The 63,068-nt window shown below is 28.0% G+C and overlaps 4 protein-coding genes across 5 annotated transcripts; 3 read left to right on the top strand and 1 right to left on the bottom strand.

Annotated features, from left to right (window-relative positions):
* Window positions 1-6,869: 6,869 nt before the first annotated feature.
* On the bottom strand, window positions 6,870-9,133 carry LOC107438037 (probable basic-leucine zipper transcription factor H). The gene has a single exon (XM_043050105.2). It carries the CDS (start codon window positions 8,984-8,986, stop codon window positions 6,911-6,913), a length of 2,076 nt encoding a protein of 691 aa, XP_042906039.1. The 5' UTR covers window positions 8,987-9,133; the 3' UTR covers window positions 6,870-6,910.
* An 8,979-nt stretch (window positions 9,134-18,112) lies between these two features.
* Window positions 18,113-25,645, top strand: LOC107438036 (UPF0184 protein). Its single transcript, XM_016050194.3, has 2 exons — window positions 18,113-18,527; window positions 22,850-25,645. Exons 1-2 carry the CDS (start codon window positions 18,428-18,430, stop codon window positions 23,014-23,016), a joined length of 267 nt encoding a protein of 88 aa, XP_015905680.1. The 5' UTR covers window positions 18,113-18,427; the 3' UTR covers window positions 23,017-25,645.
* A 2,320-nt stretch (window positions 25,646-27,965) lies between these two features.
* Window positions 27,966-38,022, top strand: LOC139426268 (membrane metallo-endopeptidase-like 1). Its single transcript, XM_071184468.1, has 6 exons — window positions 27,966-28,103; window positions 31,941-32,063; window positions 32,180-32,230; window positions 33,445-33,594; window positions 34,179-34,259; window positions 37,760-38,022. Exons 2-6 carry the CDS (start codon window positions 31,949-31,951, stop codon window positions 38,005-38,007), a joined length of 645 nt encoding a protein of 214 aa, XP_071040569.1. The 5' UTR covers window positions 27,966-28,103; window positions 31,941-31,948; the 3' UTR covers window positions 38,008-38,022.
* A 1,310-nt stretch (window positions 38,023-39,332) lies between these two features.
* Window positions 39,333-60,621, top strand: LOC107438035 (membrane metallo-endopeptidase-like 1). 2 transcript variants are annotated; one of them, XM_043050041.2, is made up of 13 exons: window positions 39,343-39,575; window positions 39,652-39,750; window positions 40,787-40,864; window positions 43,077-43,186; window positions 45,015-45,055; window positions 47,099-47,150; window positions 47,967-48,037; window positions 52,160-52,263; window positions 55,548-55,622; window positions 56,499-56,564; window positions 59,246-59,338; window positions 59,843-59,907; window positions 60,502-60,621. In XM_043050041.2, the coding sequence occupies exons 1-13, from the start codon at window positions 39,405-39,407 to the stop codon at window positions 60,602-60,604; spliced, it is 1,128 nt and encodes a 375-aa protein (XP_042905975.1). In that variant the 5' UTR covers window positions 39,343-39,404; the 3' UTR covers window positions 60,605-60,621. The 2 variants fall into 2 exon arrangements, with proteins under 2 accessions (XP_042905985.1, XP_042905975.1); XM_043050051.2 differs by lacking the exon at window positions 55,548-55,622 and having other exon boundaries at window positions 39,333-39,575.
* The last annotated feature ends 2,447 nt before the right edge of the window (window positions 60,622-63,068 follow it).

Raw genomic sequence — 63,068 nt, forward strand, 5'->3', positions numbered from 1 at the left:
ATAAAATATTTATTTCGTCTCTTCTAGATCAATGTAACGGATACTTCTTTTTATTTCATTACTAATGCAGACATATTACTTCACTGTCGCCTCTAATCGAAAACAAAAATCTATTTATAACTTTTTATTCTTAATTTCCAACGGTTAAATGTTTCGGTTGCATGGTTGTAATAATTCTCATAAATTTGTTGGCCACTCGTGATCGCCAAGGTGTTCTTTTAAACCCAATATTGATATGCTGGTTGGCTTTGTTTTGGCTATGGTATATTATGATAAATCGCCAATTTTGGATCTCCTACCCGTACTTTCTATGTCCGTTACGAATAATTACATTCCCTTTTAATTTCAAAATTTGTGGAGCTCTTTGGGGCCTCTTCAGTCTCAATTTCTAACCGTCAGAAATGATATTCTGGCTTTATGATCTCTTAATAGAGAGTATTCTGATTTCATCCCTTTGAGGGATTTCATATTTATGTTTTGGATACAGAATTGGCCATTATCTGTCACCAATTATGCTTAATAAAATAAATTCATGTTAACGAGTTATATATTGTTTCCTGTAAACTTAATTGTTTAATTCATTCATATTGGCCTAAATAAACAATCATGAGTTTCACTATACGAATACTGGCGGCTACTGACGGAGAATCAAAACCTCCATCATAACTACACTACTCATAAATATTATATAAAATCACCTATTTCATATTACAGTTTGAAAAATTAAAATCAAAAGGTATTAAAGTTGATGAATAAATATTTTTTCACTTGATTGTGATTGAGGCAATTTCATAAAAAAAAAATTTAAAAATTTCCAGTGCCTTAAAAAAATTGTCGTAACCGTCATTCACCCAGATTTATAGGTACAAGGAAAATATTTCCTAACAGAATTCCAAGAATTAAAAAAAAATTGTTTCTAGCAGCACAGAGAAACACAATTCATTATTAAAAAAAAACAATTTGTTACTGTTTCATTACTGTACAATTGTACATATTGTTTACACATATTTATGCATACAGTAGTTTAAATTCATTATTTTTTTAGCAGTTATCCCTAAATGCTCCTGCTAAACCTAAATTTTAAAAAATTATTACATAATCACTTAACTTCACTATTTTGTTAAAAATGATATCATTTCTAGCGAATTTATTTAAGATTCATGTTTTCTTTTCATTTTTTTGCCCTTGTTATAGTACATTTTTAATAAAACATAAATCTTTGTAATAAATCATGCATATCATTAATTCAAACCTCTAAGTACATAATCAATCTAGAAGTCCCATAAGAGAAATTTTTTATTTCTATTAGTCCTAAGAGTTGAAAGAAGAGTAGATAAATGCAGATATTTAATGAATTACACAAGTTAGAAGGTTGTTACATTTCTGGTAGTCATTACCTTTACTTTTCAGTGTTTTCACTACAGCATGAGAACGCGAGAATCTCGCATATTTTTTTCTTTTCTCGCATTAAAAAATGATTACCGCGAGAAATTCGCGCATTCTATAAAGCAATTTTGAAATTCGCGAATTTCTTGCATTTTGAAAAAAATTTCTCATTGCGCCATTTAGAATGAAATCTGTTTCACTTTTCTTCCTGGATCTTCCATTATTTTCACCATCTGCCCCATTATCTAGCTTTCCTATTTACCAGAATTGTTCAGAACCTTTAAGAACAACCTCTTTCAGAACGCATTTCTCTGCAACCATGTGTTTACCGTAGGTAAGGTTTCTCCATGTAAGAAGTTCAAATTTTTTGCTCATTATTGTAAGATGGACAAATACCTTGTAAAGGCAATATATTCTAATCTGAAACGGATAAATGAAAATGAAACAAATGTGGGTAGAAACGATCAAAATGAAACAAACACGCATTTGAGCAACCTAATGAGAATAGCTGATAAAAAAGTAGATGTAGAACATTTTCCATATGATGATGCAGAAAAAATATTNGAAAATTAACCTATATTAACGTTATATGACGAAGAAGCCCATGACAAAATCCCGCGATTATCCCGGGGGTAAACGAAATTCTAACCCTTGCACTGGTACTTTTTTTAAGTTTACGGGACACTACCCGATACAAAGTGTCATTTCCAGGTATACAGTTGCTTGTTATTCAATTGCTCAGATGTTTTTTTAATAAGTTTACGCTGTTTATTTTACCCAGCGGATGTTAAGCGTCAATTGAGAATGCGTGTAGCGGTCATTCATGAAGCTGTAGCCCCTGGTGATCAGTTAGAATCCCCTCAAAAGTTAAGAAAATTAATTCAATACAATAAACTTTTCGACAAGCTTTTCTAATTGCTCATCCAGTCACTTCCTAGGCTTCCATTTAGCTAGCTATCGCACTCCTCTCGAAACAGCAGCTACAATATGAAATTGAGTGCGGTTAAAGTTTATACAAAAAGAAAGCTTTAACTATTTCTATCTTTTCTGTAAGGGATCAAAAGGAAGAGGAGAGAAAAAGGATGTTCTTCTAAAGTGTTGGTTTGAAGCTTAAGATTTTTAATTTATTTACAAACAAAAAGTTTTTTTACACGGACATTGTACAGAAATAGTGTTACTCATATAGTAAACAACAGCACAGATTTTTATAATGGAAAATTTCGGTCTGCTTAAGTGAGGGTCAAATTTAAATGAACTTTAATTTTTGAATGACAGATCTCTAACTTCTTAAGTTGAATTACTTTTAAAAATATTTCATGATTTGAAGAACACTAATACAGAATTAATAAATCTTTAAACACTCCACAATTAAAATAATTCAACAAGGCATTTGATTTTATATATTGCGTACAGTGAAGTTGATATTGTGCAACTATGGTGAAAAATATTAGGGAGGCCAGAAAATAATGTTTCGACGTTATTCCTCAGTTTCAAAAACCAATTCCTTCTTTTCGATCCGGCCTTGAAAGGTTATTGCTAATGAGGGTGAACACATTATTGATTAAAAATAAAATCTTGATAACAAATATCAAATGCACCGAAACATTACTTTTCGGCACCCTTAAAAACTGCTCGTACAAGGGAAGGACATACACTCTAAATGCATTCCTGCTCTTTCTCACTACTAGGGTCAAACTTCATTATGCCCTGACCCCTTTTTTCACATGTAATGCTATTTTAATGTTGACTGCTCAACCTTGGAGATAGAATGTTATCAATATTTATTTAATATAAAAACTGCACTTAAACCTTTTGCATTTATTATTATTATGACCGCATTTCTATTTTTTACTTTTCTAGTTGTTCAAGAGATTCTAATTGTTCAATTTTCTAGCTATTTGAGTAGAGAGACATTTTAAATTTTATTTTGTAGTGCTTACTTTAAAAGCTTGACATTATCATTGTCTAACGTTTAAAAATCAATTTTTACTTTTGTTATTCAAAACTACATATTCAATATTAATTTGTAATAATTGTCGATCACCACTCAAAATTGAAGAATTATATTTTAATTTACATCATACATATCCATATTGGACCAAACCCAGGAGTTTTTAAAACAATTTATAATTCTAGTTCTTAACTATTTCCATGTTTAACTATTTTTTAATGATAATTGGGTAACATTAAGAATCTCTAACAGTAAAAAAAAAAATTAAAAATATGAAAATATTTCTTTTTTTTTTTTAGCTTCCAGTTGACAAGAACAGTCTGAAACAAGAACATTCTCTCGATAAAGATTCATTCAATAGGTTAAATTTACAAAAATTTTAATATTTACCTTAAAAAAGAATAATAAATAAAATAAAGAAAAATTTATTATCACATAATGGTGATAGGTTACTAAGGGAAGGAGTGAGTGGGTGCAATAGATATAGAATTAAACATTTAGAGAAAAAATCAATAAATTCCAATATTTTCTTTTTAAATTCGTAGTAAAGTTAGCATTTATTAAAAAAATATATATATATATATATATATATATGATCTTTATAAGTAATTGTGTTTGTCCCATTACTTCCATAATTCGGACTCTATTGGAACTTGCTATGGGTTAAATGAAATACAGCCGGACTTCTATTTAACGAACCTTCATTTTGCGAGCATCTGCATTTAGCAAATTTTTTCGAGGAACCAAGAACATTTTGGAAATTTCTTCATAAAATAACTTCCAAATAGCAAAGTGAATTTTCTATTTGACGAATTTTTCTTCAAGATTCCCTTTCCCTATTTTCCAAAATATTTCAGAACATTGTAAACTTGTTAACGCATTTTATGGGGGAAATGAACTTGAATTAATTTAAGAAGCCACTGCTTTTATCCACTGTTTTACTGCTTTCTCTAAAATAACTTTTAGAGAAAGCAGTAAAATCCCTTTCTCTTTTTTCTTGAATTGCAAACGAAAAACTCAGTCCCAATTAAACTTAAGAACGCACATGCGGTAATGTATGTTTAAAATTATTGTTATAATAAATGCAACTATAATTTTATACATAGATTTAGCTTTTTTTGGTTGAAAATGAATGTAGCATGATTGTGTAACCCTGGATAAGGTTTTTCTCTATTCTTGCTTTCCATGCAGATTTCTTTTATGATTAAGATTTATAAAATAAATAGTAGATACTAGTTTACAAGATAAAGGTTCATCAATTGCTATTTTAATTATGCCTAGTATTTATGAATTTAAAACCTGTTTTGTGTTGTTTAAGTATTTTAAAAGGTGATTTTCTGTTTAACGAATTTTCCTCATAATGAATTTATTATCGGGATTTAGCGACTTCGTTAAATAGAGGTCCGACTGTATATTAAAAATTAACAAAAAAAATTTAAAAAACAGAGTTACATCACATACATAAAAAATTTCAGTCATATGAAACTTTTATTTTATCACACCCAATATTTCTTTTAGACTTCATGTCAAAATAGGATGTATAATGAGCAAAAAATAAATAAAGCTGAATAACTTTTGATTTAATGATCAGATTTCAATGTATTAAGGCTCTACCTTAAATTAAGTTGAGTCCTATTAAGTTAATTAAGAATATTACATAATTAAGATCTTAATTACATTATTTTACAGAATGTAATTTTATTGGGCAAAATTTTAATGAAATCATTTGAATAGTTTTTGAGAAATCAAATTTTAGAAATAAGACTTCCTTAAAGTTCGGTTTCTCTGAAACTATTCCACTAATTTCATAGTCCTAGTATGTGAAGATCTGATCATTAGATCGAAAGTTCCTTATATTAAGTTTTATTTTATTTATTTAATTTAGTGATTATTTTCCCTGTGCATTTCACAATGCACAGGGAATACTACACTACTCATAAATATTATATAAAATCACTTATTTCATATTACAGTTTGAAAAATTAAAATCAAAAGGTATCAAAGTTGATGAACAAATATTTTTTCACTTGAATGTGATTAAGGCAATTTCATAAAAAAAAATTTAAAAAATTTCCAGTACCTTAAAAAAATTGTCGTAACCGTCATTCGCCCAGATTTATAGGTACAAGGAAAATATTTCCTAACAGAATTCCAAGAATTAAAAAAAAAATTTCTAGCAGCACAGAGAAACACAATTTATTATAAGAAGAAAAAAAATTAGAAAATTGTCGCTGTTTCATTACTGTACAATTGTACAAACTGTTTGCATGCATTTCTGTATACAGTAGTTTAAATTAGTTATTTTTTTAGCAGTTAAACCTAAATTTAAAAAATTTATTACTTAATCAATTATGACTTTACTATTTTGTTAAAACTGAAATCAATTCTAGCTAATTTATTTAAGGTTCATGTTTGTTTTTTTTTTTTTTTTTTTTTTTTNTTTTTTTTTTTTTTTTTTTTTTTTTTTTTGGCTCTTGTTATAGTACATTTTTAATAAAACATAAATACTTGTAATAAATCATGCATATCATTAGTTCAAACCTCTAAGTACATTATCAATCTGAGACATGTTCTTTATTTCTATTAATCCCATTAAGAGTTGAAAGAAGAGTATATAAATTAAGGTATTTAATGAATTACACAAGTTAGAAGGTTGCTACATTTTTGGTAGTTATTACTTTACTTTTGGTTATTTCCTATCATACGCAATCATGGTTTAGATAGTTAAGACATGAAGAAATTTTTAGAATTTGGCAGTTAAGCTATAAATATATATATTTCAAAAATCTTAGTTTAAGTAAATTGCTTAAAGCAAGGCATATGCAGAGTTTAATACCCTAGTGAGAATTACAAACTGCAATTATTAAGTGAAAAACTACACAAAAGAACTTAAGCTCAAAAGCCAGCTTCTAACCAAAATTGTTAAACATAGGACATTAAAAAAAATTAGCCCTATTGCTTCAAAAGAAGAACAAATTGGCCCTAATTCTATATTTTAAACAACATGAAATGCAAGTGAGACTGAATTAGGTCTAGGGGTACATATCATGGCTACACTATTGATGTGCTACAGTTAAACTATTTGAACTGAATTTATATAAAAACTTGTTTTCATTTTGTAGTGTTAGCATGCATTTTTAGTTTACTCTAAGTCAGCATAAGAAAAACTGAAATTAATGAACTTAATTTTTTAAAACAAAAATGAAGTTATAAGAATTTGAAATTATTTTAACTTTTATTTCAACAATATTTAATTTTTCAACAATTGTATATACATTTGCAAAACAAATTTTTTTTAAATAAATAGAATGGAAAAATTCAAAATTCTTGAGAAACAATAAAGTTGAATTATCACAAATCAACATGGATTTAAAATTTTTCAAAAAAATAAATAAATAAAATAAAATAATATATAAANATATATATATATATATTGTGTTGACAATAGACAATATTTGTAAGAGAAGATTATAATAAGAATCATGTAAAAATAATTTCAGCCATACAACAAATATAATAATGAAGTCATAAGTAACTTTAAATATTGTTATTTAATTATATAAGTTTAAAAACTCAAGATGCAAAACACTTTTCCTTAAGTCGCATGTGATGACTAGTCCAAAACCTGTAACATTGTTTGGCATTTCGGGAAGGTACAAGGTCTGCTATTTTTTCCCAATTCTCAATTAAATCAGACGATTTAGAATTATTTTTGATTGCTAAAACTAAATGTTCAATCTCGCTTTCAGACCACCGGCCTTTTGCAAAAGGCTTTTTGTGATATGAAAAAATATTTGCACAAAAAGCAGGATCTAATCCCAAAATTTGTCCAATTAAAATCCACTTTTTGCCATATTTTTCTTGCAATTGTATAATTTGTGCAATTACTTCTTTATCACTAGCTGCAAATTTTTTATCTAGTCTCCTTGTAAATGGACTAAATAAAAACCTAGCTTTTTTATATATAGAATGAAGAGTTCTATTATTGATGTCTTTACCCAATCTTTCATAAAAGTGCTTAGCTTTCAAAAATCTTTTTATACGGCAAGATTCATTTTTAAAGAATGGAAGTTGACGCCCAATCCCAAGCAATAAGCGAGTATTATAAACTTTAAATCGAGACTGAAAAGCCCTCAAATTTCTTTTCAGCAAAGTTTCTTCTTGTTTGGAAAATGGGCCACTTTTGATAAAAATACCTTGTGATTGCCATGTTTTAATTTTGTCAGCAGAAAACGAAAGAGTCCCTTGCATGTGAAGAAAAGAAACAGGAAAATCAACAGGTTCTTCTACAAAATCAAGAGATGGCACAATATATTCAGAATGCTTTTCCAATTTCTCATTTAAGCTCTGTGTGTCTTCGATATGATCAGCTTCTTCTTCAGATACTTCGATGGATATTTCAGGGACACGGCTTTCAACATTTTTTGAAACAGTTACGTTACTATTACTCTCATTGTCTGTATCATCAGAAACAGTAATTACACCAGAAAAATCAATTGTTTTTAAATAATGAATATCAGGAGTTTGACAAACATTTAGTTCATTTTCTTCAATACTACTGTCAGAAATAACTGAGACATCATTACTCATACTAGGTTCAATAACACATCCCTTTCTATTTTTGCACTGTTTCTTATTACCTTCATTTCTACAACTTGTTTTATTTTTTCTATTGAAAGTAATTCTATTTTCATTAGTTAATATAGTATTTTTTTTCTTTCTATCATTTGAGGAATAACTAACATCACTAAGATAAATTACATCCTGATCAATATTTTCATCAGAAACAAAATCATTCTTGTTAGACATTGATAGCCTTGATTGTTGACATGAATCCAAAACATTAGACAGATTTTCTTCAGGCATATTGTGATATTGGTTTTTAGCTGCACATTTAGAATGGTTCCTATCTGAAGAATTTAACAGGTTTTTAGCTGCAAATTTAGAATGGTTTCTATCTGAAGAGTTTAACACGTTACTATGATAAGGATTGTCTGAATTACATTGCATATTACTAATATTTCTTTGGTTAATGTTATTGGAAACCAAATTTGGTTTACTATTATTAATTTTCAAACCAGTGGGAAATGTATTTTCAACAACAGAACATAAAGGTAGGCTCCATTTCTTTTCCTTTCCTATTTTATTCTGAATAGGAGTTGTAAGAATATTATCACTGTTATCAAAAAGTTCAACAACTTCCACTTCATTTTGGCTATCACTTAGATCATTTTCTTGATTTTTTTCGTTTACTCTATGTTGTTTCTCAACTATTGCTGTGTGGTCCATAGGAGAATTATTTACATTGCTAACAGATGAGGCTTCTAACTCCAATACTTCATATCTGCTTGGAGTTGAACATTTTGGAATTTTCTTCGATTTAAGTCTCATATTTTTATCTGTCTTTACTAACTCGAAAATTTTTTTGTCACACATTTCAACCACAAAAACCTCTTTTTCATCCAGAAAATTACATTTTATTTTTTCTTTCAGCTCACTATCTTTCAAATCTTTTTTTCTATCTTTAAAATCCTGCTTTAAAGACTGGCGAAAAATAATATTTTTTTCTTTGATATCATTGATTCTACGGCGTAATTTGATTATATCTGCATCGAGATGTGAGTGAGACCTATGTGGAGTATGAAACATTTTCTCAGGTCGATAATATTTAATACAATTTTGAAATTTATTTCCACCAAATTAAGTAGTTTATCCACAAAAATTTAAGACACCCACTATTTTGAAAATAAATAGCACATGGCATAGTTGATGGAATGATTGTTTAGATTCCTGTTAGCTCAAATTAGATTGATTGATTATTTCTGTACCGTTGAATGTTCTATGAAACCATTAGATCTGCGTTGGAAGAAAAAATTCCGCACTAAAGTCTAGTGCGAAATAATTAACCCCTCCTGGCAACAAAAACGCACTAAAATTATTTGTGTGAAGAAGTAAAGGTCTGTTGTCAATGTCTACATTTTTTGCTCTTATTTAAAAAATTGCGTGCAATTGATTACCTGATTAATGTTTTTTTCATTGATAAAAATTTGTTGTTGATAAAAATTGACATTGAGTACGCCCTCTAGCGAGAGCCTGTAAATATCAGACATTAATTTATCACGTTTTCATTTAGTTCCATCAAAAGCATAGGCAAAATCAGACGCCTTTTTCTTAACTGCAAATAAGAAACAAAATTTCCCTATGAAAAAGGCTGCAGAACTTGAAAAAACTCTCCAGAATATTGGTAAATCTTTCAGAAACAGAACATGTCAAACATTTGAAGAAAAATTCCTCAATAATTTTTAACTTTTATGATCAACAAACTTGCAATTGATAACTTCCGATTTCGCTATCGCATACTGTTACAGATGTGTGTAATAAATAATTAATGTTCCAATAAATATGAATTCAGAACGTACAGAGCTGTAATAGTTATATATTTCTGTATCCATATAATTCGGAAAACAACAATAAAAAATTATCCAAATTACTTGAAATAGTGCCATTTGTGCTGATTCTTAATTAATTTTTATATTTTTCTTGGTAAGTTTTTTTTAATTTTGAAAGAATAAGTTCAACTAGAATTCAGCTATTCTGTTTTTAGCTACATATTCAAATTCATATCAATTATAAAATTTTGCTGTGTAGTATGTTATCTAAAAGTAATGAAGGGATAAACTATGTATCTATTATTTGAGAATAAAGTTTTCAAACAAAGAACATATCATTTTGGAATTCTCCGGAATTATAAATCAGGTAAGTGTTATGATTTTTATAATAAAAAATTTGCTTGTAAATATTTTTTTTTTCTCATTTGATGATAGTTCTCTACAGAATGCTTTTTTACGTCTGATTAAGAACTATAAGAATAAAAAGAGAAACAATATAGTTTTTTTTATTTCATTATGAGGAATTTTTAAAATCGTTTTTTTATCCTAAGAATTCTTTATTTTACGCCTTACATAAATTTTTTTTTAAATAAATATATTCTATATAGTGTGTAATTTGTTTTTCTTTCTACAAATAGTGATTATTATACAAACAACAATAATTTGAATAGTTTCTCACCAGGGAAACTTAAAAAAACAACTGAAATCTATTTTTCTAAGTTCCAATGAAGTTTTTATGTGAATTTAGTTTTTTTGTGTCTACTAAAAACAAATTTAAATCAAATTTTATTTAAATCTGTTCAAATGATTGCTAAGTTAAAAATGCTTTATTTTGTGTATGTGAAGTTTTTTTAGTTCGATTTTAAGCAGTATGTCCTATTAAAAGGTCAAAAATATTTCTGTGCACGGGGGCCCTGCGTATTATTAAGACGACCCTGTTAGGGAGGCCGGAAAGTAATGTCGTTTCGGGGTTATTCCTTAGTTTAAAAAACAATTCCTTCTTTTTGATCCGGCCTTGAAAGGTTGCTGCTAATGAGGGTAAATACATTATTGATTAAAAATAAAATCTTGATAACAAATATCAAATGCACCAAAACGACATTACTTTTCGGTCCCCCTAATAACTGCTCACACAAGGGAAGGACACACGTTCTAAATGCTGTCCTACTCTTTCTCACTAAGGGTCAAACTTTATCATGCCCTGACCGCTTTTCTCACATGTCATGCTATTTTCATGTTGACAGCTCAACTTTGGAGACAGAATGTTATCAATATTTATTTTATATTAAAACTGCTTTTAAAAGCTATTGTATTTTTACTTTTCTTGTTGTTCAAGAGATTCTAATTGTTCAATTTTCTAGCTATTTGAGTAGAGCATTTCCTTGAACATTACTGAAAATTTTAAATTTTATTTTTTAGCATTTATTTCAAAAGCTTGACATTATCGTTGTCAAGCGTTTAAAAATCAATTTTTACTTTTGTTACCGAAAACTACCATATTCAATATTAACTCGTAATAATTGTCGATCACCATTCAAAATTGAAGAATTATATTTTAATTTGCATCATCCTTATTGGACCAAAAATCCAAGAGTTTTTAAAACGATTTATAATCCTAATTCTTAATTAGTTCTATATTTCACAATTTATTAATTTGGTAATATTAAGAATCTTGAACAGTAAAAAATATAATTAAAATTATAAAAATATTTCCTCTTCTTTTAGCTTACAGTTCACAAAGCCTACTTAGTCACTTTTTGGCATTTTTACTTACGAAGTTATCAATCTTTGTCCAAATTGTGTTTTAACCAATTAACATAGTATAAGTAAATAAAATGTGCAATTTTTTAAAAAAAATCCCTTTTTTTTCACTATTTTTGAAATTTTGGATCAAGGCAACCCCAACTCGAGGCTTCTATGGACCACTTTGGTTTGACGGAGTTTCTTAATATCACCTCAGTCTGAAACAGGAACATTCTTTCGATCAAGTTTCATTCTATAGGTAAAATTTACAAAAGTTTTAAAATGTACATTCAAAAAGAATAATAAATAAAAAAAAGGAAAAATTTATTATCACATAATGGAGACAGGTGGAATGAGTGAGTGGGGGCAATTAGAGCAATAGACATAGAGATAAATATTTAGAGGTAAAATCAATAAATTCCTACATATTCTTTTTTTAACAAATAAAATGTTGTTTTTTTTTAAAAAAATTATTAGTAAAGTTAGCACTTATCTTTAATCTTTAAAAAAAATATGACATTAAAAAAAAATATGACATATGTAATTGTGTTTGTCCCATTACTTCCATCAGTTGGGTTTTTTATTGGAACTTGCTATATTAAAAATTAACAAACAAAAAAACAAACAAAAAACAGAGTTACATCACCTACATGAAAAATTTCAGTCGTATGAAAATTTTATTTTATCACACCCAATTTTTTTAAAAAACTTTATGTCAAAATAGGACGTACAGAGCGCAAAAATAAATAAAACAAGTCGAATAACTTTTGATTTAATGATTGGTGTGGGGAGAGGAGTATCAGACCATGTCAACCGTCATCTATGAAAAGGTACCCCAGCATAGAGTCGAGTTAACATGTCTTATATACTAGTGAATTGTAGTTGTAATTTTGTAGTGGTAGATACACTACAGTACTCCCCCACCAGAATTACATCTGTGATAGAATTCGATGAACGAATACCACTAGTTGATTCATTGCTGTTTTGTGAGAAGCCGGGAGATCTGTATTAAGATCACCGAATTTTTTGAGTGCTGAATGTGAGAGGTGTATTAACTTCACGGTCGTAGTCGCTCCTGTGTTGCCGCTAGCAGTCGAGTAATCACAAGTATGCCAGCCGACGTTGTGCGTGATTGAGACGAGACTGAGTAGAAACAGTGCGAGGAGGTGGAAAATGTCGCAGTCCAAGCTGCAAGTCAACTTTTCAATGTGGATCATCCATCGAAGTAGGCGTTACTGTCTAGGTAGGCGTGTTCATATCGAAGTGGGCGTTACTGCCAAGGTAGGCGTGTTCACATCACGTCCGAAGGTCACCAATGTGGGGAGAGGAGTATCAGACCATGTCAACCGTCATCTATGAAAAGGTACCCCAGCATAGAGTCGAGTTAACATGTCTTATATACTAGTGAATTGTAGTTGTAATTTTGTAGTGGTAGATACACTACAATTGGATTTCGATGTACCATGACTTTACCTTAAATTAAGTTTGAATGCTATTAAGTTACTTAAGATTTTAATTACATTATTTTACAGAATGTAATTTTATAGGGCAAAATTTTAATGAAATCGTTTGAATAGTTCTTGATAAAACAAATTTTAGAAATAAGACTTCTTTAAAGTTCGGTTTCTCTTGAACTACTCCACTAATATGTGAAGATCTAATCATTAGATTAAAAGTTACTCAGAGAGATTTTTTATTTATTTATTTAGTTATTATTTTCTCTGTGCATTGTGAAATACTACACTACTCATAAATATTATATAAAATCACTTATTTCAAATTACAGTTTGAAAAATTAAAATCTAAAGGTAATAAAGTTGATGAAGAAATATTTTTCGTTTGATTGTGATTATAGCAATTTCATGACAATTAAAATTAAAAATTTCTAGCATCTTAAAAAAATTGCTGTAACCATCTTTTACCCAGATTTATAAACAAGGAAAAGATTTCATAACGGAATTCCAAGAATTAAAAAAAATTGTTTCCAACAGCATAGACAAACACAATTCATTATAAAAAAAAAAAAAATTTAACTGTTTCATTACTATACAATTGTATATATTGTTTACACATATTTATGTATACATTAGTTAAAATTTGTTATTTTTTTAGCAGTTACCCCTAAATGCTCCTGTTAAACCTAAATTTAAAAAATATATTACTTAATCACTTAACTTCACTATTTTGTAAAAATTGACATCATTTCTAGCGAATTTATTTAAGGTTCATGTTTTTTTTCCCCACTAGTTATAGTACATTTTTAATAAAACATAAAACTTTTTAATAAATCATGCATATCATTAGTTCAAACAACTAAGTACAATATCAATCTAGAAGTCCCATAAGAGAAGTTTTTTATTTCTGTTAGTCGTATTAAGAAGAAGAAGAGTAGATAAATGCAGATATTTAATGAATTACACAAGTTAGAAGGTTGTTACATTTTTGGTAGTCATTACCTTTACTTTTAGTTAGTTTCAATCATTCAGAATGCCATGGTTCAGTTTAGACACATGAAGAAATTTTTCGAATTTGGAAGTTAAGTTATAAATAAGTATATTTCAGAAATCTTAGTTTAAATAAATTGCTTAAAGCAAGGCATATGCAGAGCTTAACATCCTAGTAAGAATTACAAACTGCAATTATAAAGTGAAAAACTATGCAAAAGAACTTATTAAAAAGGTAGAAAAGCTCAAAAACCAGCTTCTAACCAAAATTGTGAAACAAATGACATCAAAAATCCAACAAAAAATCATATCATGGGGCACATATTATGGCTGCATCACAAAATGAATTTATGTGCTAGAGTTAAGTTATTTTAATTGAATTTATCTATAAACTTATTTTAATTTGTATTAGCATACGATTTGTTGTTTACTCTAAGCAAAAGAAAAACTGAATATGCTAAAAAAATAGTAGGCTCGAAAGACTGAATAGACTAAGAAACTGAATAGGCTAAGAACTAAATAGGCATAAGAAAAACTGAAATTAATGAACTTAGTTTTTAAAACAAAAATGAAGTTATGAAAGTTTTAAATTATTCCAACTTTATTCGAACGATATTTAATTTGTCAACAAACATAAATACCAGGGTTGGGTTTTTGCTGTCAAAAACCAGTTTTTGACACGACAGTGGTAAAAACCGTGTTTTTACCGGTAAAAACGGTCAAAAACCTACAGTTTCTTTCATTTATGGCATATAGCGGACAATATATTATTTTCACTTAATTGTCTTTATAAATGAATGTTGCTAATGATTGCTATTGATTTTGCAACGATATACATGTATTCTTATGGCAGGATATACATTCATACAGAAATATTGTAACATACTTATTGAAAATAGTGATACTTAACTTTTATCATTATAGCTTGATTTGCAAAGGATTCAAAATTTTGCACTTCTTAATTGTTAGAAATAAACAAACAAACAAAAAAACTTGGAACTATTAATAAATTCAAGAACTAAAAAGAAGAATTTAAAATTTGGCATTTCTTAAATATTAGAAATAAGCTAAACAAAACTTTCAAAACTTGTAACTACTAACAAACTCTAAGTCAGGAATGACTTGACATTCTTCAGTAATGTAATATGCCAAAGAAAATGATACTTGGAAATGTTGAAAATTTTGTTTAGTATCCTAATACTTTACTTCAAATAGTATGATTTGATATAATCATGTTGGGAAAATGCAACAATCTGTTCTTAAATATCTTTTAACAACTTTTTTTCTAATTTTATTGCCCAAAAATGAATTAATTTTAATCATAAGCAGTTAAACTCAAATTAAAATACTACAGTTTTATCAAAACTATGGGTTTTCAACATGAGGGTAAAAACCATGGTATAAACCTCTAAAAACCGTCATGTGTAAAAAACTTGCCAACCCTGATATATACATAAGCTAAAAAATTTTTTTAAATAAATAGAATGGTGAAGTTCATAAATTTTGAGAAACCATAAAGTTGAATTACAGCATATTAACATAGATTTTAAATTTCTTAAAATCCAAAAATTCCTACATATATATCACAAATTTTTCTGAAACATAATTTAATCTTTCAAAAAAATAAATAAATAATATATATACATATTATATATATATATTGTGTAGACATTATTTATAAGAGAAGATTATAATGAGAATCATGTTAATATAATTTCAGCCATAGAATAAATATAATAATCAAGTTATAAGTAACTTTAAATATTCTTATTTAATAATATAAGTTTAAAAACTCAAGATGTAAAAAACCTTTCTTTAAGTTGCATGTGATGACAAGTCCAAAAACCGTTACATTGTTGTGCATTTCGTGAAGGTACAAGCTCAGCTATTTTTCCCCAATTCTCAATTAAATCAGGAGATTTAGCATTCTTTTTTATTGCTAAAACCAAATGTTCAATCTCTGATTGAGACCACTTGCCTCTTACAATTGGCTTCTTGTAATATGAAAAAATATGTTCACAATAAGAAGGATCCAACCCTGAAATTTGTCCAATTAAAATCCACTTTTTGCCATATTTTTCCTGCAATTTAATAATTTGTTTAATTACTACTTTATCACTTGCTATAGATTTTTTACCTTGTTTCTTTGAAAATGGACTAAATAAATGCCTAGCTTTTTTATATAGAGAATGAAGAGTTCTATTATTGATGTCTTTACCTAATCTTTCATAAAAGTGTTTGGCTTTCAAGAATTTTCTTATACGACTATATTCATTTTTAAAGGACGGAAGTTGACGTCCAATTCCGAGCAATAAACGAGTATTATAAACTTTAAATCGAGATTGAAAATCTCTTACATTTCTTTTCAGCAATGCTTCTTCTTCTTTGGAAAATGGGCCATTTTTGATAAAAATACCTTGTGATTGCCAGGTTTTAATTTTATCAGCAGAAAACGAAAGAGTCCCCTGCATGTGAAGAAAAGGAACAGGAAAATCAACAGGTTCTTCTTCAAAATCAAGAGATGGCACAATATATTCAGAATGCTTTTCCAATTTCTCATTTAAGCTCTGTGTGTCTTCGATATGATCAGCTTCTTCTTCAGATTGTTCGATGGATATTTCAGGGACAAGGCTCTCAAAATTTTTTAAAACAGTTACATTACTATTACTCTCATCGTTCGTATCATCAGAAACAGTAACTACATCAGAAAAATCAACTGTTTTTAAATACTGAATATCAGAAGTTCGACAAACATTTACTTCTTTTTCTTCAATACTACTATCAGAAATAACTGAGATATCATTACTCATACTAGGTTCAATAATATATCCCTTTCTATTTTTGCACTGTTTCTTATTACCTTCATTTCTACAACTCCTTTCATTTTTTCTATTGAAAGTAACTCTGTTTCCATTAGTTAATATAGTATTCTTTTTCTTTCTATCATTTGAGGAACGACTAATATCACTTAGATAAATTACATCCTGATCAATATTTTCAACAGAAACAAAATCATTCTTGTTAGACATTGATAGCTTTGATTGTTGACACGAATCCAAAACATAAGACAGATTTTTTTGAGACATATTGAGATATTGGTTTTTAGCTGCAGATTTAGAATGGTTTCTATCTGAAGAATTTAACAAGTTACTATGATAAGGATTGTCTGAATTACATTGCATATTACTGATATTTCTTTGGTTAATGTTATTGGAAACCGGTTTTGGTATACTATTATTAATTTCCAAAGTAGTGGGAAATGTATTTTCAACAACAGAACATTGTAGGCTCCATTTCTTCCCTTTTCTTATTTTATTCTGAATAGGAGTTGTAAGAATACTATCACTGTTATCAAAAAGTTCAACAACTTCCACTTCATTTTGGCTACCACTTAGATCATTTTCTTGATTTTTTTCTTTTACGGTATGTTGTTTTTCAACTATTGATGTGTGGTCCATAAGAGATTTATTTACATTGCTAATAGATGAGGCTTCTAACTCCAATACTTCATAACTGCTTGGAGTTGAACATTTTGCAGTTTTCTTCGAATTAAGTCTCATATTTTTATCTGTCTTTACTAACTCGAAAGTTTTTTTGTGACACATTTCAATCACAGAAACCTCTTCTTCATCCAGAAAATTACATTTTATTTTTTCTTTCAGCTCACTATCTTTCAAATCTTTTTTTCTATCCTTAAAATTCTGCTTTAAAGATTGGCGAAAAATAATATTTTTTTCTTTGATATCATTGATTCTACGGCGTAATTTGATTATATCTGCATCGAGATGTGAGTGAGACCTATGTGGAGTATGAAACATTTTCTCAGGTCGATAATATTTCATAAAATTTTGAAATTTATTTCGGCCTAATTAAGCAGTTTATCGACAAAAATTTAAGACACCCACTATTTTGAAAATAAATTTGAAGCACATGGGCTTAGTTGATGGAATGATTGTTTAGATTCTTGTTAGCTCATATTAGATTGATTGATTATTTCTGTACAGTTGAATGTTTTATGAAACCATTAGTCCTGACGAGTACGAAATATTCCGCACTAAAGTCTAGTGCGAAATAATTATCCCTCCTGGTAACGAAAACGCACTAAAATTATTTGTTGTGGAAATAAAGGACTGTTGTCACTGCCTGCATTTTTTACACTTATTTAAGAAATTGCGTGCAATTGATTACCTGATTGATGTTTTCTTCATTGATATAAATTTTTCTCTCAATTGCCATTCTCCCTTAATTGATTTCATTGCTTTTTAATGTGACATCATAAGTGCGTAACAGTTTTCTTTGAGTGCAGCGTGAACGAATCTGCGGGGACAAATTAAACACAGTGAGAATATTTCGTTACAAATGTAAGAAAATATATCAACAAAGTTCAAGCCAACTTTAAATTGTCACATGAGCTAAAAAAACCAAAACAAAATCCAATTCTGATCAATTGAATTTTAATTTAACAGCTTTAGTTTCATTTTATTATTTATTTAAGAATAGTTATAAAATTTGTCATGACACCTTTCAAAAAAGAATCTGATGAACCTCCTGAAGAAAACATCATTGATAACGTTCCGATTGAAGAACTAAGTTTACAAGACGTCGACCTTGAAGGTAACAATTTTTTATATCATTAGTTAACATTTTTATAGAAGTGTGAAATAAAATTTTTTGGTTTCTTTGTGTTAATCGGGGATATTTCCGTGTCGGGATTTTTTCCCCCTAACTGCAATCTCCCTGGCTTAAACTTTCAAATTTAAAAAAAAAGCATGTAGATATGAGTAATATGTTTCAGGTTGGGCCCTTTCTCTGTTTTTTTTTTTTTTTAGTTTCTCGTGGACCCCTGCCCGGAAGTTGCCAAGACTCGGAAATCTCCCCTGTTGATCAATGCACAAACCAAACACTTTTCTTCCTGTTTTGTTTACAGCAATTTGCTTGTCTTTCCAAAATTTAAAGGATTTTTCAAAATTTATCTTAAAAAACTCTAATAATTACACATTTTCTTCTCATATCTGTAAAAATGGGGTTAAACTTGAAAGATGTTAAATTGCCCTTTGATCAGTGACTGATAAGAGTGTGCTACTATACTCTAGGTCCTATTATCATGGTGGTAAAAAAGCGTTTTAATGTCTTAAAGTAAGGGGTTGCAATGGCAAGTATTCATGTCAACAAGCCACCTTCAAAGGGCTTTTTACAACCATTGTTGATTTGTTTACATTTATACATCTGCTGGATCTGATTTTACTTACCTCTCTTTTAATGCTCTAATCTATTTAAATGCACAAAAGAACAAAATTTGGATGCAACTTTATGTATAGCCCTGTTTTAAGCTTGTTTTGTTTTTTTTAATTATAAGACTTATGTTGCACTAATCAGTTGTTAATGTAACAATGTACCATGATGGTCGATTTTGTAAATACAATATAAAAAAGATTACTGATGAGTGGCACTTTTGTCTACAATATTTGAGTTGTTTAGGTTTTTTAATTTTACATGCATTTATTTTGTGCCACTAAGAGCTGATTATGGAAAACTATAGCTTAGGAAGGGGTTTTCACTCCAAATAAAAAAATGGTGTGTAAATTTTGTGCTGCGGGTGAATGAAACAAAACTGAATAAATAAAACACAAAAATAGTTTGTTTCATAAGGAAGAATACTCACAGTGTCGAAACTCTCACACTTTGTGTATTTGACTCTGAGGGAAGGTCTTAGAAAATCAAAACTATAGTATGCCCATTTTTGTGCTTTTGGTTGTGTTTTATTCATGTTTTGCGTTATTCAAGGTTACATTTTTTAACATTAGCAGTCTAGCTAAGATGTCGTTTTCCAACTATCGGTTTGTGTACTATTTTAAGTAGTGTACCTGTGGCGACACAGGGCCATTGTCAAAGAATGTTGCAGAGTTCTTGCCAAAAGATTTTTTTACTTTGGGTAGTAAAAAATTTTGCTTTCCTTTTCTGCAGAAAATTTCAAAATATTTTATTTCTTAAGAATTTTATTCCAAAGATGCCTTTCTCGAGCACAGGAGTGGGGGAAAGAATGCGTGTGAATTTTTATTTCTCATCTGAGAAATAAATGAAAAATAAAGAATAACGAAGTAAAAAAATTTGTTTTCTTTCCTTTAGAAATTTTCGTTCGATTTTTTCATGCAGATATAACTACGGATTTACGCATAGCTTTTGAAGTCCAATATTTTTAATACGATATTATTTATTTCAACTGATTTTCAAAATGAAATAATATAACATAAACAATTAAAAGAAAATATATTTATTTTCGTTTTCTTTATTTCAACCAAATCTTATTCAAAATATTTATATTTCAAATCTTATTCAAAATATTTAAATAAGATTTTTTTTTCTCTATAAATTGTTTATGTCTACGTATGTATACTGTCGATGCTCTTAGTGTGACCTCCATTACTTCTACTATTTCATCATAATGACTGGCACATTAAGCCCTTGGCCAGGCCTGTAGCTTTCATGGGCCTCAAAATCTTCCTATAAATCAGAAAAATGAAATTTACTTTTTTTTTCCACTGAATACGATGTTTTTAGGAAAAATTTTAATTATATGTATATGCCAATGTTTTGCATCACCAATTTAGCCTTGACTTATGCAATCCCTTAGTAAATAATTATTCACTTAAATCAGTTCATTTAAAAAAACGTTTTTCAAGGATCTGGAACAGTGATTCTCAACCAATGTGCCGTGGCACTTTTGTCTGCCGCCAAATTCTTAAAATGTGCCGCCAAATATTAGAAATGATACAATAAGAATTATAATGCTTTTTTTACTATAAGTAAAGTTTTAATGAAAGAAAAGTGTATAGAATATTATATATATATCTATACTTTTTGTAATTTTTCCACGCTTTAACCGCGTGAACATCTTTGTCGGCAATTGTCTTGTCTCTGACAATCTTAAAATAATATGGAAGTGTTTAAATTGTATATGACACACAATTTTAAAAAATTTTGTAAGAGCTAATCATTAAAGTAAGCTATGCGATTAATAAACAAATTAACAAAGGATAACTAAAAAAACAAATATATAAAAAATAAATTAACAAAGGATAACTAACAAAAATAAGCTAACAATTAATACATAATTAGCAAAAAAACTAGTTAACAAGAAATCACAAAAAAATAACAGTTACTAATTATAGAAAACAAGCTAACAATTAATAACTAGCAAAAAAATAAATAACTGTTACAAACTAATAAAAAATTGGTCGAAAGAAATAATTAATCCCTTAATAAATGTGCTTTTGTAGTACATATTATTTTATTTCACATTCAAAATTATTATCACAAACTATTTAACACAGTGTAAAATAGGTAATTAAACAACTTTTAATCTAATTTTTTTCATTGTGCGCCGTCAAATTTCGAAATTGTTAAAAGTGTGCCGCAACAAAAAAAAAAGGTTGAGAATCACTGATCTAGAAGATTTACCAATTGATTTGAAAATGGACATTAATTAAATTGCAATATTTAAGCATCTACAAAACAATAGAATACTGTAAAATACCGATTAAGCCCAACCCAAATTTCGACAAAGATCAACTTGGTTATAAATGGTTAAAAGGTAAAAACTCGATTTTTATTTTTATTTTTAAATGGAACTTGTTTCATAAAGAACATAACCCGATTTAATTAAGTATTAAACATATGAGAGTAAGATTAAAGAAAATAAATTGTATTTTGAATAATTTACCTTTCACTTTTAAATTATTGCAATTGCATTATGATAAGAAATTAGCGAAAAGGGGAAAAAAAATCTTTTATTTAGAATAAACACAAAGAATGAAAGATTTTATTTGAATATATTTTTTTACAACATTTTTAATCGGAAAAGCCTTCAAATGATGCGCCTGAAATCGTGCAAATACAAATCTGGACGTTGTCTAAAATCGTGTGAATACAAATGGCAATGTTTGAATTTTAAAGACGCCTGAATGTGAACCATGCTGTTGGATTTTTAAATTGTGTGAATTTGAATTGTGGCATGTTCGGTATGTAATTTTTAAATCATGTCAATAGGAATCACAATGTGTAACTTTTAAAGCACATAAATCAATGTTCAAAATTGAAATTGTATGAATACAAATCTTGATATTGAATTTTAAAAATATACGGATACGCTTGAATATGAATCACAATCACAATGTTTAATATCAAGATCATTCGAATTGCGATGTATAATTTCTGAATCTGGGGGTACGTTTTAAATACTGCGAACACACCTATTAGGTTTCCTTTAGACTTTTTTTTTTTTTTAATCTTCACTTTTTCTTGAAAATACAAAGATTGATTTCTATTTTTTCTGTTTAGCTTTTGTAAATAAACTTTCGTTTTTGTGGCATTGTTATGATAGCGCCGCTTGTTTAAAAGTATTTCTGTTAAACAATATTTCTTTTAATGTTTTATGCATTTTTTTTCGAAAAATATTATTTTTAGCATTAAAGTTAACTTAAAGAATTAAGAGAATTTTTTCTCTTTCTCTCTCTCTCTCTTTTTTTTTTTTTAATTAAAACTTCATTTTTTAATAGCTGTTAGTTAGTTTCTTATTTATCTTAAATATTACAGCTAAGTTTTTATTAATTTTCAATAATGACTAAACTTATTCGTATATAAAAAATAATACCTATTAATGATTTTTTTTTTTTAAATGTTGCTATTTGGTCGCTGAATTTTCGGTACTTGATTGATTTTTTTTGCCAAATATTTGGTATTCAACCATCCCTATTGCAGACGTAAATGTATTAATGATAATAAAAAAAAAATATCATACTTTGGATGATTGTAAATTAACTGTAATTATTCTTTACGGCATTTTTGGTTTTTATCAATTAATTTTGTTTTTCTGTGCAAAAGATTTTAATGCAACCTTTTGTTTTCATACTAAAACATGTAATTTTGTTTCCATTCAGCCTACCAGCAATTAAGCAATGAGTTGGATGAAATCAACAACTGTCTTGATGCACTGGAGAGAAAAAACGACAGTCTCAATGAAGAGCTGTTTAAATTGCTGGAAGAGAGCAAACAGATCAGATCTGAGTTACAGGAAGCAGCATCTAATATGAGTAATGATAAATGAGAAGCAAATTTGTTCATGTATAAAAGTATTATCTTGTTAATTAATGAAAAAGTGATGTAATTTGAATGGATTATTTATTTGGTGTTTTATGAATCAAGATGTAGATATTAGCTTTATTATTACTTTTGTGTGCATGGGAATGTGTATCCAGAAATATATGTGTATATATTTTTAAATGACTTAAAATTTTTATGTTGTTTTGACTTAAAATACACTTTTGAATTCAATTGGTTTGTGAATTAAAACTTCTAAGCATTAAAAAATACACCTAAAGACAATTTTCTGTGGGCAGTTCCACCATTTGCTTATTTTAAATGCATATAACTCAATTAAAAAAAATTGTGCAGTTCTGAAATAGAGTCTTGGGGAAATTTACACTTACTCCAATGTTTAAAAATTTTTAGAAACTAAAAAAGTTTTTAAAAATTTAAAATTTTTACAGTTTGTACTATGGACAAGTTGTACAGATGTAGCTTGTTGCAGTGTTACGACTGTAGCACCTAGTTTTTAATTTTTTTAAAGTTAATGTAGCTATTATTAAATTAATATAGCTACTATTAAACTAATTAAGTTAATACAGTTAGAAAGTTACTTAAAATTAGAGAAATTGTTAATAAAACCTAGACTTATTTTTCCATAAATTATAAGTATTGCTTGAATTTTTTATGAGTTTGATGCTATTAAAGTCTAACAATGCAACATTTGTAAAGGGTGGAGTTCCTCAATTGTATTTTACTATTTGGTGCAGTTATCACCCCATAAAAATTTTTAAATACATCTTAATATTTTCATTGGTATGTTACATTAAGATTAAATTTTTGAAAACTATTATATGAATAAATAATGTAATTTAAGAAATGCTGGAATTTCAATAAAGTTCAGTGTATGTAATTTTTTATTTGTAAAGAATTTTTCTTGGCTTTCAAAATTCATGATGTATACTGAATTCACTGTCTGTCATATCATGTACTATTACTAAATGCTTTTCTTTTACTTTGAATTTATTTAATTTAGAAATAACTAGTTATTCTAAATCCAATAACTAGTAGCTTTTCAGTGTCTGTTACATTGCTTCCAATCATAACAGTTATTCTTTTCTAACTCCCTTTTTCCCTGTAACAGTTTTCCTTTTTAAAACTAAGTCCTTTCGTGTAATCATTTGAAAATACTTGTTTCTTCTGTTTTAAAGACATCAGGATTGTAGTCCACTAGCAAAGAAGGAAACACATTACAACTGCATTGCATTGTTGATAGTGATCTTCACTATCAACCTAGGCGTTTGTTTAGTACATAATGCAAAATTTTCTTTCCTCTGAAATGCTTAACCTAGCAGTTCCCAAACGTTGTTCCTTAGAGCCCTGTGTATTCTGTGAAAGAGTTAAAAGGACTCTGTGAATTAAATACTTTTTATTACCTATGATGAGTTTTGAAACTTCTAATTATATTTCAATCGAACTCATAATTCATAATTTATTTAATCTTTTGGTTGCCTCTATGAAATTACTTCAATTAAAATACCAATGTAATAAAAATGGCATTTTTGAAAATAAAATATGATATTTCTAATAACAATATATTGAACAAATTATGATAAAAAAAGGCATTTGTAAAACATTTCATTAATATTTTCTATCACGCTTTTTGAATCAAAATCAAATAGCTAAATTCTTTAATAAAGAAAGATGTTTCCCTAATTACCATTTATAGCAATTCTTTAAAGTTTTCTTTTCGAAGTAAACCATTATTCGGCTTATTTTATTCATTTCCAGCTTATATACACCAAAAACAAATTCATAATAATAATATTAAGCTATTGAAGAATATCATATATAATTTTTGTAAAAAGAAAAAAGTTATGAAGTATTTATCAGTGAAAAAAGATTTAAGCATTAGAAAACTTATAAAAATGTAACATCTGCCACCATGGAATTGTCCATTAAACTTATATTCAGTATTTTCTTGTTACTGTTGTTGATATCAAAATTGTTTTGTACAACAGTCAAGCATGTTATATTAATTTGAATTTATATTTTGTTTTAAATATAAATTTCCGTATTCTACGCATGCATTTAATAAATTTAGTTATAATAGTATTTCTGTTATTGTTAATATTGAAGTTCTTTAAAAAAAACTGTAATTTAATAAGACTTAGTTTCACTCAAAATATTCAATTCTCAGAATTTAATTCATCAGGTTAAAACTATCATTTGCACATTTATTGATACCTTATCATACCTGAGCCAAAAATTTAAATCAATTTATAATTTTCCATATTTAGATTCTTTTTGTACATATATTATAAATCTATTTTCAGAAATCGAACAGGTTTTGAATTTTTTTTAAAGATTTTTCTTTTTTTGAAAATTGCATTTTAAAAATATAGTTATTCATACAGTTTAGGTTTTCAAGGGAAAAAAAGACAAGCAAAAACTACAGTAAATGTTAAGTTGTGTGATTCCTTTATATCCTGAAAAACAATTCCGTAAATTTTTATGTTTTGTATGAAATTAAAATTTAAAAAAAAATTATATAAGTCTAAATGTATATAGTGTTTTAAATATTCATGAAAAATGATCAAAATGTTTTTATTTTATTGTATTCAGAAATAAAATTTCTGTTGAAAACTTAATTATTATTTTCATTAGTTTGTGTATAAAAACATTACTTCTTTTTATACATTATTGATTTGTAAGTCTTGTTGATTAAATTGGAATATCTACCTAATAACTTCTTTAAGAAAACTACTCAAAAGTTTAGATAAAATTAAAAAAATTAACTATATGATCAATGTCCAGATTGAGTATGTAAAAAGAAAGACGAAAAGAGAATGATTTCTATTTGCATTGCCCTATAATATATATTCATTTATATATNATATATATATATATACATTCTGCTCATTAAAAGTATCCACTCATTAAATTATCTGTACGGAGTACATACATTTTAATATGAAAAACCTTAAAATTAGTTTTCTAGTGTAATACTGTTGTAATGCAGACAACTGCAGAGATACACGAAGCAAAATAAAAGTCTAAGCATTGTCTGTCTATGAAACGAACTCCCCTCACCATTCGTCTGAAGCAGTGACGATGACGAGGTTTAACTATTTAAAATAAGGATGTTGGATCAATATATAAGTTAGGTCCTGGTCCAGAGGGAGAGAACCACCCTTCTATGAAATACACTATTTCTTGTTTCCATCGTCGCAGGCTGCCTTAGACTTTGTGTAGAGGGGAGTTCTTTCAGTAGACTAACTATAAATTTTTTCGTATAATTTTTTATCCATGTTTATTAAACAGAAAAAAATTATTCAGAGATTTAAACAGTTAGTTGCTCTCAAACTAAATGTTGAATTTCTTTATTACATCAAATTCCTTGTAAATTTTTTACATATCTTATTACTTTCAAATTTCTAATGTTTTTTGCACAACTAATCGAAAAGAAATGCAAAGCCAGAGGAATAAAAAATTCGCGGAAAATCACTTAAAGTTGCAATTTATTTTATACAAATAAAAATTTCCAAAAAAAGGCCCTTTCAACACATCTATGGCCTGCGGAGCAGTCCTAGTTTTTTTAACTTTAAGTTTAACAATTAATAATTCTTGAACTAATTTAAGGTTAATTTTTTTTTTAGTTCATTCGTACTCCATGCACATTTTTCGCACTTCTTCGTAATTTCAAGTTTTTACACAACAAAACAAAATGTAAAGTTGAACACCCAAAACAGCGAGTGAAATAATGAACGTGTCATATTTCTTCACAGAATAACGTAAGAAAGAAGAACAATCAATTAGGGAGATCGAGTATTTATATTGGATATATCCTTTAAATTTTTACTGTTTTATCAGAAATTAAGCTTATAAAATAGTGATCAAAGTCATAGAAACTGTTATAGCAGTAATAGCTTTATTAGTAGCTAGTAAATTTGATGAATCAAAGTTTATTTATTGCTTTCTATATAACAATCACAATCGATTTAGTGATTAAAATGTTAGATCGTTTTTCATGTAAATAATGTAACTAGTAAATCTGACAAATCAAAATTCATTTATTGCTTTCTTTATAACAATCAAAATCGATTTAGCGAGTAAAATGTTCGATCATTTTTCATGTACTTAATACGAGTACCTATTCTTTTGAAGTATATCGCTTTTCTTTGGGTCAAACATTGCTCTACCAACAGGGCATTTAGGGGCGATAACTGCCAACATGTTGTGCCTGTTATCTTTTGTACCTAATTATCTATAGAAAATTGCTGAATAGATTTTCAAAGGCTTTTTTTTTCTAGCTACCGTGCGTTTTTTTTTTTTCCTAAAAATTGCAAACATCAGCTTTTTAAATTAAAAAAAAATTTTTTTTGCCTTACAATCGACTACAGTAAGTAAAAAATCACAGATATTTATTTGAAAAAATTTGTTATCATAATTAGTCTAGAATTAAAATTTGTCCCATAATAGGAAGAACAAAAAAGGAAAAAAATAATTGTAAACTGATTCAATATATTCCGAGGAAACGTCCTTCAAAATTGGTTTGTTAATCTCTCCTAAACTAACATTTTAAACTTCTTCCTCTCTCTCTCCTTTTTTTTTCTGTTTTATTGCGGCTTAAATATCGACACAACCAAACGCTCCAAAAATTTTAAGATTAAATCAACCAAACATCTCGCTTTCTCTACGATTTCCTAATATTTGTGGTTATTGTTATTTTTTTAAAAAAAAATTTGCGTAAGTATTCATTAAGAAAAACACTGACAATTGTAAAGTGGCTTTAATTCGAGATTCCTTATCCGCGAGCCACGTTTAATAATTTGACTTGCTTGCCCCTTCCTCCGTAGTCTACTTCACTTAAATAATGTTGTAATTCAATTATTATAAATGAAGTGTGCAGACCTTCTACCCAAATTCAACTCCAAGGGCAAAGACAAAATGGAATAATACACCCACTCGTGTTAGAGATAAGGAAAAGGATAACACTAGCAATAAGAATGAATATGCTTAAGTCTCAGGAATAATTTTATTTATTTTATTACATCATTTAGTATATTATTAAAATTACATCATTTATTTATGTCATAACTTTATCAGGTAAGTAATATTTTATTTATTTTTGTTAAAATTGAACTTTGATAGTATAGAGCCAAAAGAAATATATATATATATCGTAACACTTGCTTACTTTCTAAACTATATATATATATAAATACTAGGCTAGCAATTACACACAGTTTGATTAATTTGGTGTTTACGCTTTAAATATATTAATAGTATTAATAACTATAGTTATTGATAAAAATTTTATTGAATAAGTTATATCATAAATATTATTAGTTTGTAGTAATTTACGTTTCTAAATTCGTTAAAAGTTCTTTAGTAAAATTTCAAATCTCTATTTAAAAAAGAAAAAATGAAATTTTATGGGGTTGACAGGCGAGACTTTTTTATATTTTTTGTTATTTTCTTCAAACAGTGGATCTAATATTTACTAGTCAGTGATCGTTTTGGCTGCATGTAGAAACAAGCAAAAAAATAAATATTTTGGCATTTTTTTCGGTGTTGTATACGTATGAAAAAATTTTCATGCAATTTTTGTTCTAATTCGCATTGTTCAAAATTGTTACATTTAATAAAGATTATAGCTTAAAATGCATTTTTAATTGAATGGTATTAAAGAAAAAAATTCTGAAAATTATTTATCTCCATAAGTTTAAAATATTTCTTTGTATTTATTTATTTTTTTTGCATTTATTTCTTTTTTTTTACGAAATTCGGCACTTAAGGTATTTTGTATTTGAGTTGCCTGGCACACAACAATTAAGGTCTGTAATACCAAGAATAATTATACTTGTTTCAAGGTCAACTGTTTGCTTAAGCTTTGGATTCATAAATATTTTCGAATCATATTTTAAGAATTTTTTTTTAAATACGCAGTGATGACATTTTAATTCATCCAATATTTAACTTTCCAATAATTTAATTTGTCTCACACTGTTACCGTTAGAAATTCATAGAGCTCATTGAATCATAGTATCGTTAACATTAGAAATTCATAGAGCAGATTAAACGCTAATATCGTTACCGTTAGAAATTCATAGATCAGGTTGGATTAAAATATATTTCAGATTTGCTACGTGATGCTAAGTTCTGTACTTCTTAAATCGTTTTCTTTAGAATGCGATTTATTTTGGGTCGTAACATGATTAAATTTAGCGCTTTTTTAACGCATGTGGGACATAGGTGTCTTTTTTATATATTTTTTTCTGACTCTCTAATTATGATCAAAAAAATATTTTGGTACTTTTCAATTATAAAATGTAGTCTTATAGTTATTAACAAAATAATAGATTATATTTGTACTAAAATATAAAATCGAAAAAAATGTAATTGGAAAAAAAAAATATCTTTCCCCTTATACTCAAAAATTTATGAATAATTGTTTTTATAAATTAAAGAAATTTCAATGATGAGCATTTTTTTTCAAATAAATGCATATTTGAAAAAAATAATTATTGCTTGGAAATTAATCTTGTTATGAAGATTTAATTTTTAACGTAAAAAAACATACCGATGTATCATGTTGTTTATTCCATAGCTATAAATTATGAAAATGTTATATATAATATATTTCCTTTCTTTTGACCTACATTAATACAAAATAATATAAAAGTATAAAAAATATATTTAATAAAAATTTTGCTTCACAGGGTTAAGGGGCTTAACGTTATAGATCAAGTTATCGAAAATATGACTCTTTGTTAACCATGATTTTTTAAATTCTCTACAAAGGTTGTTTCTTTAATAAAAAAAGAAGTACCTTTATACTTGTGATTAAAATTAGCTTGCAACTTTTATACAACATTTGTTCTATATCGTATTTGTGATAACTTTTTTAATTATTTTTAAGAAAATGGTAACGTAAGGAACAATTTCAATTCTATAATTAAATAGTCTTTTCTTGAATATTTCCAAACATTTTCTTTTTTTTCACTAGATACATGAAATACTTTTTGTAGAAGGAGGACTAAAAATAAAACAATCGTTTTGAAGTTCCATGGTTCCCTTATGTTTTTAATCTATAAATATTGCTTTACTTATGGATCTAAAAATATTGACTTTTAATTAACCATATTATTTAATTCGTGCACGGTGCCAGCCAAGAAATAGATAATTAAAACTTTTTGTGACTAATGTTTACAAATGGTAACAAAATGAATTTAATTTTGGTTTAAATAATGAAATTTAATACAATTTTAGTCACCACAACAGAAATATAATTCAGAAAGATATAATAAGTGTTAATAGCAATTTCATTTTATTCCTTGCTTGTAATTTTGCCACATTTTGAAAGCGTCTTTATTTATTTTTTTGCTTAAATACTAATTGTCAACATTTTTGTGCATAATTTTTTCCTCCATCTTTGATAAGAAGTTCAAAAATATCTTTGATTACGGAACAATAAAAAAAAATTTGATTTTTCAAGTCCTATTGCAGATTTTTAATCTTTTCCTGAGTTAAAAATTATTGATGTATTAAGTGACCAGGATGCGTGGTGTTTTTAAAAAGTGCTTAATTTCCATTTTCGTTTTTTAAAAGCCCTTAAAGGTGCTTTTTTTATTTGGTGTTTTTACAAAGTGCTTAAATTTCCATTTTCCAAAATTAAATATTAATTTTTTTTTTACCATGCCAATTTTCACCAGAAATTATGCAAAAATCGTGGTTTTCCCATTGTTCTATCCAACGTATTCACTATTCATTCAGCTACAATCCGATTTCGTCGGACTGTAATGTATGAAAGCTCCAATAATTTTAGATGTCTGATGAAGCACTTGCAGCTCCGCATTGTGCGTACACTGAGCTGTGTTTGGTGGGAAGGATTCTTCCGTTCTCGATGAGTAACTCTGCTGCATTTTGCAAAAAATTCTCAATTTCACGCTTCATTTTCCGCGCTTTGAAATCGAACCGAAAAATCTCTGAAATTTTCGCTTATTTTAGGTACTAACTAAACATTGTCAATATTCTTTTCACTAAAAGCAAATTACATTTCATTTCTCTTGTTAATTTCATCGTAGGTGAAGCACCACTGTCTTCATCAGTGACAAGCTAATGGCCTTCTCGCTCTCTTCTATTTATAGATCAATACCGTAATCCTTGAACTTGATTTGGGGATTATTCACTAATTGCGCATTTTCATGTGGGTCTCCAGAGTAATAAAGAATGACAGAGCTTTATCTCCTCAAAATTTTCACCTACATTTATTTATTTAATTTAATAAAAATAAGAATTAATTGAGATTTTAATTTGTAAAATTTATTTAAGGAACTGTCCAAGCTAATGGCCTTCACGCTCTCTTCTATTTATAGATAGATCAATACCGTAATCCTTGAACTTGATTTGGGGATTATTCACTAATTGTGTATTTTCATGTGGGTCTCCAGTGTAATAAAGAATGACAAAGCTTCATCTCCTCAAAATTTTCACCTACATTTATTTATTTAATTTAATAAAGATAAGAATTAATTGAGATTTTAATTTGTAAAATTTATTTAAGGAACCGTCCAAGCTAATGGCCTTCACGCTCTCTTCTATTTATAGATAGATCAATACCGTAATCCTTGAACTTGATTTGGGGATTATTTACTAATTATGCATTTTCATGTCGGTCTCCAGAGTAATAAAGAATGGCAAAGCTTCATCACATCAAAACTCTCACCTACATTTATTTATTTAATTCAATAAAGATAAGAATTAATTGATATTTTAATTCGTAAAATTTTTTTAAGGAACCGTCCAAGCTAATGGCCTTCTCGCTCTCTTCTATTTATAGATCAATACCGTAATCCTTGAACTTGATTTGGGGATTATTCACGAATTNACTTGTATTTTTAAAATTACTTACATTTTGTGCGTTTCTATTATTTGTTCTAGTTTCTTGAATGTCGACAAAATTTTTCAAAAATAATGGAATTTTGTGGCGACGCATTGGGATATTATGTATTTTTATTATCATACTATTGATACTAATTACTTCGTATTTAATATTCTCAAAGGGTAAGTTATCTTGAAATCTTCTAATATTTAATCTGTTTTTTGTATGTATGTTTTTATACTGTTAAATTAATGTTATTCGTTTACATATTTTTCTGTGTTAACAAAGTGTTTTACAGGAAGAAGAAGCTGTGATAATGCATGTACAACCGAAAATTGTCTCAAATCAGGTTAGAAAAACTTTTGAAAGACATTCTTAAGAATACTGCACCTTACATTAAAATCGAAACAATTTTTGCCATTTTTTTAAGCTCCATTTTTTTTTTAAAAAAAAAGGTTTTTTACTTAAAAGTGATTATTCGAATTGATAATTTTTTATTTCTTGAATCAAGATATTTTAGTAAGATCGCTTTAAAAAAAATTTCTTGCTCTCCAAAAAAGCTTTAAAATTTGTTGAAAACCAATACTACAGTTTTAGATTAAAGTTAATACTAGTAAGTTTAGTCTAAATTACTCCAGAAATTAAAGTATCTGAAACTGTTACAATTAAATAACATCCGTCTTTCAAGTAAAAATGCAACTTAAATTATCCTTTCCTTTACCTAACTTCTCAGAGAATAATCACCTATCAATAGCTTATTATTGCGCATTTTAAATTTAAAACTATTAAAATATGATCAAATCCTTTTTGAAAGAAATAAAAATCAAATACAACTTTTGACACCATAGCAGTTTTCATTTGGGACATTCTTATAATATACCATTTAAGTGCAGATTTTGTAATTCTAAAATCAGTTTTAATGTAAAGGAAGACACAAAAATATTTTTTAGACTTTGACAGTTGTTTTGCTCCTTTTTTCTATTTTTACAAGTTATTTATTTTTGACGAATTTAAAATACGAATTTACGTCTTGCATTCTCGCAGTTCTATGAAAACAAAAGTTCCAGTTGAACGTAAAAAATTCTCTCGAGTATATATGGACTAACACTTGGATATGATATTTGATATACTTAAATAAGATAAAAATCGTCCAAAAAAATTATTTCTTCTAATTATCTATTCTGATATTTCCTTCTGATTATATGTACATGAAAATAACGTAACTATTTAAATATAACTATATAAATAAATATAATATATATCTTATTGATTTCATGTATTATTGGTCATAAAAAGATAATTTTAAATCACTCTGTATTTTAGCAAAGTTAAAACAGTTGAGAGTTATTAATCAGTGATTGTTAAAATCATTAGTTAGATTCATTCAACAATTGTGAAAATCATTAGTTGTAATCAATAAATGATAGTTCAAATCATAATTGTAATCATTCAAAGGTTGCTGAAAATATTAAATTACTATCAATCAATGTTTGTTTAAATCCTTACTTTGCTTAAACTCATTAGTTGCATTTAATTATAATTGACATGTATTTTCATTTTCAGTTAGAGAAATGGCTGAAAATGCGAACCAAGAAGTGGACCCATGCCAAAATTTTTATTCATTTACCTGTGGAAAATGGATAAAAAGATACGAAAATGAAACACTTAGCGTGACAGATCAAATGAAACATACAGTGCAATTGTCAATTAAAGGTAAAATTTCCCATCTAGTACTATAAAGAAAACAGTTTTTTTTTCTGTAGATACTTTAATTTTTAATGCGATACTATTGGATATACCTGCCAGTGACGTCATCTTAGGTAAATCGTGGCATTTATGGAGCCAATTAGGCTCGACACACACGCGTGACGTCACTTACAGGCATCCAATTAAATCACATGGTTAGGCATAGCTTTACTTCTTCTGGAGTTGCAATTACCCAATTATTATTTTATAAAGGTGTTCAACTAAAACTTAAATCAAACCATTATATTTAAATCGATTGATCTATCTTTACTAGTTAGCAGACCAATTGTTGAAATCTCTGCATTGATCATAGAAAAGCAGTACTAGAGATGAGATATACTCTAGTATTGCTTTTTTACTAATCAGTGAAAAAGCAGTACTAGAAATACAATTTTCAGGTTCACTAATTTTTATCTGAAAGGTAAAAATAAATCTGCCACACTTTACCGTATTGATGCTAATACTCGAGTTAAAATCTTCACTCGAGTTAAAGTTATTATCGAGTAATACTCGAGTTAATGTTATTGTCTTCAAATATTTTACATTTTCAGATGTTTTATCAGGACTTGAGAGTAACAGTTCTACTAAATCTGGAAAAATAAGGATAGTTTATGATTCATGTATAGATTACGGTAAGTTCATTACTTGTATCTTAAGGACAATTCTATGTTACATTTCTACCCGAGTATGAATAACCATATTTTATTCAATTTTTTTGAGAAATTCATAGATAAATGCACAATTTTCATTTAATGTTTGAATATTTTACTTTTCCATTTTATTTCATGAAAGGTTTTTAAAATTTAGAAAATAGGACTTTTGAAATTAAATTTCAAAGTGTAAGACTTTTTTTCTGTTAAAAAAAAATGAAAGCGATTGCTAACGGATGAAAATTTTAAAAACTACAATTTAAAATAACTAAAGTAAAAAATAAACTGTTCCACTTAAATAAATGATCGAATTTTTTTGCTAAAAACTTTTTAAGAACAAAATCTAATCAAAAAGCTTTAATAATAATATTTAATAGTGCCGAGATAGCTTAGGTGGTAGGGCGTTGGGCCCATGTCTAAGAGGTCGTGAGTTCAATCCCCACCGGCCGAAGACTCCCCTTGTAGTATAAATGGTGACTGGTGCACGCTAAATCGGTCGTGTCACAAAGTCCTCCGAATTCCCAAAACAAATTATACCTCTGGGAGTACTAAACTTGAGAGAGATCGTTCTCTGGTTCAGGTGAAAATTACGATCTGTGATTAAATGAATGGTTATATGAAAGTATCTAGTTTTAAACGGGTTGTGACATGTGTGTGTTGCTGAAGTTGTATTCTTGGTCATAGATGGCGGCACTGAAAAACAAGAAACGCACCCTCTGCATTATTATCATTTTATCATTGTAATGGATGAACTCATTTCAATATTTTGCTGTTAGCAAAAGAATAATTTAAAGAGGAAAATATTATTATTCAACTTTTCATTTCAAAAGCACAATGAGACGAAAAAAATAAAATTCAAAGCCAATTTCATGCTTCAAGTTGTTTCATTGTATTCTTCATTTCAAGATATGGTTTTATACAGTAACATAATTCATAAATATTTAATAACTATTTACAACAATATGTAACAAGTAGTATATTTTATCATGACGTTTTAGTCATTTTATTATCCTTATCGTAGTTTATGTTATCATTTATTTTATCATCAAGTAGTTTTTGTATCATTACGATTTAATTAAAAATAAACAATACTTAACATACACCGACATTACGATCACCCTCCATCTATAACAATGGGCTCGCCCAGGTTTTCATAGTTTCTCGCCCAGGAACAATGCTTTCATGGGACACATTAGGACCCATAATCCTCATAGAACAATCCCTGAAGTCTGTAAGCTACTTGAACATAGTTGCAGACCAGGTTCACCCATTCATGGCAGCAGTTTTTCCTGCGAGGGATGGTGTTTACCAACAGGATAATGCACCACGTCATAAGGGTCGAATCGTCGAGGAACATTCCAGTGACTTTCAAATCATGTCTTGGCACCCAAATTTACCTGACCTTAATCTAATAGAGCATTTGTGGTCCTACTTGGAAAACCAAATTCATGCTGCCACGCTACTCCCTCGCAATGTGAGGGAATTGCAGGACCAGTTGGTGAGCGCTTGGTACCAGATACCTCAGACTACCTATCAGCACCTTGTGGAATCAATGCCACGGCGGGTGCTAGCAGTTTTGATGGCTAAGGGTGGTTCTACATGTTATTAGCAGGATGGTCATAATGTAATGGCTCTTCGGTGTATTACGGCATAGTGTTCTTTAGTTATGCAAAAAGCATAAGGATTTGAAAAAAAATCTGTTACCTTCTGTTGCAATAAAATAATTATTTTTTTCCCTCCTGAAGGATTAAATTAACTCTACTCCACTACTTAAAGGGTTTTCCGTACAGAATTTCCTTAACATGTATGCATCTTGAATCCTTATCGAAAATGTAAACAAACAAACAAAAAAAAAAAAAAACTCATAAGGGGTCATTTAAGTGACATAAAACAGAAACGTTTTCAAAACCTGACAAATTACGATTCAAGGACGACGCATGTAATAAACACAAAGACAGGTTTGATTGCGGGATGAAAGAGAGAGAAGTTGAAAGATGATTATAAATAACACCTTCAAGTTTAAACCCCCAATGATGCTTTGATGATTATTACTTCTGCATCCTCTATTGTAATAAGTCAGATTTAAATGTCGTTTTTTGTTTTTTATTCGTTAAAAAAAAATTTTGTGGCCCCTAATGTTCGTCCTTTTTTGTTTCCTTTTTTGACAAGGATTCCAAAAAATGCATATTAAGGGTGGTCTCTACTGTACACCCTATACAGAATGCTTTGATGATTATTTTTCTAAAATTACATAAAGATAGTCTTGTACCCTTCGTAATTTTTACGCACACATAAAAAAAGCAGCATTACTACGTCTTATATCTAGACAACTCATTTACCTACTTTAACGATATTTAAAATTCTTCACGTTTCTCGTTCTGGTGTAACAGAACTAATTAAATATTAAATAAATAATCCCAAGAAACTGAAGCGGTAAGATATTACTGGATTGAAAATTTCATGTCCATTATCAAGAATTCTATAAATCATGAATTGCTGCACATAGCGGAAATCTTGGTCATAAACTCGATTTTGACAATGCTAAAATTATTTCCTTCTCTCATTCACATCAGCTCATCTTGATACCCTGGAATCTTGTTTTATTGATATGAATGATGATTCCCTTGTTAACGAGGTTAGTTTCTCACTACCTATCGACTGCGCGTGGAAATGCATTTTACTCTGATTTGCCCTTCTCGGCCATTGTGTCTGTTTTTCCTCTTTTGTCCCTCCGGATACTGTGGATTTTCTAGTTTTGCTTCTCACTTTTATTTTTGAATTTTACGTTGTCAACTTTACGTTTTATACTTCCGATCACTTTTATTTATCGCATTTTGACAAGTCATGAAAACAGACTCCTGTTTTCGAGTGCTTGAAACATGCCGACTACTATTTCTAATTTGTATATTTTTGAAGCGAATGAAGTTTTTAATCAAGTAACTCATTAAATAATTTATTAGTGAGTTAGTAATGTTAATAAGATTTTCTTAATAGTTTATGAGCTCATGATTCAGCAGTTAAATAAATGAACTTTCTCACTCTAGCTTGAATTTAAACGGAATTTAAAATGAACTTTGTAAACAAAACAACTCTATTTTAATGTTCAATGAACTAATTTATTATAATATTTTGTGTATCGTATATTATTATCATAATTCCCTATTATAATTTTGTTTATCTGTACAGGGTTATTCATAATTCCCTCCGGGGTTTCGAAGCGTTATAATAAAAAAACGAAGACGAATATGGCAAAAGAGAATACATGAAACTATTCCGAAAGTATTTAGTTTAAGTAGTTGCCGGTAGATGGCAGTAACATGTACGACTGAAACCAGTTGTAGTAAAGAAAAATGGCGTTTACAGGCGGAGGGAATTATGAATAACCCTACATAATTGTTTATATTTAATGTAAAACAAGACTGTGACATAGATGAATAATATGGATAACAATTTAATTTTTATGCTTTATACAACAATTTCAGACTCTTCGGAAATGAACTCTGCTCCATCGATTAAGAAATTTTTTAAACTATTGGGGATGGAAGATTGGCCCGATTTACCAAACGGATTCAATTTCACAAGTCCATCTTTAGAAGAAACTATTGGTATCTTAATAGGATATAATGAATTTCCTTTCATTAATGTAAAACGAGGCAAAGAAAATAAAAATAAATTATATGAAATAATGGTAAGTTTACTTTTACTTTTTTTCTCTTTTAATTCAATGTAAGTAAGGCATTTTATATAAAAATCATTTGAAACAAAAAAAAAATAAATTAATTTTTGTTTTTGTCTAAAAAGTTTTTTTAAATCTTTTGCACTTGTTCTTAAACAAGAGTAAATCCTAAATTCACTTTTTGTTCTATTTTTATATTATGAAAAAAATTCATAAAAATGCTTCGAAATTAGACATATTCTTTATATATATATTTTAAGCTAAAGTCTTCTGAAAGCTACGTATGATAAATATATTTTGATTACAAATATAAAAATGTAAAAAAAGTTGTTTAATATTTTAAATACAAGTATTAATTAATATTTTTTATTCTTAAAAAAGGGATTATTTAATATAAATAATGAATGATGAATTTTTATGCTTCAAAAATTAATATTTAGAGATTTACTATAAACTAGAAAATGTAAAGCTCAAATATTTTTTTTTCCTATGGCAGGCACTGAATTTGAATCTTTGCCTATACTATGCCAGAATTGTTGCTCATTTCGCGTTACCCAGTGGGCACCTGTGAACCAAAGTCACGGAGGCGAGCAACATTGCCCACGCCACACTGCCACAAACCCGTTTATAGGGTGGGCCACATTCACACATCATNATAACACTCTTCCTAAAAATTACAAAAAATCCGTGATATAAGTTGCCAGTTTTAAGTATAATAGTATTAAACTGCATTCTTGAAATCATTGATGTTACTAGAGGACCTTATTTTAAATGTTTCAACAGTACTCATATCCAGTTTCAATTTGAAGTAAATTACAAAGACATTTAAAATTAAACTAAATAAGAAAATGAATTTATGTTTTTAAATTTTTCTTATTTTAAAAATTAGATCATAACTATCATTAGTTGAGAAAAATTAAAAGTGCAAGGATTTTCTTTAAAAAAAATGCGTACCTGAAAAAGCAGCAATTCAATTATTTTACTATATGTTTAGGCTATAAAGTTTATTTTTCCAAAAAAGTAATCATATCAAGATGAATATCAACGATGAAAGCCAAAAACGAACTCTCGCCACCTCATTCCACACCGTAAACAAACAATTGGCAATATTCTGCTTGGCGTTTCTCGAATTTTTTTATTCAAAACGCGCCAAAATTTGTCTTTTCGGAAGAGAAAATAATTCTCGTTTGGTGTGAAAGCGAAACAGTTTAGTTAAGAACATTCAATTTTAAGTGTTTAGATTTAAATTACACCTTTTAAATCGTATATGAACACTCAATTTGACGCTAACCTAGAATAAAGTATTCCTTCACACGATTTTTTTTTATGTTCTACGTAATTTTTATAGAGATATTACACCATAGTGTTTACAGCGTATAAACATTTTAACCTCACCTTGTATCATACATAATTGAACGATTTCTAATAGGCAATTGGCCAATTACTTTGCTATGAGTTTTCTGTTAAATCATCTCCCCTTTCTGGACACTTATCTCCGCAATCTGACATTAATCGTGAAGGACAAGTGGGAAGTATGTACGATTTGGATGTCAACATTCATGCCACAACCCTTAGCACAGATATATTTTTCAAAAAAATTGCCTATACAGAAAATGAAAGAAGTAAGTAAATTATATCAAGTAAATTAAGCTGTTAAATCTCTTCACATTTAAAAATCTTTTATTATATTTGTTCCAGGTACACACAATCGTTGAGGCTTATAAAGAGACAGCTAAGGGATTGATAGATCAGCAAATGTGGCTGAATGACAACATGAAAAGAAAATTGAAAAAAAATGTTAGTTTTTGAATTAAAACCCATTTATCTTGTAATTTTTCCCTTGAATATTTTTCTATGAACTACACTTGTTGTTATCATAATGCTTTTTCTATGAATAAGTCTAATATTAAGTTATGTAACTATTTGTATCTAAAAATTTTTTCGATAAATTATTTTTAATGTCAAGTTATTTTTATAATATAATATTCACCCTGAAAAATGTTTCCATATTTGAACGTCTTCTATAATTTAGAAACTTTTTTCGATAAATGATCTTTAATGTTAAAGTTAATTCTATAATATAAAATTCACACTGAAATATTTTCTATATTTGAACGTCTTCTATAATCTATGCACTTTTTCGATAAATGATTTTTAATGATAAGTTAGTTCAATAATATTATATTCACCCTAAAATAAGTTTCTATATTTGAACGTCTTCTATAGTCTAGAGACTTTTTCGATAAATAATCTTTAACGTTAAGTTAGTTCTATGACATAATATTCACTCTGAAATATGTTTCTATATTTGAACGTCTTCTATAATCTAGAGACTTTTCTTGATAAATGATCTCTAATATTAGTTCATGTTAATGTTAAGTTATTAATCAATGTCCAGTTAAGTTATTAATCATGTTAAGTTATTATTCTAATGTCAAGTTATGTTAAGATATTATTCTAATGTCAAGTTATGTTAAGTTATTATTCTAATGTCAAGTTATTAATCAATGTCTAGTTAAGTTATTAATCATGTTAAGTTATTACTCTAACGTTAAGTTACTCTAATGTTAAGTTATTAATCATGTGATATTTATCCTAAATTAATTTTTTATCGTCTATAGTCTTCTATCATCCAGAAACTATTTCTATAAAAGGATTTCAAAATATAAATATATGCTATAAATCATTGCTATTTCACGCTATATGCTTGTGCATCATACATATATGGTTTTATATTTAAAAAGTCATTTAAGTGCTCGTAAGTTTCGTTGTAAACAAAGTTTTATTTACATACTTTAATATGGAGTTTATTAAGTTTTAATTATTTTTACAGTTATCAAATTTAGCCACATCCCACTTATTATGGATGAAATATTTAGCTGATGGTACATTTGATGGACTTATGGAAAAAGTAAAAGAAATTACTAACTTTTTTTTTACCATTTGTATAGTTGTTCTATGCCATTTTTACTATTTACGTTTGAAAATTAAAGTGATATTAAATTTCTTATAAGTATTTGCACTCACCATATTGTGGATTTTGGGTCCTGCAAACAATTAGAATCCTATTTTTTTACCAATAACGAAATCATTTTGAAAATTTTTCTCCTTGTGATTAAAAAAAATATAAGTACAATATTAATACGTCACAGAACAAGAAAAGTATGCTTAACTTTATGGAGAATGGTCGTAATCCGAAAGATATGGTCCTAATAATTTAGCCAAGAGAGCAGTCGGAAGTTCGGATTCCTTATAACTAAAATTATTTTTTGCGTATATCTCTGGAACAATTAAAATAATTCTCTAAATTCAAATAATTTTGTAACACATGTAAAACTCTTTTATACGTACAATGATATTTCTACCTAAAAAATAAACTTTATAATTATTTATCATTTTTTATTTATAATGGTCGATTTTCTATTAAATAAGGTACGTGAATTTTTACATAATTTTCAACGATGTATTTTTAAACGACAAAGTCCAAAATTTGAATCGGTCGAAATAGTTCTAAGAAATAAAAATTTATAAATACAACTCTTTTTTTATTTATATATGGGGGAGTGTCGGGTACCCCCGCCTACTGTCAATTTCATATGTATAGAATATTTTTTCAAGTCAATGGGCCATCAGACAGAAATTGCTATATTAAAAAAAGATTATTTTCAAAGTTTCAAGTATTTATGCAGCTGGTAACATGGTAAACAATAGTTTTGAAAATATGTTGAATACAGTAGTCATGAAATTAAGAAAAATTGGTTGAATGTTTCGATTAAACTTCATTTTAATACTAAAAAAATAATTTTTTCTATACATACAGCATTAAAGTATGTAGTCTTAAGTTTAATTTGCACAAAGAAAGAAGTTTGTATGTAAAAAATTGTTCGAGTAATTACAAATTTACAAAAAAATTGGATTTCGGGTAGCCCCGCTCACATGAATGTCGGGTATCACCGCCCAATTTTATTTCGTCGATAAATGTACGGTTGCAAAGATTATTATTTTATTGCTTCAAATTTGAATGTTATATGCATTTTTAACAACAAATATTGTTGTTATTAAATGATTGTTATTAAATGATAGAATTCACTAAAAGTATATAAATATGTAATAAATAAAATAATTTTGTGATAAAAATGATAAATGAGGTTTATCTATTGTCAATACATTGGTCATTCTCATTTACACCTGAAAAAAACAGTAAAAAAACATAATTTTTGTAACTGGGCGGGGCTACCCGACACATTTAGAAAAGAGCTGAAAAAACATGTTTTTTTTAAATTAAACTATTCGTTTTTGGTTTATTCTTTTTGCAGTATTTAATTAGACGATAAAATAATAGAAACATGCAAAAATATTAATTATTACTCAATATTATACAGAAATATAAGCAATACTCCTTAAGTGAGCTGGGCTACCCGACTCTCCCCTATTTACTTTGCAATCCCACTTTTGCGAAAAATATTGGAACAAAAAAAAATTTCAGATACCTGCTATACCCCAAGTTATGAGGGGGGGAAATGCCGTGCTTTTCGGAGAATGCACGTTGAGTCTAATTTCGTAACTTTGTTCAAGTTTATAAGTATGTTGAAGGTTAAACTAAGGCTTCAAATCATTCCGCGTAAATCCAATCATTAGATCAGGAATTATGGTCCTTTTCTTTTTGCGCACTATACATATTATTATGTTCGAATGCTATCGTTTATATTTCCTCACTAAATTTTTGTACTACCGTATTATTGCTATATAACAAACGATATATATATCAATTTTTTGAGTTCTCCTCACACTATTGTATTGATATATTTTGCTTTGGCTATATTAATACAACATTAGGAAGCACTCCTTTTTGCGAATATAATCGTGTGGGCTGATGAAGAGATTATATCTTTTCTTTGTTTTGTTTTCCGGATTTTTAAGTTTTTTTAAATTTTTTTCTTTCTTCTTTTAGATAATCAAAAATTCTATTTTATAAATACTTTTGAAAAATTTTTTATTAATTTTCTTCTCTTGTCATTATTTCTATTTTTTTTTCCATATTTTCTCAATATTTTAGGTTATATATATGTATATATATATATATAGAGAGAGAGATAATTTGATAATTTTCATTTCTCTTTCAGTATCTTCCTACTAACTCAAGTTTTCTATGGAATGTGTTAGATTATCAGAAACAACAATTCAATTTTTACTTGTTGAAAACTATTCCTGAACCGGCAGGGAATGTGGCCAAGTAATCTACTTTATCTTTTTTGCTTTTAACCATAGCTTATTGTAAGCTGATTTGTACCACTAAACATCAATTATTGGCATTGTTAAACGGCTCGAAACAATTTTAACAACGATGTAAAAAGTCCCGAAATTGCTTTTGTAAAAATCGAATGATTTAAAGTGAACATCACGTAATTTTTGAAGTGTGTGAAATCCTAACAAGTCATCTAAATTTTTTTCGATTGTTAATTAGCTTTTCTGTAAACATTATAAATTGTTAGAATCAATTAAAATACTTATTTCTTTGGTACAGAAATATTGACTAAAATTATTAGCCAATGAATTAGTTTTCTTATAAAGAAATTTTGAATTATTTTTAGATGCTTAGTTAAATAATAAACTTTGAATTGAAAACAATGACTGTGATTGTTTTGAACTCGCCAAGGTTTTGAAAATGCAATTAGTCAAATGCGCTATTGCTCGCTAATTTCAGCTCACCTCTTTTTCTCCACGAATATTTTTTTGTCATAAAAGACGTGTAAAATACGGTACTTCTTTAATGTGATTAATTCACTGAGAAAGAAATTACGGAAATTACGCTCAAAACAGACGGAATATGGTCAAATTTACAGCGTGTCTGGCTCCATAGGTACATTAAATATATCAGTCATTTTTACCGAAGCGCTTTGACAATGGTTTTTGTAAAGTTAACAATAAAGGTTTTATAATGTGTGATAAAAGTTTTAAAAGTGGGATAAAATTTGGTAATTTTATCATCATAACTTTAATATAAAACCATTTATTCGGTTAAAATTACTTTTTTTAAATATTTTTACTATATGTGTTCTAATAAGATTCTAAGTTCTAATAAGTTCTAATAAGAGATAAGAAACCAGAATTTTCGGCAAACCATTCCCATATGAAGGGAAAAATTATAAAATGAATGTTTGAATACCGTAACACTAAATAAATGATTTTGTTTTTGATACCAGGATTATGTTTTTTATTTATTTATTTATCTATTTATTTATTTATTTTAACCAGAAATGTCATTACCGTATACTGCGGCAATTTTTCCAGAATTTTTTCTCTGTCTTGTTTCATTTTACAGTGTTAATTACGGATCACGTGAAAATAACTAGTATTAAATCATTGAAGACGTATTTAAAGGTGAATCAATTAATTGCATTTGAAGCGTTGATTATAGAAGTAAGCTTCAATCATTGCGAAATGTTACATGAATTAAATATTGCGTAAATAATTAAAAATTATGTATTATAATACGTGATAATTATGAACAAATTTGGATACAGGAAAAAAAGGAAAACTCCATGGGCTTATTGAAATTAATGAATGGTAGTGTATATTTTTATAATTTTTAGATGATATTGAAATAGAATATTGTGTTACTTGATCAAAAACTTCATTGCTTTCAAAAATATACGAGATGGCAATAACAGTCGACACATTTCAAGCGTTAAAATGTTGGCGCCCATTTGCAAGACTTCCCAGACGTGAAGTTGAAGAAACAAAAGTGATCTGAAATGTAAAACGTAATGTTGCCAACGAGAAATTAAAAAATTAAATAAATAAATAAAGGCGAAAAACAAAACTAGAAAAACCACAGTTGCTGAGAGGGAAAAAAAGTTGAAAAACAAAACAAGGAAACCCAAAGTGGTCGAGAGTGGCAAAATCATGAATCTATTTGCCCCAGTAATGTCTATTCAAATAATATCTTACCTCTTCTTCTTGGAATTATGTATATCTATTGTTTTATTTATTATTCATAAAAACATTTTCTTGGTAATTACTTATGATAAATCGAAATGAATAGGTGGATATTTTTTTAGGATATTTCAAACAACTGCACAGCATACTCGTGGCTTAGTAGGTAATTTATCCATTTTTATATATTTAATTTACTACACGTAATTTTAATTTGTAATATACGATTAATTTTAATTTGATTATGCGATTTTGTACTGTGTGTTCCGTAAGGGCTACACTAAATATTAGCTTATGTAATCTTAATTCAGATATTCAAACAAACATGAAGCAGGAAAAAAGTAATAAAATAGAATATATGTGTGTTTGTAAGACAGCACTTCTTCAGGGGACACACTGTCTGCAAACACACTGGAGCCTTTCTGTTGTCAGTGGTTCGGTTTTTCCACTGACAACAGAAAGGCTCCTGTATTCTATTCCTGTAGTATATTCTATTTTATTACTTTTTTCCTGCTTCATGTTTGTTTGAATATCTAAATTCAAATAAAGCAAATTTGGTTTTAGCTGCCTTAGGCGCTTTTCCATTTTGATTTAATGTTTTAATAGTTAATTTACCTCTTTGTTTGTTTTTTGCTTTTGTTAATTGGATTCAATTTCTGATTAGACTTATATAAACTTAGTCAGAAGCGCATTATTGACCTCTAAATAGCATTTAGGTTAGGAAGAAACAAAAATTCTATCGAAATCTGAAGAATTACTGACGAGAAAGGTGGGGTAAAAAAATTTCAAAAATCCGGTTGATTGCTTAATGAAACTTGGAGGGCCTCAGTGTTTTCTAAGGCATACGTTTTATTTCAGTTATGTTTTTTTCTTAGATTATTTTTATTTTTTGACCCCAAATAAGAATAATTTATTGATTTTTTTTAAAGATTCTAAAATATGCATTAAGGGATGCCAAAACGGAACACCCTGCATAACATTAAAAATTCATAAGATTTCATTTACGTACAGATATAATGGCATAATATTGTTTAAAGCAGTAAAACGCAATCCTCTATGAATAAATGAAATTTTGTTAGCTAAAATAAAATTTATTAAATATTTTTATTTTAATTCATTTTTCTCTCGCTTAAGACCAGGATATTGATATGGTNTGAAGAATTACTGTCGAGAAAGGTGGGGTAAGAAAATTTCAAAAACCCGGTTGATTGCTTAATGAAACTTGGAGGGATTTCTACATGACCTCAGTGTTTTCTAAGGCATACGTTTTATTTCAGTTATGTTTTTTTCTTAGATTATTTTTATTTTTTGACCCTAAATAAGAATAATTTGTTGATTTTTTTTAAAGATTCTGAAATATGCATTAAGGGATGCCAAAACGGAACACCCTGCATAACATTAAAAATTCATAAGATTTCATTTACGTACAGATATAATGGTGTGGTGATTAGATTAAATGATATTAAATAAATTGATTCAATAAAATTAATAATCACAACAGTTTAATAATAATTAAAAAAAGTTAAGTTACAATGTAAAAGACAGACATGATTAACGACAACAGCATTTTTAAAAAAGGTGAATGTTCTTGACAGCAGCATTTCTTGAGCTGCTGCCAGATTCTGGAAACTAAAGTTTGAACACAAGAGATGTTGCCATCTTATAAAAAGGTTGAGGGAAATGTTTTGCACTGCCACCTGGCGAGCAGAGCTCATCGCCATCTGGTGAGAAGGTGGTTCACCACAATAGCATAATATTGTTTAAAGCAGTAAAACGCAATCCACCACGAATAAATGAAATTTTGTTAGCTAAAATAAAATTTATTAAATATTTTTATTTTAATTCCTTTTTCTCTCGCTTAAGACCAGGATATTGATATGTATGGTTTCTTTTAAAAATTAAAAATGTGATTAAACGTTTAAGTTGACACCGTTATATCCTTAACGTATTCTTTTTCATCTCGGTTAGAAGTTTAATAGTAAAATTAAGATTAATTTTCGGATGCAAATTACTCTAAAAAAAAAGGATAAATGATGCTTTTTTTTTTCTTTCTCTCTTTCTTTAACTTACATTGTATTTTTTTTTTTTTCTCTTTTGAATATACATCTAATCGAGAAAATATGATTGAATATACATCTAATCATATTTTGAATATACATCTAATCGAGAATGTTTCCCATAGCATTTAAATGAACATTCCTTTTCACAGATCTATTGTTTGGAATATTAGTTCCACCAGTTTATGATTCCCTGCGGCCCAGGTATGTATAAAATCAAATCATATTTTAGTTCTTTAGAATTTTAAATTTTAAAAACATCTCCCAATTAATTTTTTTTTCTTCAAATTTTATAATTTTTTCTTAAACATTTAATATTTATTTTAACTATTTTTATAGATTATTTTGAAAATAAATAATAAACATTTTTTGAAATGCATTTGCTGAAACGAGAACTAATGGAATTATATGTAAAACTGCACTTTTTGCCCTTTATTGAATTTCAGTTTCAACAAACATTTTTTAATACGTATTTATTAAAAGAAAAACCAATGGAATTGCATGTAGAACATTTTGCACTTTATGGAAATGTATTTATTGAAGGAATACTAAATGGCATTATGTGCAAAACTACATTTTTGTACTTTATTGAAATTGTATCGTGAATATTGCCTTATAAAAACAATATTCCTGATGCAATTTCAAAAAACATTTTTTTTAAAATGTGTTTGTTGAAAAGAAAACTGATGGAAAGGGAAACTACACTTTTAGCATTTTATTGAAACTGCATCATGAATATAGTTTTACTAACGGCTGTCAAAAACATAATCATATTTAAAATATTGTAAATATCAATAATTTTGAGCAATATAAGTAAATTATGTAGTAAAATCTGCATAAATATTTTGAACTCAAAATTATTTTAATTATTAAGAGAAAACGCTGATGAATTGCATGGAATAAATATGTGAATGAATCTGAAATGATGAAATAAGAAATTTTACAAGTTATCATGTATGATAGTTTGAAATTTGCAATTTCACCAATTTTTTTAATTGATAATTAACTAATTGTGTTTAGATGGATGAATTATGCTTCTTTAGGATTTGTTGTAGCTCACGAAATTGGCCACGAATTAATATTTTATTTCAGTAAGTATTCAAGTTTTTTCTTTGGAATGTTTTCAAAAATAAGTTTCTTTATCATTATGAAATTGCTTTTTAAGTTTCAGAAATGCATATTTTAAGCGAGTATTTTTTTTTTTTTTTTTTTTTTTTTTTTTTTTTTTTTTTTTTTTTTTTTTTTTTTTTTNTTTAAAGTCATACTATATTTTATTCGAAGAACAACGGGATATAAAGTTCTACAAGTTAAAAGGTGTTTTATATTTTTCTCCCATTATTTAAAAATATTTACAATAAAATTAAAAAATAGAATTAAAATGACGTTTACTAAGTGCGGAACAAGTTATTACTTCTACAAATGGCTTGACATTTAGTGGCATTGCTAAGCAAGTCTAGATCCGGATAAATTTTCCTAAATTCTTTTTTGTTTTATTAACATTTCAGTAATGGGATTATTTCCGCAATAAAAAAAAATACTTTGTACTTAAGTATAAAAACTCTCAAATATTTTCATCATATATTTTAATAATTGTTCAATAATTTAATCATTTAATAATTCTTGAATAATTGAGCATTATTAAAAAATTTATAAAAATGCAAAATTTTTAACAAATTAAGGAGAATAGTTTCCCCCCAAAATAAAAAATAATTGAATTTTACAAATTTTGAGTATTTTTTGCGAAATCATTTGAGTTAGTCAGTTAATGGTGCAGTATTAATTAAGTAGTGTATTTAATATGTTCCCCTCAAATTATTGTAATAAAACATTTCTTAATGACTGAAATAATACAATCGAAAAAAATATGTAACAAAACCCCGTGAATGTAATTATTCAAAATCTCCTTTTTTTTAGGAAAGTTTAATTAAATTTTTAGTTAGCACTATTTAAGTGTGGTGTTTAAGATTTGTTTAATAAATTATAGAAGTATAGTTATTACTAATTGTAAAATTATGCAGTCGAGTAAATTGCAAATTAATTTTAATTTAATTTAAAAATTAAAAGCAATTAGTAATAATTAATTAAAAAATCAATTTTAATTTAACAATTTTTATTTATTAAAAGTTAATTACAATTAATTCAAATTAATTTTAAATTTGGAATATAAATTTTTTGTACATAGTTTTCATAGAAATAAAAGCTAAAAAATACAACAATCTTCGTTCTTACTTATCGGAAAATACCCAACCAATTTCATAAATAGTAATAATTAAGTAGCGTGTTAAAATAGTGCTCGTTAAGATATTAAAATTTCACCTCAGTAAGTCGAAATTCGAATATTAGGTCAAAAGTTATTTAGGTTAACTTTTTGTTCATCCTAGTAATCATTAATCAGTCGGATTTGAATAAATACGGATCGGATTAACTTTTCTTTTAGTTCAATTATTAATTTTCTGGATTTAAATGAAGAAGTTTGCTCATTAAATCATAAAAAATAATTATATATTTTGAAAGCATCATATTATTAAATAACTACAAGTTGAAATATGTATCTAAATTTATAGATGGCAGCACTATAAGTTGCCGCTCATATTATAATCGAAAAGAAATAAGAAAGGATGGATTAACTTTATCTAAAAGTTTAAATGCATATCTAAATCTCTAGATGGCAGCACTGTATGTGGCTGCTTTTGTAATCATAATGAAATGAGAAAGGGAAAGACATTTTTTAAAATCATCTAAATCTTTACAGATAATTTCCACAAGCACATATAATTAATACATATTTTTTCTCAATATCGTTTTATATCTAAAAGAAGAATAGCTAAAAAAAACTATTTTTTAACAATTTATTTTCTAACTATTTTTTACAATTAATATTAGATCATAAGATTCTGCAAAATAATTTATTACCGAAAAATATTATATTTTTATTTGTATCTTCATAATTTTGTGCAAAATACATTTGTTGTTTTCAAAGCTAAATTATTTTTGTCAACAAATTTTTTTTCTCCCAAGATTTTCGTAGGCCCTAGGCACGTGCCTAAATGTGCCTATAGGTTAATCCGGCCCTGAATTTAACGAATCATAAATCACCAACTCGTCAAAAATTGCTGATGTTATACTAATTCATTAAATTGTTTAATTTCTCTCCCACTAATTTTTTCTTCTTCCTTTATTCACTCGTTATATTAAGGATCATTCATGCAATCATCACTATCGTGATGCCACCATACTTTTCTTATTCATCCTCTAATAGGTATTTGCTATTCCTTTCTTTCTTTCTTCGCATACTTTTGAAATAAATTCAGAGATCAGATGATCTCGATCTTTTTCTTTATAATAATTGTGGAAATTAAAAAAATATTATAAAGCTCAAAATAAATAGAAAAGTTTATGGTATTTTTGTGATATATTTTCATGTTGCAACACGACATAAACAAATAGGAATGAAAAATAGTTAAGTATCGATTCTTTATACAAATTAAACGCATTTTCTTTACAGCAACTTTAAAAACTAAATGTTTTATTAAAGAATTCAATTTGTTTCTTCCTTGTAAAGAATGTTGTCGATTTAAAATAATTTATTTTCCTTTACAAGTGACTTAAAAGGCAAAATCATTTTTTTTCTTCAATTAGCCAGTGACAAGCCTAAAAGAAACATGAAAAGTGAAAAAAATTATTGCGCGTAATTATGCATGACAAAATGTAATAATGGAAATATAATTTACTTTTCCTGTTAAGGATATATAGCGAGGAATAATTATAATTACATAATTTGAGATAATTACATAATTGATGATATACGCCACTTAACACAGCAATCACTGAAATTTTCTCTCGTTATACGTTGGACGATTAAAATGCTTAGAGTTTTACCTCATTCAAAACGTATAACTATTAAATATTGAATTATTATTTTTTCAAAAAAAAAAAAAATTATTTATGCTTTTGATATTTTTTGTCTCTTCTTTCAATTTGTGCTGTAATTCGCATCATAAAATACCAATTATAAATCAAATTGATATAATTATTTTGCATTTTTAATTTCCTAAAATTCAGAAAACGCGAGAAGTTTTTATCACCACTTATATTTTTTTACAGTGTTAGAAGTAATGGTAATATCTTTCACATTTACTGCAAATTTACTTTTAAAGTGTAAACCCTACCGCCAAATTAAACCAAAGTAATAAGCTTTTGAACGCTATTGTTCGACACCTTGGCTCAAGTTGAATTAATATGTGGTTCTATTTAACACTCGATTGAAATTTCAGCAATTTAATACGATGTTATGATTCAAGATCTATGTAGAATCTATATTTTTGCGGGTTAAGAATACTGCAATATCAAGAAAGCGGCTTATCATAATTTCGGAAGAAGTCACTCCTATATTTCAGTATACTGAAGAAATTTGCCCTGTTATTGCAAAATGTTTTAGTTTCACAGTTTGAAAACCACTGGTATAAATTGTGTTTCATATGGTGTGCTAAAAAATAGTGATTAAATTAGTGCAATACGCTTAAATAAATATAAAGATGGAATCCGAGAAACATTTACGGCAGACATTTCATCTGGGTGTTCTGTAATGACAGCACTTAAATTACATTTAGATTCCTAGTTAAAAAAGAAAACAAAAATCCCAGATTGAGGATCGCAGATTATATTTAATCTAATATTTTTATAAATTGAAGAAAAAAAAACAGAAACGTTATCAGGGTCTGCTAAATCTTTAAACAGGAGAAAGTGGGATAAAAACAACAAAGTGAATACGATTACCTAATGCAACGAAGTACAAACAGGTTTGGATAGTTTCAGCAGCATTGATTCCTTAGTTTTTGACAGCGTTTTGTTTTTCGTTGGTTTTAATATTAAATTATTATATGATACCTAATCTGCATATTTTCTCCGGAAAATACTGAAAATATGCATTAAGGGTGGCCATTAAGTAACACTCTGAATGATATTGGATGTATATAAGAGCAATTATTGATGTGTCATTTCATCAAATTAGCAACGCTTGTCTTATACTGTTGGCCATAAGCTGGCATTTCACAGTATAGCCTTGTTTTCCGTATCAAATAACATTATTGAAAATAAACTGATCGAATGCATAAACTAATATTAGCAAACGTATTTAATGTTTTTATTCACTAATAAGCAAAGATTTGTTTTAAAGAATCTATAGTTTAGTCGTCATTTTTTTTTTCTCTTAGAAACAAATGAAATCTCTGATGAAGCTTTACAGAAGATAAACTCAACAGCCACTTGCCTTATTGGACAATATTCAAATTTTACACAAAAAGAAAATGAGAAAAAGGTTTGTAATTGCTCTTTTTCCAGTAAAATATACATTTCCAATAAAATATACATACTACAAAAGGCGAAGACAATGTGTGTACATAAAATTATAAATCCTAAACAAATATCGGAGAATTTTGACTTAATAAATATATCCCAAAAATAATAACAATTGGCCAAAATATTCAAATAGCATAATTTCTTTCTCAAAATTTCTCAATTACTAGTTACCAACATGAGTATACGTCACATTTAATTCACTTGAAAATTGTAAAAAAAATACTAGATGTCTAAAAGTAAAAAACAGTTTATTAAATCTATTATAAATATGTAATGAGAAAAAGATATTCGGTTTGCTGCCTTCTGCTTATGAAACCAATTATATATTTCCACCATTTATTAAAAATACAGCAGAACTTCTATTTAACGAACTTTCATTTTGCGTTTTTATTTATTTTACGATTTTTTTTTTTTTTTGAGGAACCAAAAACATTTTGGAAATTTCTTTGTGAAATAACTTTCAGAAAGCGTAGTGAATTTTCGATTTAACGAACTTTTCTTTGAGATCCGCTTACGCTATTTTTAAAAATATTTCAGAGCATTTCAAACTTGTTAACGCATTTTATGGGAGTAAATGACTGTGAATTAATTTTCGAAGCCACTGCTTTATGTAATATTTTACTGCTTTCTCTAAAAGTTATCTTAGAGAAAGCAGTAAAATTCTTTTCCCTTTTCATTTGTATTTCAAACAAAAAACTTAAACCAAATTAACGGATTTTATCAATGGCAATTAAACCTAAGAGCTCGTGTGGTAATGTATGTTTAAAATTACTTTATAATAAATGCCGCTATAATTTTATACATACATTTAGCTTTTTTTAGTTGAAAATGCATGTAGTATGATAGTGATTGTAAAATGTTTTTCTCTATTCTTGGTTTCATACAGATTTCTTTTGCGGTTAAGATTTATAAAATAAATAGTAGGTACTAGTTTGCAAGATAAAGGTACATCAATAGCTTTTTTAATTTAATTATGCCCAGTGTTTATGAATAAAAAACCTGTTTTGTGTTGTTTAAGCATTTTAAAAGGTGATTTTCTATTTAACGAATTTTCCATATAACGAACTTATAATCGGAATTTAGCGACATCGTTAAATAGAGGTTCAACTGTAGTTACAATGTCCGTTAACTTGTTGAAAAGGCTATAAAACAAATATTTTTTCTACATATTAGATCATTACAACTGACATATTTGCGTAACTGTCTGAATTTCCTGACCATGCAGCACATTTTGTTGCAGCAAATAGTGATTATTTGAAAACATAGTTGTACAGTTTTTATCAGTTAAAAGCGCTAACTATATATATTGAGGAACCTTATAACTAATTTTGAAATTTTGTCAGGAAAGGTCCTGGTTTCCTGTGCAAAACAGAGAGAGCCGTTCTTATCTTTCTTCCTCTACATTTATTCGTTTTTCAAATAATCGGTCATTTTTTGTACGTCCTGTACAATTGCCTGGTTTCCGTGATTTTCGAAGCAAAATACAGAAATTCTTTCTTTGACTGGTATAACTGGTTTGTCATACGTTCCTCAGTTTGCAAAACAGCTCAAAGCCCAGCTCAAGTGCATGATAGAAATAGTTCATTTGCATGTTTTAATAATTAATGTTCAACTCATTTATGCACTCATTATTAACTTTTATGCATGGTTTTATGCATTTATTAAATCTTTTGCATTTTTATTCTTTTTTATTCCATTTTAAGTAGTTAAGCTATCTCTTTTACTTACCACGGAAGAAACTTTTCGTCACAAATTCTCTTTCACCTCCATTACTAATTTAAAACTTAAATTAAAGAAAAAGTGAGTTCAGACAATGTCATGAAGTTAGTCACGAGTAAGTCAAAAAGTTTCAATCGCCGAAAGAAAATTTAAAATATCAAAACACAAACAAATTACTGAAAGAGAACTTTTCTATTGAGTAATAAGTATCGAGTATTAAGTTATTATCTTATAATTTATTTTCATTTGGATATTTTACGATATTTTTTTTAATATTTTAAACTTTATTTCATACTTAAGGTTTGTCTGAACTTATGAAAGTGAGTTCAGACAAAGTCATGAAGTTCGTCACGAATAAGTCATGAAGTTTCAATCGCCGAAAACAAATTAAAAAATCAAAACACAAACAAATTACTGAAAGAGAACTTTTCTATTGAGTAATAAGTATTGAGTTTTAAGTTATTATCTCATAATTTATTTTCATTTGGATATTTTACGGGTTTTTTTTAATAATATTTTAAACTTGGTTGCTTACTTAAGGTTTGTCTGAACTTATGAAAGTGAGTTCAGACAAAGTCATGAAGTTCGTCACGAGTAAGTCATAAAGTTTCAATCGCCGAAAAACAAATTTAAAAATCAAAACACAAACAAATTACAGAAAGAGAACTTTTCTATTGAGTAATAAGTATCGAGTATTAAGTTATTATCTTATAATTTATATTCATTTGGATATTTTACGATTTTTTTTTTCGTATTTCAAACTTTATTGCTTACTCTAAATTTGTCTGAACTCACTTTTTTTTTTTACTTTAAATTTTAAATTAATTATAGCGTTGAAAGAGAATCTGGGACGAAAAATTTCTCTCCGGATAAGGCGTCCTCTTCAATTAACTTCTTTTACTTAAATTGTTCCTTTTTACTTACGTTATTCTACTTTAGTTAAATGTTCTTTAACTTGCTTTATTTTTAAACTTGCAATATTATATTTAAGTTACTTACGTTTCTCTTTCTTTTTTTTTGTTTCATTTTCAATAAGACTGATTCTGTCAGCATTTGAAGGAATAATCAAAAGCAATCAATTTTTGGTGTATCATGTGATTTCATATGATAGGAAAATAAATATTTTCATTGGTGAATTGATTATTCATTGCTACTGTTATAAATATTAAAATAGTACAGAAAAATGTCTTATTAATTTTTTTAAATATAAATATTTTATTTTAGCACTTTATTTATTTATTTTGAAGAAATACTGATTAAGATGCATACAGTTGTAACCGCTAATTTTATGTCTGCTGACTATCTAGTAAATACTTCATTTGACTTTTCATTTTGACACCTTTTTTTGACATGTCATTGAACCAAATGCCTCATTTTGAATATTTCCTCACCGGTTATGAGACTCATAATTTTAATTATAAAGAATTAATAATTTTAATTTTTTTTTTTACTTATTAATTATTGTTCACTTAGTTTTTCTTTTTTTACATAAATTTGCATCTAAAACAATGTTCGATATTTTAGCATTCTTCTCAAATCAGCATGGCTCCAAACAAAAATGTCTTTAAATGGTATGCTCAAAAGTTTCATGATTTATTTGTAAGTTTCAAATTTTCTCCTTTATTACATTCTTTTTTTTTATCATAAATCTATTTGCTTATAGATTAGAAGGCTGCTAAAGTGTTTTATTACCTATCTAAAAAATTATTCTTTCTATTGAAATGTCACCGACGTAAAGGAATGATTCCTAAAAAGAACATATTATATATNCCTTTTTTGAGGTTCACATAATTCGGACCCGGTTGGTGTACGTATATATAATACACCGAAGAGCCATTACATTATGACCACCCTGCTAGACATGTAGGACCACCTTTAGCCCTCAAACCTGGTAACACCCGACGTGGCATTGATTCCACAAGGTGTTGGTAGGTAGTCTGAGGTATTTGGTACCAAGAGCTCACCAACTGGTCCTGCAATTCTCTTACATTGCGAGGGGGTAGCGTGGCAGCACGAATTTGGTTTCCCAAGTAGGACCGCACATGCTCTATTGGATTAAGGTCAGGTGAATTTGGGGGCCGAGACATGACTTGAGAGTCACTGGAATGTTCCTCGAACCAATCCATGACGATTCGACCCTTATGACATGGTGCAGTATCCTGTTGGTAAATATCATCCCCCGCAGGAAAAACTGTTGCCGTTAATAGATAAACGTGGTCTCCAACTATGTTCAAGTAGCTTACAGACGTCAGGGATTGTTTTATGAGGATTATGGGTGCTAATGTGCCCCATGAAAATATTGTTCCTGGGCGAGAAACCATGAAAGCATGGGCGAGCCCATTGTTATAGATGGAGGGTGGTCACAATGTAATGGCTCTTCGGTGTATATATCGCTCTTGATTAATACTCTGTTATCTATTACAAAATTACCTTAGATAGATTCATGAATCAAAAGTACCTCATTTTATTCCCCAGGTTAATGGTACGTTAACTTTCGAAGAAAATCTTGCAGATTTGATTGCTATTGAACTTATTGAAAAGGTATTATTTGTGTTTTATTTTCCCTTTCCTTTTTTAATGTTATTTCATTTTAGTGTGAATTTTCTCAATGCTACCTTTTTATCGTGTATGAAATTGGTTAAATCAGTAATACATATGAAAAACATTCATAGGTTCACTTCCAAGATATACTTATTTCTCATTATTTGTTAAAATGGACACTGACGTGAGTGATCGGTTTTGCTAACTTGACTGATAATCGAACTTCTAGACACATGACTGATAGTGATACCGGATTAAAACTGGTGATAAATAAGGAAAGAAAATCCGCAGTTTCACTGCCAAGAAACATTTTAAAGACCGTTTGTCGTAAGTCTCTTACTACTTTAGATCATGATTGAGGAAGCTATGGGCGAATGCTTGAAAAATGTTTCAAAGAGCCTACAGTGTTATTAGCGCGTACCAATTTAAAAACATTCCAGCAAAGAAACTACAGCTTTTTCCTAGCTTAATGTGTTATTTAACCTTGGAAAAACCTCTTAAACATACATTTTTGTATAAAACTCTTAGAAAAAAATGATGCAGAGTAAATTTGTACAGACTGAGGATAATTGGAGAGAATGAAGTAATGGGTTCATATACAAGAAATCGTGAGTTCGATCCCCGCGGGCCGAAGACCGTGCACAAAATGGGGACTGGTTCACGCTAAATCTATCGGGGACACAAAATTCTCCAAGTTCCAAAAACAATACCTCTGGGGCTTTTGGATCAGATATTGATCGTGCTCTGGTTCAGGGCAAAATTAATCTGTGGATTGATGGAAGGACTTGTAGGTATTGTCAAGTAGCATAAGACAACAACAACAGCAGAAAATAATGCTGATTTGTTTAGTTTTTTTATGTTAAATGTTAATTTATTTTTAATAAATTTCTTACATAAATTACACCAGTTTTTTTTCTTGTTTATGCAGAGTATATTTTCGAAATAAGTGATTTTTCGAGCGCTTTGAAATGATACGTCAAAAATAAATAAGTGAAAATGATAAAAATAAAGAAATATAAACTTAGAAAAAGTGCATTTTTGATTACGAAATTACTTTAGTGAAAGTTATATTAGTTAAGTAACATATCTTTGTGGTTCCATGATTTGTAATATTGTAAAAGAAAAATACGATCTTTCAAATTAAGTCATTGTAGGTCTCTCCTTCCCAGTACTTATTATAATAATTTCATAAGGGAAATTTTTTTTTTGCATTTATACAAATTTCTCACGGAGAAAAAAATTCTGGTAAAATTGCCCTACTGTATGGTAATGACATTTCTGGTAAAAAAAAAAAATAATAATTCTAGTAATACGTACATATACGGTATTTAAACATTCACTAGGCAAATTTTCCATCCACATGGTAACTGGAAATTCTGATTTTCAAAATTATAGTTCTTATTACCCCACAATTCGTAAAAAATACGAAACTGTAAAGTAAATTAAATCAAATAAGTGGTTTCTATGCCATGCTAAGATATCATTGACAATATTACCATAGTTTACCACTTTTACCAAATTTCATTACATATTGTAAAATAAAATTTAATTTTTTTTACTTAAATCATATTACCAAAGAGCTTCAGTAAAAATTACAGAGCTTATTGGTGTTCCCACCGAACCAGTTTTAAGATTTTAGAACCTCACCATATTTTATTATAGTCAGGTAGTTTTGACTATATTTTTTTTTAAAAAAGAGCTTGTTCTTGCCCAATTCGAGTGTGGGGATTTTGAGTCAGAAATTGATTTTCATCCGAAAGCTACAGATTTTTTTCAAAATGACGTCTTTGGTTTATTTTATTTTTTGTGTTAGTGTGCAAGTTTTTAAGGAACGTGTTGGTTTAGATAGATACTTATATATTTTTCTGCTCCTTATAAAATAACGTTTAAGACAAAAAACATATAACATTAGCATATAGCATCATAAACCGAAATGTATTATCACCTTCTTTTTACTAGTCCCTACTTCACAGAAAAGTAGAAAGACAGTACTAACTCGAATAAATTTTGAGAAAATCTAGTTAGGAATGCATTATTAAATTTCAAAAAAACTGTGACTTAGGGAGAGAAACAGACTGCAGATTTTAAAAAATGCAGATTCGCCTTCTTCCTACTACTCCCTACGTTGCAGAAAAGTAGGAAAACAGTACTTACTCGAATAAATTTTAAGAAATTCTGGTTTGAACACATTATTAAGTTTCATAAAACCTGTAGCTAAAAGAGAGAAACGGATTGCAGATTTGAGATGCAGATTCGCCTTCTTACTACTCCCTACTCTGCAGAAAAGTTGGAAAACAGTATTTACTCGAATAAATTATAAGAAATCCTGGTTAGGAAAACATTATTTAATCACATAAAAAGTGTAGTTCATAGAGAGAAACAGATTGCAGATTTAAAAAATGCAGATTTGCCTTCTTCCTACTACTCCCTACGTTACAGAAAAGTAGGCAACCAGTATTCACTCGGATAAATTTTAAGAAATCCTGGTTAGGAATACATTATCAAATTGCATGAAAACTGTAGCTAATAGAGAGAAACAGATTGCAAATTTGAAATCAGTGACGTGAAAATATCTGAGATAGGTTCAAAAATCTCATGCAACAGAAAAAAGAAATCAGTACTACATACATTTATGGAGGTACAAGCTTTTACAGTTAACAAAAAATTGTTTTTAATTGTAGGCTGTTCACTTGTTAACGGATGAATTTTCACCAACTTGTGTGCCTGAATTCCCTTACTCGACAAGACAATTATATTACATCTTAATCACACAGGTAAATATACATCGTTAGTTAATCATTAGCTTTCATTAAAAAATTTACCTTGTATTTCACTTTGAATGGAATGCAAAATCTATAAAATACCCTGAATTTCAATTGTATTGAAAATAAATAAACAGTTTAATCATAAGTTTTAAATAGTTTATTTCTTTTACTGCGTCAATACAATGCGATCAAAAAATAATTACGCTTTGATTTGCATTAATATTATAAATATTTTTTTAAAATTTTTTTTATTTATTTCTTTGTTGTAATTATATATTTTCTTGAACTCTCTATGCATCTTTAAAAACACTTCTTTGTAACTTTTGAAGTTATCTTTGTTCGTAATCATGTTAAGAAATTTTTAAAATTTGTAAACGTAGAAGTTTTAATTGCGAATAAAAACTCGCAAATTAATTTAATGTTAGCTTGTAATATTTTTTATAATTTTATAGAATACTTAATTAAATTTTTAAAAGAAAGACTATTTTCTCTTATCTTTACTGTTTTTTAAAGCTCTGGTGTGAAACTGAAATGGTAGAAATGGATCTTGAAGATAAGCATGCTGCTGCAAGATTTAGGTAAGCAAATCGTTTTTAAAACAGTACACTGTATGTAAAAATTCTGACTCAAATTACTGTAAGAAGTTCACGCACTCGAAGTGCTGGCACTTTTTAACATAAAATACATTTTTATTGTAAAATTTTCAGGGATAAAGAATCTGATATACCATAATTTTAGTGTAGTATTTACTATAAAATTGCTAAATCACTGTATTTAAATAAATATTACTGCGAAAATTACGGTATAAAATGTTACGGTTACATGGATTATGCACCTAAATTGCTGGTACTTTTTACTGCAAATTCATCCGCAATTTTTTACTGTGTATAAATGAAATATAAAAAAATGGTCGTTATAAACATTTAACATAGGTTTAAAAATGAACTAGCTGTAAACTAGTATGTTTAGCTCATAATATGACTAAAAATGCTGTGTTTAAGAAATGCATACGTAGAAGTTCTTACTTCCGGTTAAAATTACATATTTAAAAACAATTTTTAAATTCTTAGAAATGTGGGGGTTGATATTTTAAATTATACTTTTGAATGTAACTTTAATAATGTGGTTTTCAATTATATTATGATTTCGGTGTGTGTTTATTTGTTTTATAGGATGACTGGAATCATGCAAAATGCTGAAGAATTTTCAGAAGCTTTCCAATGTGATGATTTCAGCTTTATGAATCCAAAAGTGAAATGCTCATTTTTCAAATAAAATTGTTGAAAAGTGTAGATTTCATTTTTTATCGTTTGTTTGTTTAGAGACTCCGTTGATTTTCAATGTATACTGCGTGTTGCATACAGCTGCTTTAAAAGGAAAAGCTAGTTATCATATATAATGCCTATATTGGATGCCCTATAATTTCTCATACAGTATTTGTATCTCAACATAAAAAAAAAAAAAATTCTAGTCTCAAATAATTTGTTTTATAGAATTTTTATGAAGTGTTACGAAACTTATGCAAATGGATGCAAAACTTATAAAATAAAAAAATAGTGCGTGGAGTCCCTCCGCGCGGAAGAAGTGAAACTTCGTAATGTGGAAATGAAATAGGAAGGGGTAGAAATTGGTTTTTAATGAAATCATATTGTTTCTTTAAGGCAAACTTTATTAACAATGCTTACAATTAACAATTGATCGCATCTTTTAATTATCATTTTCGAGTGGAGAAATATCCAAACCTATAACATTTACAATGGGATTATGATAACTAAAGTAAGATACGAAATGTTTGAGTTCCATTTTTCCAATATTTCTTGCAAAAACTGCATCAATAGTAGTTACACCTTTGGTTGTTGGATCATTCCTACCATTTATCATTTCTAATCCAAATTTGTCATTTCCAATCCAAATTTGTCATTTCCAATCCAAATTGGAAGGTTAATAATGTTTCAGCTTCAGGTAACGAGAAATTCACATTAAAATCTCCTGCAAGGATCACAGGCCACTCACAATAATCAATTTCTTCACCAGTAACGCCTGCCAGAGTTTGTGAACCTGCAGTGGATAGTGGCAATAAAGATTTTGCAATAAATAATTTAATATCCCTCATGGCTGCATTGGTGAAATGTAAATGGCAATTAGAAAAGAGAAAACCTAACAATCAATTGATATTCACAAGAGACGTACCTTAACATAACCTTAAATCCGTCGCATTGTCCGTGGGGTTGTTTTGACTCAGTTTTTACAATTGTTATCCACTAAGTTTGAAAATAAGAAATACTACCCTATTAAATTATACGTGTATCAAATCAAACTAAAATATTTATAGAAAAAACAATAATTTTATGACTTTTATTATTTTTATGCTAGTGAAAACCAAAACAATATGGAAATAAATGAGGAAAAACTGGATCCTACCACGTGATTTCCCGGCCAATTAAAATGTAGCGTTAAACGTTTAAAGCAACCTTGTTGGAAGTCGCATAAGAAGTTTCACTTCAAAAAATAATAACCGAGTGACTGTAAAAAAAATTAAAATAGTAAGAAGTGACAGAGTAATCTCATTTTTTCTGAAATAGCATTCAAAATGATCGATTGTTGTCTGGTCAAGGCATACTGCATGATAAGAAAATGTTCCCGTAATTTCAAAATGATAATAATAGTTAGTCTCGTTAGTAATAATTTAGCTATTTTTTTTAAAATGGGAAAACTTAATGAATTCGTTCTTAATGAATTCAATAAAAAAAGAGATTTTGGAAAATTCTTTTTTTCCTAATTCTGCAGCAACGACGCGAATATGATTTTTATCCACATGATGGTCTTACTTTGCATTCAATGAAATGATAATTCTAGGTGTGAACTGGTGTCCACATTCTTGCTTTAACCTAAAAATACAATATATTTTAACAATAAATGAAAAATTTATTAAAATAGTTTTAAATTTTTAGAACTTTATTATCCCAATTTCTGTGCATATCTGAAAATGCATACAGGAAATACTCGTTTAAAAATGAATTAATCAAAAAGTAAGTACCATTAAGGTAAATTTTTAATCTTTTTCTATTTAACTGTAAAAGTGTGGTTAACAAAATGTTTGCTCATGCAAAACCGTCATATCATTATAATTGAAAAAAATATAGTTTTCATTTTTTTAGGATTTATTTTACTTATTTTTATTTTGACAAAATTAAACCATGAAATGACGCTATTAGCAGCTCTACAAAATAGTCTAGTGTTATGCCTTTATCCAGCGTTTCTCAAACTTTCAGTATTCACAGCCCAGTTTTCAATCATAATTTTCATCGCATCTCCCACTTACAGTAAAATGTATAACAACAATAATGTATATTGAGTATTTTGAATTCTGTCTTTAAATTATTTTTAACTAACTGCCATAACAACAGTAAAGTAAAAGCCAGCAGCAATTGAGATTGTAGAAACTATGTTTGGAGTTAATTTTTCAAACAATTAAAGTTCATACCTCTCTCAAATGACATAAATGTCATAATGACATAAATGTTGCTCGTCGAATAGACAGGGGTCCTACGTCATCAACGACGTCACTAGCTCTCCTCGTTCCTAACTTAGTTTTGAACAGAGCAAACAATATGGCGTTTCTCATGTAGTTAAAAGTGGGTCAACTAAATCTTTGAATATATTAATACGAGGTATGATCAAAAAGTATCCGACCTTAATTTTTATTGGTCAAACAAACGCAGCTATGGGGGCGGGGCTC

Source organism: Parasteatoda tepidariorum, chromosome 8, assembly GCF_043381705.1.
Source record: "Parasteatoda tepidariorum isolate YZ-2023 chromosome 8, CAS_Ptep_4.0, whole genome shotgun sequence".
NCBI lineage: Eukaryota > Metazoa > Arthropoda > Arachnida > Araneae > Theridiidae > Parasteatoda > Parasteatoda tepidariorum.

What these genes read in the sequence shown, in the direction of transcription:
- LOC107438037 (XM_043050105.2), bottom strand. Translation starts at nt 8,986, where the DNA reads ATGTTTCATACTCCACATAGGTCTCACTCACATCTCGATGCAGATATA.
- LOC107438036 (XM_016050194.3), top strand. Translation starts at nt 18,428, where the DNA reads ATGACACCTTTCAAAAAAGAATCTGATGAACCTCCTGAAGAAAACATC. An exon ending in ACAAGACGTCGACCTTGAAG is followed by an intron (nt 18,528 to 22,849) that starts GTAACAATTTTT and finishes GTTTCCATTCAG; the next exon opens with CCTACCAGCAATTAAGCAAT.
- LOC139426268 (XM_071184468.1), top strand. Translation starts at nt 31,949, where the DNA reads ATGTCGACAAAATTTTTCAAAAATAATGGAATTTTGTGGCGACGCATT. An exon ending in GTATTTAATATTCTCAAAGG is followed by an intron (nt 32,064 to 32,179) that starts GTAAGTTATCTT and finishes AGTGTTTTACAG; the next exon opens with GAAGAAGAAGCTGTGATAAT. An exon ending in TGATTCATGTATAGATTACG is followed by an intron (nt 34,260 to 37,759) that starts GTAAGTTCATTA and finishes CAACAATTTCAG; the next exon opens with ACTCTTCGGAAATGAACTCT.
- LOC107438035 (XM_043050041.2), top strand. Translation starts at nt 39,405, where the DNA reads ATGAGTTTTCTGTTAAATCATCTCCCCTTTCTGGACACTTATCTCCGC. An exon ending in CGAATTAATATTTTATTTCA is followed by an intron (nt 48,038 to 52,159) that starts GTAAGTATTCAA and finishes TTTTTCTCTTAG; the next exon opens with AAACAAATGAAATCTCTGAT. An exon ending in CATGCTGCTGCAAGATTTAG is followed by an intron (nt 59,908 to 60,501) that starts GTAAGCAAATCG and finishes TTTGTTTTATAG; the next exon opens with GATGACTGGAATCATGCAAA.